General features: G+C 35.6%; 1 protein-coding gene and 1 pseudogene across 1 annotated transcript; one reads left to right on the top strand and one right to left on the bottom strand.

Annotated features, from left to right (window-relative positions):
- Window positions 1–28,751: 28,751 nt before the first annotated feature.
- Window positions 28,752–56,966, bottom strand: IMMP2L (inner mitochondrial membrane peptidase subunit 2). Its single transcript, XM_027838881.1, is given in 2 exon segments — window positions 28,752–28,838; window positions 56,832–56,966. Coding segments are annotated over 2 exon segments (222 nt in total).
- An 8,157-nt stretch (window positions 56,967–65,123) lies between these two features.
- LOC114025421 lies at window positions 65,124–65,450 on the top strand (annotated as a pseudogene).
- Window positions 65,451–72,089: the final 6,639 nt, after the last annotated feature.

The following is a 72,089-nucleotide window of genomic DNA, read 5'->3' as shown; positions in this document are numbered from 1 at the left end:
GCAGCTCAGCAGTTAATTTTTAAATTGTAAAATTTTATTCAGAACATAGACAATATTCACTTTATGTAAATTCGCATTAGGCAAATTCAACTCTACTTAAAGAATTCTGAAAGAAATCTGCAATCCAAAAAAAAAAAAAAAAACCCTGTTAATTTCACTCTACAGTACTACGTTCTCTCTCAGTTCTTGTCCCACCCCCTCAGAAAAAAAAGAAAAAAAAACAAACAAAACCTAAAAAGAATCCCTCCATGTGAAAGCAGAAGTACAGAGGCACAGAGAGACCATTGCTACCGGGATCACGTGCCTGGGCCTCCCTCTGTGTGTCTGTCTTTTTTCTCTCTGTCCTCCGGCACCATGTGTCTATTCCACGCCCCTGTGTTGCCTGGTGCTTCTGTCTTTGTTGGTGGCTGGCCCGGCCCATACGTGATCCTCCTCCTGCTCTAGCTGCTCTGCCTCTGCCCTTCCTTGAACCGTGTTCTAACCCCCTCTCTCCACAAACGGGACCCTCTTCTGCCTCCCTCCCTTCATATTACTTAAAAGGTCTGTGGAAAGGGACACTGACCTAAAGTGAGAACTGTCTGTATTTTGTAATACTGTACATTCAAATATAATTCAAGAAGGGAATGGTTTGTTTACTCTTTCTGGTTTGTTTTGGAAATGAAAAAATAATTCAGCACATCTACTTCCTCACTTGGTCACTAGATACAAATGTAAGGGACAAGATATCATGCTCCCACAATTTAAGATAACCTTTGACATCTTACAACATCAGAAAAAAAGTTACATTGTTTTAACAAGCTTGCAAAACCTTGAAAGGGCAAGCCAATGAGAAGGGCCCTAATATTTGAATAGACCCCAAGGTTCTAGAGGGCAGAACCGGTTTTAACCGGGCCCTAAGTAGGACAAAGGGCATGGGCTTTTGGATGATGAGGGATGGGGGGGGGGCATGTCAAAGGGACATGGGATAGGTATAACCCAGATTGTAATCCGGAAAGGAACGGACCAATCTGGGCCTGGAAGGGAGGAGTTGCAGCATTCTAACATCATAAAACTTTTTCTCGCTTCTGTATTCGGTGCACTCTCTTCCGAGAGGTGTGCCTGATTCTCCCAAGAACCGTAAATAAATGATTCCACACTCACTCTGAGCTTAGTTTCGTTTTTAACCAGAAGGCTTGATTTCTCTAAGGTCTCGTTTCTAACACAAAGAGTATAGCAAATAGTTCTTTCATACCGTACAACTTAATAAATAACCATCGTTTCTTTCATTTTAGCAAGACATTTTTAAAAAAAGGTTTTCATGGAATATAATAATTTTGGAACTCCTTGAAGTTTAGTTATTGGGATTTTGCTAATCAAAAAATAGAAAAAGGAGCAGTGTGACCAAGTGAGGATGAGGTAAAAAGAAAAAAAGTGAAGTAAGTCAAATTTAAGTTTTAACAATAAAAATAACAAAGAACAAACAATAGATTTAATGCCAAGATCTTTTTTATACAGTAATTCCATGAAGACATTTAGGATTTTCAGAAGTGATTTCTTCACATTCTCCTAAGCCATAATTTTTTTTTTAAGCATGAAGGAGAAATTATATCATCTCTAGGAATGTGGAATCTACTAATGAACTTTAATCACCATTATGAAAGCTATCATTATTTTTCATAGAACACAAAAAATAATAGCAGTAATGAGCAAAAGGTCCTGGAAAGTAAAGATCTGACTTTCTCCAACTTTAACGATACTTTCTCAAAAAGGGCTTCACCCACTTCAGTCTCTGGATGCCATTCACCCAGAAAAAAATCATAAAACTCAAGACTTCCAAATAATGGAGTTGTAATTCTTAGTCCTTTCCATCTACAGTAGCAGGAGCCACTCAAGGCTCTGCCTGTACAAGACTGATTGTGGCACATATATAAAAAAAAAATCAAATCTCTGGCCGTCAGTTTGCCAGTCTGAAAATAATTTAATCCTGATTCAAAGTACTAAATTGAACTAACACACATGTATATGTAAAACTATGTGTATTCAAATTTCTGACCTTTAAGTACGGCCAGAAAAAAATTTAAATAACTTAACTGGATAAGCCTCAACGTTTTCCTGAGGTGTGTGCCACCTCGCTGCCCCTACACTGCTTACTGAGAGATTCATGTTAGCTTTTTGAAGTTTGGTCCCTTACCCCAAATAATGTCAAATGGTCACAACCATTAAGATAGTCTTCCATTTGAATTAATATCAAATTAAGATATCTTATGAAACCTAAACCTGTTCTTCATCATTTAAGACAAGAAAAAAATCCTTGAAATAGGCTTATCAGGTGGTATGTCAGTGCTGTCCAACTAAAATAAAAATGAGACCACTAAACCATACATAAGGAACCTGCACTAAAAATGTTGCTTTAAAAAACTACATATTATCTATGTTCTATTTTATTTTTTCTTTTGTTAAATATCTCCCAATTACATTTTAATCTGGGTTACACTAGGGAGTGTTGCCAGGTATTTGACAAATCTGGTATAAGTAATGATTTGCAAGGAAGGTTAAGATGGATCTTTATATATATATATATATATAAAATATATACACATATATGTGTGTGTATCTATATATGTATGTATATATAGATACACACATATATATAGTAATTCAACATAATCGTTTAGAATTTTTAGAAATTATATTAAATTCTCTGAATTGAAACATGGGTTCTACAATACAAATACTAAGCTATTTCTATATATTCTTCTAAGTCATAATTTAAACCATAACAGAAAGAAAAATACCTAGATACCTTAGTCTGAATTTACATAGTTACACAAGTATAATATAAGCCTAACTTATTCACAACCCAATGTTAAACAATAACCTTAATATGATGACTAAGTTTATTATTAGGTCACATTCACATGACATGGAAAAATCCATAAGCAAACTAACAATTATGAATATTAGATGTGGTATTACTGGAAATTTTTAACTATATATAAATTTCTCACTCAAGCCAAATTCAAAATGCCCTCCTAATTAGTACAAGTCACTGCTTTTCTATAAGAAAGCAATAATGAAGGTATAGCTAATGTAAACAGATGAAAAAAAAATACAAAACACCTTGGTTGATTCTTCAGGAGGATTTTTTCCCTCAATTAAAATTGACTTAACAGTTCTAATTTTTACATTCAGAATTGGAATGTCTTTTTAAGTTTTCTTTTTTTCTGTAAAAAAAAAAAAATGAAAAAACATAAAGAGCGCAAGATAAAAACAAACAGTAAGAAGTAATGTATATGAAATTGTGCATTTGTATTATATACATTCCCTCCACCATAAATTCACTTCCTCACCTCCCACCCCCCCACCACTACCACCCACCCACTCTCAACTCTAGCAGTGAATAGACACCTAGTGTCAAGTAGAGGAGACCTGGGTTCTAGTCCTTCCTCTGACACATACTAGGTATGTGACCCTGGGCACATCACTTACCTCTCACTAACCTAGGGAACTCTGTAAGACTGCGAGTTGCTGAGGAAATGCAGACCATTATTTGTAGAGGGAGTTTCCTCATCTAGGAGTTCCTGGAACCAATGAAATCAGAGGTTTAGTCCCCATTATTATTATTATCCCTATCCCTTTCCATATGTATTCATAAATACACACATATATTCATAGATACACAGATACATATACACACATATGTGTGTGAATGTACATGTGTGTGTTAACAGGGTTCAAGTATCTCTTCATGTCAAGTATACAGGACAATTATGGTGATTTGCCAACATTACCTCAAACAAAATTTCAAACAGAAGTAGGTAACATAAAAATATGAATAGTATAGAGTACACAAAATAACAACCGATGATGCTGCCATTCCCTATCTTTGCATATTTCTTCTTTCTTGTTTGTACTAACATCTACTTTATTTCTCTTCTCACTTATTTCCTTGTCCTCTATCCTGCTATGCTTCAGACCTATGCATGGCAGCCACCACAGCCCTATTTATAGAGCCATGGTAATGGCTCTCAGGGATTAAAAATAAAAACAAAAATAAACAAAAACAAAAACAAAAGCAAACCAGAAAAATCATCCTTTTATTCCTGACTAAATTCATGGAGGACCTCAAAAAAATCTCAGATTTGGTGACTTTGGGAAAATGGAATCAAACAGTATGTAGGAAACAAACAGTTAGTTAATCTCCAAAGATATCTTCAACTTTTAAAAATTTAAAGCAAAAAAGAAAATTACAAAAGCCCTCAGACAACCTGGCCTGATGGAGTCTGAATGAAAAGGAGATCTAAAGAGAGGAAAAGTAATCAGCATATGAATAGTAAATGGATTCCATGTCCGTATGTGCATATGTGTATGTATGTGACAAAATGAATACAGTATTCCTGTATATTTATGTTTTGTTTTATGCATGTGTATCTTTTTGCTAAGCCCAGTGGGGAATCTCTTTTTACCAAAGACAGTAATATATGCTACATATAAACAGTAATTTTTTAAATTATGTGCCCCAGCTTCATTTCTAATAATATATAATGTTTAGTTCTTAGGTGTGCCAGTCGGGCCGAGCACTCTCCTTCTAACAGGAGCAGGCTGCCAGGGTCATACTCACCAGTCCTCGGAGCCCACCCGGATAAACATAGAGACGAGCCGATCAGGAGGTGCAAGCACTCGAACTTTATTCAGAGGCCATCACAGCAAGGCCAAGCAGGAAAGCAAGAGCAGGAGCAAGAGAGCAAGCTCCGATCCCTACTGCCCCTTATATACCTTCCTAGCCCCTCCTCCTCAGCCCGCCTACTAGTGATTGATTGTAGGATCAGATACCGGAAGGAGGCGTCTGGGGTTAGTGCTGCACAAAGGGAGAGGATGTGACAAAGGAAGCTAGGCCCAGATACCAGAAGGAGAAGTCTGGGGTTAGCGCTGCACCTAGGGAGAGGACTAGACAAAGGAAGCTCGTTCTCTGCCGTCCCACTCCCACGTGGCACAGCCCCCTGCCTCAGGAGCACATGTTCCGGCTACTTCCCTGTATCCTGTTCCTACCCCAGTTCACCACAACTCCACATGGCACAGCCCCCTGCCTCGGGAGCGTGAGCTCTAGTTACTTCCCCGTATCCAGTTCCCATCCCAGTTCACCAGCTCCACATGGCACAGCCCCCTGCCTCGGGAGCGTAAGCTCCAGTTACTTCCTAATATCTTGTCCCTGCCCCATCTTGCCACAACCCCCACGTGGCACGTAGCCAACATCAGACAATCCCTCACATTTAGGTATGTAGCAAGGTATAAAAATAAGAAAGAGGGAGAGAGAGGAGGTAGATAGATAGATAGACAGATAGATATACTAAGCATTGTTAGGCACTTACTATGCACCAGCAACTGTTCAATTCACTATGGCTAGAAATACAAGAAAGCAAGACAGTAATGAGGGAAAACAACACATAAATAAGAGTTAGAAAGGGGGAGGAGGTTAACTCTGAAGTAGAGATGACCAGAACTGGCATGGAAACTTTGTCAAGATGAGGCAAGCCTCATCCATTAGAACTCAATATCCCAGGGGCAGAGTTCAAGTTTCTGAAACAAAAGGGATGAGGGTGATTATATTTTGTAATATATAAATTAAATTGTACCATGTTTACTTTGCCTTTCTGTGAATCTCACAAGGCTATGACTAATTTATGCACAATTCGTGTCATTACAAAGAATAAATTTCCAAAGTTAACTAGTATTTACATTGAAAACAACAAGCCAGTGAATGTTCTATTTACATAAAATGATAATGCAATCTGCCTAAAAAATACAGGGATTATGAGGCTAATTAACATTTTAAACCTCCTGGCTTGCTATCATTACCTTGCTTTCCATCTGAAAAGAGGCTATCAACAACAAAATAAGGCCAAGACTCTTTTACAATATGCAGAAATATTCCTGTTGACAATATATTCAGTGTTATTTATGGGCCATGGTATTCTTTCAAGCTTTTTTTTAATGTTTAAGCAAAATTCACTTTCTCAACATTTCTAATACTTCCTGAAGGGTTCCCAGAAGTAATATGCTATAATTAATATTTATATTTTTTTTTCATGGTCTCAATGATTATGCTGGCCTCAAGTCTCAATGACTTAGCTTGTCACTAAGCAAAGGGATATGAAGTAAACTACAGTAAGATTTTACTGGGTTGAGAAATATGTGGCATTAAAAAAAATTCCAACTTGACTTCTCAAACTTCTATTTTGGGAGAGGCCAGGAGATAGTAGAGAAATACTTTAAATAAAATTATTGATATCTTTTGTCTCTTCCTTCACATAAATTTCTTCCAGTATCTTTCCCTCCTCTTTCTCTCTGAAAACCATCCCATATAACAAAGAATATTTATAAAGAAAAGTAAAAAGAGAAAGAAGAGAAAATAATAATAAATCCGATCAATATATCAAAAAAGTGATGTATTGTTCCACATTCATGGACCTCCTACATCTAAAAAAATAATTTCCTAGAAAGAAAAAATCAATTCTCCTTTACTACCTGCCAAAGGAACTTCCTTTGGCATATCAAATCTAAGGGGATCTATTATTTCCCTATAAAAGACTTCTGGTCAGTTAAGAAGTTCATGCTTTATTGCCTAAGGAAGTCCACTGTCTGCTTTGAAACCAATTCTAAGTCTAATTGTAAATAAAGTTATATAAATCATTTGTAATCCAGTAGTGCCTAAATGTTATCCCATTGTCAAATATCATGCTCAAGAACTGAAATATGTATAGGGACAGGATTTCTGACAGAAGTAAATAAGAGCCTTAATTGCCTTCTTCTAGGAACTACAGCTGCTTTATAGGTAGAACAGGAGTAGTGGTATTGTGATTTGAGGGGCATAGGCTGCCCAACCTTACAAAAAACTTCAGCACCACTACTGAGGAACACAGGAATCCCAATGCAATTCAATAAGCATCCCTTAAACCCCTACTAGCGTCATTCTTTTGGGACTTAAAATCCTTTAGGCCTTAAAAAATGCAAATATCACAGGGAATACAAGGATCATCTGACAATTATCAAAAATCAAGATAAATTATGCGAGGACAGTAGAGGAAAGAAGGAGGTACCAAAGATAAACTTTACATACATCATGTGGGATGGGAAACATGTAAAAATGGCTAGAATACTATCAAAAGGTAGTTTCAAGGAAGTCAATGTTTACATCATGAAGAAGCAACAAAATCAATTTCAAGAATATGCCAATAGCTCTGAGGTCAACTTAACAGAATCCTAAGTAGCAAACAATTCCAAATATGCTAGGGAATGACTATCAAAGAAATGGCTGATAAACTTACTCAGAGGTGGCTTTTGAGAATTTTATAGCAAGAAAGAACCTTGGAGATCAGCAAGCAACTCTCCTCCCCTTATATTCCAGCTAAGGAAATTAAAGCCTAGGAAGGATTTTGTTAACAATTTTTCTGTGGCTAATTATCAGCAGTGCTAGGTCCCCTAATTCCCAGTCAAATGTTCTCTCAATTACACTATACTGCTTTTTGCAGCAAAATATGGATAACATACACTAAGATTAAATGAAAATAAAAAAGCAACATTCTTGAAATTTGAATACAGCATGCCAATTATAATGCAATTCTTATAATGAGTTTGCGTGATAGTCTATAAAAATCCTTGCTTTTAGCAGATTAGATGCATCCTCAAAATGCACGCACAAACATATATGACATCCTATGTTTGTTGGACTAGTACTGATTAAAGTACAGTATTTCAGTCCATGTTGTATGAGTATACATTATTCATTCTTACCTAAAGTCATTTAATTGTAATTTTATGAATAGTGATTATCCTAACTCATATTACTATTAATAAAGACATATATAATTCATTATGGACAAAAAGACTTGAAACTGTTCAAAGAACTTACTTTTCAATTAATATTACCATCAAACAAGAAAAGATAGTCATTTATTAAGGCACTATAATGTTGATTGGTGTAATTTATAGTATTCTCTGAAATGGTAAAATAAAATGAAAATTATAAATATTGTATGTAATGACATGATATGTTTTATTCTAGCAAGATGTGCTAACTTTGTACAATATGACCTTCACAGAATATTCAACCATTGTGCTATGTCACTTCAGGATAGCTGATGATTTTGCAACCTAATTAAAACATTTTGCACATTTTCTTCAATATTCTAAGCTGTTTGACAAATTTTTATATCAACTACGCCTTCCACAGCACACATTGAAAATAGTAAAGATATTTCCTTTAAAAAGCTATTTCTCTTTTGGGGCTTTAACAATAAAATAAACTATTATTTGAAAATTTATATGGTAATTAATTTTGTAAGGCATTTAAATGAGCTGTTAATCACTGCTAACCAGTGAAAATGGTTAAGTTGTTGCCTTTGTAGCGATGTGCTTTTGCAAAAATATAGTGTTGATGAAAATTAATAAAGATTATTTGATTGCATGTCATGTTTATTTATGTTTTCTATTATCATCCTTCATATTTAGAGTTAACAATAACTAATGGTGACAGCTGTCACAGTATGAGTGGGGGAATTCATTGTTGTTACTACACAATGTCCACCTGGTAGATATGGAAATGATGGTTTGATTTTTGACTGCAACATGAGTTTCTAGTGCCTATTACTGCTTGTATTTCAGACCCATATAATTAAAACCTGTGCTCCACAAAGCTACCCAAATTATACCTTGACTACCATGTAACAGGCTTGATCTGTTTGCTCTTATTCTTTCCTATTTGCTAATCAGTGCATTCTTAAAATATTTCGTCTGTGCTCTTGCCCTTCCTTCTTAATGTTATTCTACTTCTGTTCACCACAGAGCTACTGTAATATATACAGTCTTCACAAACATACAACCAAGAATTGAACTACAAAAAGCCTTATTTCCTCAATTCTAGCAAATTACTCCTAGATCTTAAATTCCTAAAAAGGATGATCTAGATTGAATTTACTGTCATATGCCCCAGAATCTAGTACAGTACATTTCTAAGTACTTCTTCATCACAGTCCTTCTATGTCTTAGAAACTGTCCATGACTTGGTGGTCAAAAAATTTAATCCTTTCATAGACAACCAAGAGATTGATGAGGAATTTAGCTGGTACTTAGATAAAAGACATACAAAGTTAGAATGACTTTTAAAAAACCAGGTTTCCCTTCATGCCACAATAAAGAACTAAGCTATCATGAACATCATTTCCTTAGTGCTTACAGACTAATCATAAAATTTTTAAAGAGCAAGGCCTCGATTGAATTTATGATTGTATGTACTAATAGTACTTCCTCTAGCACATATAAGTACAAACATATAATGTGTAATCAAAGGAGAATTCCAGCCAAGGGCCTGACAAACTTAGTAAAAGCCCTAATGCTTAATATGTATTTGCTGAATTGAAATACAGTTCGATCTTAAATATATCTGACTGGCAAAGAAGTAGCTCACAGGTCTGTGCATACCAAATTGTCACAAAGATAGAGGTTTAACATGATCATCCTTTCACAGACCTTCATTTTGGTGTGTGGTTTGTAATTACATTGGCGCCACATGGTTTTTTAATGTACCAATTCAAATAAACCAAATTCTCTCCCTCCAAATTCACCAAAGATCTCCGTATTGCTAAATCCCATGGCCTTTTCTTAGTCTCAAGACTTATTGATTTATCCAGAATATCTGACATTGGTAACCACCCTTCCTTCTGGATGAGAGACAGCAAGTGTCAGGGTATGGAGCACTAAGAAGGCCTAGATTCAAGGCCCAGCTCTGATATACTGGTTGTATGACCCTGGACTTTCACCTCTCAGTGCTATAGCAAATTCTCTAAGACTAAACAGCAGAGAAGGTCAAGGCCAAGCCTTGACAGTTCTGCCTCAAAAATACTTCTGATAGCCCACTCTCTCCAGTCACAAAAGGCTCTCATTACTGTTATACTGCACTACTGCAATAGGTTTCTAATTGGTCTCCCTGAATCCAGAGTTTCCCCTCTATAATCCAGCTTTCATACAGCTGCCAAGTTGATGTTTCTAAAGTACATTACTGCGGCCTCAGACCAAACACTTGACGCTACTAGCTGTGTGACCCTGGGCAAGTCACAACCCCAATTGCCTAAAAAAATAAAATAAATAAAAAAAAGTAATCTAAAGTACATTACTGGCTATATCACTACACTGTTCAAGGTGCAACTGTAGGTCTCTATTACTACCAGAACAAAAAACAAAGATTTTTTGTTTGGGATATAAACACTTTAAAATCTGGTTTTAGCTTATGTTTCTTTGATTTTTTTGCGCAGGTACAGGATAACATTAGAGAAAACACAAAGAACTCCCACGCACTCATAAACAGATACATAAACACATAAGGTATACAGATAACCCATCAACTTTCTACAAAAAGAAAATTAACTTGGGGTTGCTACTAAGGCAATCTTTTGATATTTCAGGACTAATAAGATTAGATACCCCCTGAAATATGTGTGTGTTGTGTGTGTGTGTGTGTGTGTGTGTGTGTGTGTGTGTGTGTGTGAGAAAGAGAGAGAGAGCGAGAAAGAGAGAGAGAAGGCAGCACAGTCAATCAGTGAATAGAGTATCAGGCTTGGAAGACTCATCTCATCTACCCTCAGACACTTACTAGCTATGTGACACTGGGCAGGTCACTTAATGTGCATGCCTGTATGCCTCGGTTCCTCATCTGTAAAATGAGTTGGAGAAGGAAATGGCAAACCACTCCAGTATCTTTGCCAAGAAAACCTCAAATGGGGCGTCCTAAAGAATTGGACACTATTGGAACAATTGAACAATAACTTTTCAACTGCTTCTAATAATTAATGAATTGTTGTTGTTGAGTCATGTCCAACTCCTCATGGTCCAATAGACCATACTGTCCATGGGGTTTTCTTGGCAAGGACACCGGAATAGTTTACCATTTCCTTTGCCAGTGGATTAAGGTAAATAGAAGTTAAATGATTTGTCCATGATCACACAGCTAGTAAGTGTCTAAGGCCAAATTTAAACTCAGATCTTCCTGATTCTAGGTCCAATACTCTATCCATTGAGCCATCTAGCTAGCCAATTAACAAATAAAAAATGTTGAAATATATTCACATATTTATTTCACTTGGTAAAATAAAATCAAAACTACTTACAATAATATCATTTACAAAATAAAGGCTACTATTATTATGGATATTATTCTTGATAGATTAAATAGACCTCAAGATAGGCTTCTCTCTCAATGCAGCATCCTGGCAATTAGGTTAGACTAATTTAGTATTTATACCACCTTTGAATTCAGAACCATCTGGGAATTTAATTACTTGACATCTGTTCCCTCTACTAGATCATTAATGAAGAGGTTATGTAAAATTAGACCTTCCATTGATTACTGGAAAACCTCCCAAATATGTCCCACAACCCAGAGAAAAAGGTTTCTTTAGAAGACTGGCCAATCATCACCTTCACTGACCATTAGAGAAATCTATTGTAAAAGACCTTTGCATAGTTATCAGAATATTATTTTTTACCTACTGATGGTTTTGATGTCATCCTCTAATGCCTCACGATAGCACTGAGTTATCAAAGGTCAAGTCAGCAAAACACAACTCCAACAAGTTCTTCTAAGTGGAAAAGGCCTGAGTATGGCACCAACAATACGTATAACCATATTCTAAGGAGCACCCAGCTCAGCTATGTTAAGAGACACTAATCACCAGGGAAACAATATGGCATGAAGATTATCTGCTAAGACATAGAAAGCTGATATCAATTGATGTAGAGATTGATTGCCCAAAACAATGAAAACATAGATCCTTGAAGTACTCAAGTTCTAATGGTTTTTAAAATCACTATATTGAAATTCAATCATAAAATTAACATTTTCCTGTGTTGCATATTCTTGCTCGTGTTCCAATTAACCCCCTTTTTCTTGATGTGTATCTCTCTCAAGCAAGATATTTCAATACTTTAGAGCTCCTATTTAGGGATTTGAGTAATTATTTTAAAAATCATATTTGTCTTACCATAAGTTTATTCTGTTGAAACATGCCAGTGATACAAAGTCTTTTCTTCTAGATATTTCATCATAATTTGAGTAAGCTTACAAGAACAATTTTACTCAGGATAAAAAGCAGCCCTTGATGATTACTGACAGCATGTTTCCCCTTTCCAAATGGAAGAGCATACATGAGTTTTCAAAGATAATTGCAAAATGTTGAGTTAAGTTCATTAGCTAACATTCCCCTAAGGTCCCAAGGCAGTTTTCTTATTTACTTTTAAGCTAACAGCATGTTAGTCTAATTATCTATATTGGTTTGCTTTCTCTTCTCTAAGTCTGATTCAGCCAAGAACTTCACTCATTCAAGAATCATTCATTTCATTCTTATCCTCATTTGACAATGAATCTTTTTCTATTCACTGATTTTCTCCTCAAGTTCTTAAAATTCTTTTCCCTTGAATTTGACTCCATTCTGTGAATATAAGAATATATATTCTTACCTGATCTGAATTCAATTAACACATTAGCACTGTTACCAAAACTCTCATATTATTTCTTTGTGTTCTTATTTCTCTTTAAATTTCCAGCAGTAGAATATTGAATTTTTAATAATGTAAAATGTATCAATGTTCCATATTTGACACTAAAGACAAACTTACTTAAAACAAATTTATCTATTTTATTTTAATGAAGCTTTGTGTTCTTATATCAAGTTCATTTCCAAATAGCTTCCTCCCTCTCCCCACCCACCATAATCCTTACTCTGAAACAGACACTGAACAAGGGGAAAAAAGCAGCCCAACAAAATCAACAAAATCATTGTGTATTTGGAACTTCTTGTGGCATGTTTAGGTTGCTGGTTTAAGCCTAATTTTTAGCAAGGTGCTTTCTAGTTTTCCAAGTACCTCTTGTGGAACAGGGAGTTCTTCCCCAAATAATTTATATTCTAAGAATTACCAAACATTGACTTCAAGTATTTCTATGATTCTTGCTTATCTAGGTCATTCCACTGATCTATTTTTCTATTTTTTAGCAAATGCCAAGTAATTTTGGTGATTACTGCTTTATAGTATGATTTGAAGTATGGGAGTGCTATTTATCCCTTAATTCCTATTTCCTTCCACAATTTTCTGATGAAAATATAAACTCTAGACCTTATGTTCCTTCAAATAAATTCCATTCTTTTGTTCAGTTCTAAAAAGTATCCCAAAGCAGTTTGTTTGATAGAGTACCAAATATTTAAAATTAGGTAGTATTATTTTTATTATATTTATTTCATTATCATAACATGGCCCAACCATTAGTTATAAATATCCTTCCAATTATTTAGGCAATTCTTTAATCCTGTATAGAATATTTTGTCAATATGTTTATGTTTTGAGTGTGTCTTGGTAGAATAATTCTCAGATACTTTATATGTTTTGTAATTGTTTTTAATGGAGTTTCTCTATTATTTCCTCCTGGTTTCAGTGACAGCTATATAGGCATGCTAATGACTTTTGTAGACTCTCAGACTGTTTTATTTTTGAATCCTACTGCTTTACTTTAGCCATTAATAATTTAAATTTGTTTCTCTGCTGATTCTTTGGGATCTTCTATTATAAGTAAACAATTGTGTCATCTGTAAATAGGGATAATTTTGTCTCTTTTTTTGCTAATGTTTATGTCTTTAATGTCTTTTTTCCTATCGCTGCTATTGGAAGGATTTCAAAAACTATGTCAAATAACCATGACAGAAGGCATGCTTGCTTTCCTTCATATTTATTGGGAAAGCTTCTAGTTTCTACCCATTATAAAAATATTAGGTTTTGGTTTCAGTTTTATACTTTGCCTTATATGAAAAATAATACCTCCATGCCTGTGCTATTAAGGGTTTTTTAATTATAAATGAGTTTTCAATTTTGTTAAAGGTTATCTTATATCTATTGATATAATCATGTGGCTTGAAATGAGAAGTTTTTGGTGAAATTATATTATTTTCTTAATACTGGACCACCTTTGAATTCCCAGTATGAATGCAGTTTGGTCAAAGTTAATATTTATTCTATTTAATAAATATTCATGTTAATTTATTTATGTGTATACATGTGTTGTGTGTATGGATATATGTTATATACACATATATTGCATCTATTACATATAAACTTGCTTGCTACAGATATGGAGAGACAGACAGATAGACAATTTCATGGCTGCAGTCACCATCTGCAGTGATATTTGAGTCCAAGAATATAAAATCTGATACTGCTTCCATTTCTTCTCCTTCTATTAGCCAGGAAGTGATGGGACCAGTTGTCAAGATCTTGGGTTTTGTTTTGTTGTTGTTTTTGTTGTTGTTGTTAAGCTTCAAGACAGCTTTTACCTCTCCTCTTTCAACCTCATCAAGAGGCTTCTTAATTCTTCTTCCCTAACTGCCATCAGAGTGGTATCATCTACATATTTGAGATTATTGATATTTCTCCTAGCAACCTTAATTCCAGCTTTTGATTTATTCAGCCTGGCATTTCACATGATATACTCTGTATATATGTTAAATAAATATGGCAGCAATATATAGCCTTTGTCATACTCCTTTTCCAGCCTTAAACCAATCAGCTGTTTCATGTTCAATTCTAACTATTGCTTCTTGACCAAAATACAGGTTCCTCAGGAGAAAAGTAAGATGGTCTGGTATTCACATCTCTTTGAGGACTTGCCACATTTTGTTGTGATTCACACAGTCAAAGGTTTAGTAGAGTCAATGAAGTAGAAGTAGATGTTTTTCTGGAACTCCCTTGCTTTATCCAAAATCCAGCAAATACTGGCGATTTGGTCTCTAGTTTCTCTGCCTCTTCAAAAATCAGCCTGTTCTGGTAATTCTCAGTTCAAATATTGCTGAAGTCTAGCTTGCCAAATCTTAAGCATAACCTTCTTGGCATGTGAAATGAGTACAACTGTGTGGTAATTTGAATATTCTTTGGCATTGCCCTTCTTTAGGCCTGAGATGTAAATTGCTCTTTTCTAGTCCAGTGACCACTCTTGTATTTTCCAAATTTGCTGGCATATTGAGTGCATTACTTTAACAGCATCATATTTTTTTAGAATTTTAAATAGTTCAGCTGGAATTCCAATCACCTCCACTAGCCTTATTGTTAGTGATGCTTCCTAAGGTCCACTTGACTTAATTCTCCAGGCTACTCTAGATCAGTAGCCACACCTTTGTGGTTATCAGAGATGTTAAGGTCTTTCTTGGATAGGTCTTACGTATATTCTTGCTACCTCTTCTTACTCTTTCTACTTCTATTAAGTCCCTACCATTTTTGTCTTTTATCATGCCCATTTTGACATGAAACATCCCCTTGATGTCCCTAATTTTCTCTTGTCTTTCTCATTCTATTGTTTTCTTCTATTTCTTTGCATTGCTCATTTAAGCCATTCAAGATTACCCAAGACAGAAAGTTACAGTGGAAAGTTCTGACAAAAGGTGATCCACCAGTAAAGGAAAGGGAAAATACTCCACAATCTTTGACAAATTATCTTTGCCAGGAAAACCCCATGGACCCTCCTTTTTCAGATGAGAAAATTGATAAAAAGGAAATTAAGCCATGATCAAGGCCAGAGTGGCATACTGATGACTAGACCCTAGGTCTTCTGATTCCAAAGCCTGTGTTCTCTACTACTACATCATATTACATCCATTTTTTAACCATAGCAAAGTTCAAAAAATGTTTCATAAAAGATGAAAAAATTTCAATGAACAGTTATGATTTGTAATTAATATATAAATTAGTTATAGAGACTAATTTTCTAAGAGTACTTAAAAACAGTCCATTCTCAATCTCTTTAGATTGCTATTACAATTTAATAAATCAACAAACATTTTAAATACCTACTATTCAACAGAAATTGTTCTAGGTGCAGGGAATACAAAGACAAAAACAAAGCAACACCTACCTTCAAGGAGCTAACAATCCACCAAGAAGAAACAACACAATATAAAGTTGTTTCATAGGGAAGCATTCACAAATGAAGAACCAGGAAAGCCCTCTTAAAAGGGCCAACACTTGAGCTAAGCTTTGAAGGTAGCAAAGGGTTCCAAAAGGCAGATGTAAAAAAGGTGTTCTAAACATGAAATGTCATCTAAGACAAAGGACAAGTAGGACATTTTAGCTAGAATAGAGAGTAGCTAAGGGGGAACAACATACAATCAGGTTGGAGAAACAGACTAGAACCAGATCATAAAATCCTTTAAATGGCAAACAGAGAAGTTTGTATTTTTTTTCGTAGAGGTAATGGGTAGATACTGAAGTTTACTGAGCATGGGAATTACATGTTAAGAGCTATGTTTTAGAAATATCAGGATTTGGCAGGTTCATAAAAACAGACTAGAAAGAAATAAAGCTAGATGGGGGGATACTATGAGTAGGTTCATAGAGGAAATGGGGTTTGAACTAGGCGTATTGTATGAGTTGAGTGGAGGGGATAAATGAAGGAAATTTTGATGGGGAGCTAAATCAATAAGACCTAGAAACTGAGTGAATAGGAGTACGGGGATTCAGAGTAAACAAACACATTCCCCTAAAATACATCTGGGAAATTTCATATATTTATTTATTAAAGGAGAACATTTAATATCTTATGCAATCTATTATTTTTATTTATCTAACTAAAGGAAGATTTGAATTAAAATCTTGCCTCACATCCCTAGTAGCTAGGGGACCCTAGGCAAATCATTTAACCTAAGGTGTACCCAGTACACTGCCTAGCATATAATAGGTACTATATAAATGCCTATTCCATTCTTTTTTTGAGGCAGCTAGGTGGGTCACTGGATAGAGTGCTGAGCCTGGAGTCAGGAAGACCTGGATTCAAATCTGACTTCGGACATTTACTATCTATGTGACCCTGGACAAGTCACTTAACCTCTGTTTATCTTAATCCTCTGAAGAAGGAAATGGCAAAACACTCCAGTATCCTTGCCAAGAAAACTCCACAGACAGTGTTGGTATAATATGGTCCATAGGGTTACAAAGAGTCGGACATGACTGAACAACAACAAACAATAAACTAAACCTTATCTAAAGTTAGTTTTTAATTCACTAAACTTTATTTTAAAATAGAGATTTTGCAAAGGTTACCAGTAAATTTAATTTTTTCCCTTAAGCTAAAATCCATAACAAAACTTTTCAGCCTATATGTTGCCTAAAATAATAGCTAACCCTTACATAGTATTTTAAGCTTTATAATGTGATTTATATATTATTCTCTCATTTGATACTGCTGATGGAACAGTAGATAGAGCCCTGGGACTGGAATCAGGAAGACCCGAGTTCAAATCTAACCTTAGGCACTTACTAACTGTGTGACCCTGGACAAGTCACAACCTCTGTTTGCCTCAGTTTCTTCATCTGTAAAATAAGGATAATAATAGCAACTACCTTACATGGTTGGTATGAGGTTCAAATGAGATAATAATTGTAAAGTGTTCAACACAATACCTAGCACATGGTAAGCAATATATAAATGTTAGTTATTATTATTATTATTACTATTATTATAGTGCTACATCTCTATTTTATGGTTGAAAAAATTGAAGCTAAAAGAGGTTAAATGATATATCCAAGGTCACAAAGCTAGTAAGTATCTGAGGCAGGATTTAAACCCATCTTCCTGATTTCATGGCCAGTGCTCTATGTAGTATGGCATATGGATACTCTAAAGAGAATTTTTCCAAATATACTTTGCTCCCCTAGCCTTGGACTTTGACATGTGAGTTTAAAGACTGATGGCCAAAAGTGGGTCATTTTTAAATCTAAAATTTTCAACATTTTTTTTCCTTTCTTACCTGTACCAACCAGAGAACCAGGGCTATATCCTATAGGCTGAACAAAAGAAAAATGAAGTGGCTCAATGCCTGAAAGGGGAGAAAATGTCTACTGGATTTTTCCTTGGAACAGTCTACAGTCTACCAGACTCCCAAGAAAGGAGTAGGGTACCTTCTGGGGCAAAAAGAAGGTTGATAGCCCACCTGACCCAAAAAGGAAATGAGTTTTGCCAAGTATAAGCCCAGCTAGAGTAATTAATACAGCACTAGAGAGAGAACACAGAAGAGGCTTGTAGAAGGAGGCAGCCAAAGGACTAAAGGTGCCTCCTGTCTTTCTTTGCACCAGTTTTGTGGAAGCAGCAAAGGGGAAGTGAGTCAGAAGAAGGGGAAGGAAACGATAGTATCATGAAGACTGCAGCAAGATGATGTCCCCAGAGATTGAGAAAGCCATACTGCCCAAGCAGCTCCACCATAGGTGCTAGCACATTACAATGTGTCTAGTAAATTTTACACACCCTGAAAACATACCAAACCTGAGTGACTGGAAGAATGGTAGTATCCTTGACAAAAAGAAAGAATTTAGGAGGAGGGATAGGTTTAGGAGAAAAGAAAATAAGTTTGGTATAGAATGTATTGAGTCAATGGATTTCCAGGTAAAGACAGAGGGTAGGCAGTTGGAGATGGAGGACCAGAGCTCAGAAGAGGGATGAGAGCTGGATATGCAGATCTGGGAGTCATCTGCATATATATGAAAGCTGATGAGCTTGTCAAGAGTGAATAAACCCTGTCTTTATTTAACAAGTTATTAAATTAAATTAAATTAAATTTCATGAATGATTTGTGAGACCTCTCTTTATTGTCACATTTTGAGGGCATGAAGATAAACTTCAGCCTTGCTCTTGTCTGAAATATCACAATTTCCAAAGTACTCTGAACTAATAAGGCGTTGTTACTGTAGGAAAGCAGAAACATCTTTACTAACCACTTTGGATCTTTTCAAATGAAGTTTGTTGCATATAAACAAAGACCTAACAACTCATGGACCTAGTAAAAAATTTCTTTCATGTTTTATAAAAAAAATTTTAAGGAGTTAATTTCATAATGAAGGTCAGCAATGATTCTATACTGGTTTCCTTATTTGAAAAATGAAGGGAATGGATTAAATCAAGGAGTCTGTGTAGTAAGTTGGAGCGTTGAAATCCAGTCTATAGCTGCCTGGTCTTGTGCAGCCTGTGAGCTAAGAATGTTTTTTACATTTTTTAATACAATAAAGCTTTCAAAATGTAAAAACCTCAAGAGCCATAAAGAAACAGGCTGAGGGCTAGTTTGCTTGACTCCTAGTTTAAATGATCACTAAACTAGGATGGACAAGATATAGTTCTAAAACTTGAATAAGAAAGAGATTCATGCAATGGAGATGGGGAGTGGGAATATTTTGAAATTATATTTTCAACCAAAGGATGAAAAAAATAGAAGAGTTCCTTTGAGGTCACTGTGGCCCAGAAAGCAAAGTACTTATTTAACTTCTATGTCAGTACAACCTTAGTACAGTCACCTGCAACCTAGGAGACAGATGACTGTAAAGTGTATAGTGCCTTAGACACAAACAATAGTAGAATAAAAATAGGCAGAGCCAAGAAGGTCAAGAAAAGGTAATGTGAAAGTAGTTTATAACAAAATATTAAGGACTGGAAAAGGAGATTTTAAAAAAGAAACACAAACAACACATTTAATTTATACTGTTCTGTTTTTATTCTTTGGAGGCTAAAAATCTTTCTGCATGATTTAGGGTTCAAAACAACATATACCTCTCAAAATTTTGTGTAGAGCTTTCGATAAAACCACTAAGGGATGGTTCAGTTTTATTTCTCTGGTATGATATAATTTTATCAAGGTCACTACAGGTCTATCAATATAGCTCATTTGCATGACATTAACATTTCTATTTGAATCTTTAACTATTTCTTCTTGATTCTTTATGATTTTCTGTATTTGTCTATATTTAGAAGCAATATTCAGTGAACCTGCAGCAGGCTATATTCAGGAATTCTTTTCCTCTATATTTTACTTTTTAACTCTTTATCCACTATATAATACTTGTACAATAAGCTGTATTTTTGTAAATGTCATCATATGCATTTGTTTCAATTTAAAAAAATAACCCACATAGGATGAATACCTTTATGCAATTAAACTCAATTATACATAAACATTATCTGTATAAAAAAAACTTTACTTTTCTCCAATTTTTACTATATTTTCAAAGAGGCAAAAATATGATTTATAAATTTATGGAAGCAGAAATTTTGTATCTAATATGCAATCATAGCAAAGTCAAATCTCACTAACTCCCTATCTCTCACATCAGTACTTTTCTCTCCATTGCCACCACAACCCCCAGTCCAGGCCACGATCATCTCTCTCCTCAACTATTGCAGTACTTTCCTGATTGGTCTTCTCACCCCTCACCCCTCAACAAAAGCATTCTCCAGACCAACAGATAAAGATATAAAACATTTATTAAGAACTTATCACTTGATAGGAACCATGCTAAGTAAACACTTCGGATACAAACATAAGCAAGCAAGACAGTCTCTGCCCTCAAGAAACTTAAATTCTAATAGAGGGAAAAAACATTTAAGGGGCTTTGGAGATAGTGTAGCAGCTTAGTGCTCAGATAGTTGAGAAATGGCATGGAGTCCTCAGCAAAACAAGAGAAAACACTCACATTTCAGAGCTGTGGCCAAATCAGGAGTGGAAACTAAGAAAATGTGTGGGGAAATGAAGCTATAGCCACAGTGTGGGTGACATAGTGAGAAAATAGCCAAAAAGTGGTGTGGTAGCCTGCTTCCAAACAAGATAAAGTAAAAGTTCACCTCTCAGTACCTATGGGCAGAGTCCATGTTACAAAGTGGAGAGATGAGGATATTGGCCAAAGTGTAGAAAGTATGATGAAGAGATGGCCAAATCTCTTTGGCTGACAAATGGATATTCCTGAAGCATAGTTAAATCTAACCTTATCATTCCCCTGTTCAAGAAGTTTCAGTATCTTCGCCTTCTCAAGTTCCTTCCTTTCATTCAGTCTAAGAATTCTTCATCTTCTCTATTAAACTAGAACATAGACCAATGGAGATTGCTTCTAGTACAAAATACAAATTCCTATTTTATATTTAAAATTTGCTAAAAGAAAATCTTTGTTCAGGCCTTTGCCCTCAATAAGGAAGCAAACTCGGATAGAGAAAATTAAAGGAATTTATTGTGTACCTCAAGGCACCCAGGCACTGAGAGCACTGAACCAGGAATTCAAGCCATGAGCCAAGACAAATTTCACAATAAGACAACACAAACCTAACAGGCAGACGTTTCAAAAAGGGGATGAGCCATTGTGTGGAACTCCTTCCCCTTGCCACATCATCGGGAAGTGAGATCAGGGGTAAGGAAGATGAAAGGAAAGCCTATGTGGCTAGTGTTGACTAGCAGGTATTACAAATGACAAAGGGATGGAAGCAAAAGTACGTGTCTCAGACTGGCTGATGCCTCTCCCAACAGCATGTATCTGTAAGACGAGCAAGACAGAAAACAGGGGTCTCTAGGAGTGCATCAACATGTAGTTTAATAACTGGTTCTAGACTATCCGTGTTGATTAGCTATTAGTCTCCCTGGATCACATTACATTTCTGGGCCTTTGCTCAGTCCTGGCCTAGAAAGCTCCTTCTCTCACCACTGCCTTTAGCAATCTCTAATTCCCTTAAAGGCCTGCCCAAGTGCTACCTCCTGCGAGACAGCTATCCTTGTTTGCCTGAGTGATAGTGTTCTACCCTAAACCACTCAAATTACTTTCTACTAGTTTTGTGCAATCTTCTATTAACTTATCTGTGTAGATGCTATAGTGGAATATAAGCTCCATCAGGAAAGGAATTCCCTCATATTTTATATTTGCGTTCCTAGGGCACAGCTTGGTACATGGCATAGAGTAGGCATCCAATTAATGTTTGTCAAACTGAATAAAATCACACTTCAAATTTATAAGTCAAAATGTGTTAGGTACAAGTGTTTGTATGATAAAAAAAAGTTTTGTTAAGAAAGTAAATGTGACAGGATTTCAGGGGATAGGTTAAAACTTTTAAAAGATTTTTAAACTAGTAGCATATTAATTATTTGCATGCATAAATGGGTGCCATTATTCACAACAGAGTTATAGTTACTTATAAAATAAAAGTTGTAATAATATTGTACTTACGATTTTATTTATATTTGTGGGAACACTCAGATAAAGAAACTCTCCCAACCAATACAAATGAATACATTCTCTGAAACTTTTAGTCTTTGAGGGAGACATATATATTATGTATGTATGTATGTAAAGATTATAGTTTATATATATACATACATATACATTTTATATGTGTGTATCTATATGTATATCTTGCGCTCCCTAGTAGATTATACACTCCCTGAGAGCAGAGATTGTAGTTGATTTACTTTTATAGTTCTGTGAGTACTTGGCACAGTGTTTTTCACAAAGGAGGAACATTAAAAATATTTCTTTAATAGATTTTACTAAAATCAAAATATCTAATAAATACTAATACTAAATAAAAATAATAATATTAATATTAAAATAATAATACTAAATAAAATACTAATAGCTAACATTCATATAACACTTTAAAGTTTGCAAAACACTTTAAATATATCATTTCATTTGATCCTTGTAACAGCCGTATAAAATGCTATTATTATTCCCAATTTATAGATAAAGAAACAGAGGTTGAGAAAGATTAAGTGAACTTCTTAGCCTGTTTCCTCATGTCTCAAATCTTTTACTCTGCTATGTTGACAACTTCATCTTGAAGAAGGAGGTGCATAGCATAAGGGAAACAAATGGCTGTCAGAACTTTATGAGAAAGTTATCTTTCTCACACAAAAAAAAAATGATTTAGGTTAAGCTTGTCGAATTATCTTAGGGTCTCTGCTATAGACAAAGTGAGATATGTATTCCAAGGCTTTAAGAAGGCAGATTTCAAAAAGTTCAGATAAAAAATAAGCAGCACCACATGTCCAGTTACTGTCATGAAAAGCTAAACAAGGGGAATATGGAGTATCTCAGAAAGGTTATACCATACTTCATGGATGTTCGTAACCACTCATTAATATCTACTTCCCCTACGGGAATTACTGCAATAAAACACTTCTGGAGCTCTAGAAAAAAAGATAGTAAAGTTCAGTGACCAGTTCACAGAAGGTAGAAATTTAATAAACCAGTTGTCAAATTTATAACTGGGTTTACTTGGATATAGTTGAATCTGCAATCTCAAAGAGGGTTCTCCTTCCAAAGAAAGTTGGCAACTCATCCTTCCCTGCCCATACAATGAAACTCTTGTCCATGTACTCCAATAAATCACCACAAATGGTTCATCCAACATTCTAGGAGTTTTCTTCTAGAATTTTACATCATGTGCATATATATATATATGAAGCAAATATACTGTCCAAGTATCTCTTACTATTTTTTCCATTCATACATTTTTGCTGCTGATATCTTTATGCTGCTTCTCCTGAGCAATTCAGGAGAATTACAGTTGCAATTCAGAATATTACTATTGTAATATGTTGTTTACATCTTCTTCTCCACTGACCTTTGAATGACTCATAACTTCAATTCTTTAGTAACGATAGCATTCCATGACTTGTAGCTATATATCATCACTGGAAAAAGAGTAGCTTTAAAAATTTGGCTATTTGCTTCAAGGAGAAACTTGGAATCATTTAAAGAACTGTACAATTTCCCAAGTGCAATCCAGCCCTCTCTCTTCCTCCTATTTAATTCTGGACATAGATCACCATACATTTTCAGTGGCTTTTCTAGATATGGAGATATATGTATACATATCTATATATATAGATATGTGTATGTATATACACATACACATACACATACCTATACATACATACACATACACATACACACACACACATACATATATATCTACATATATAAAGAAAGCGCATGTACTGTCCATCAAGTATCTCTTACTGTTACCCATTGGTAACATGGGAATGGAATGCATTATATGAATCACATGTCCAAATGAGTATCATAGTCTCGACAATTCACTCTTGGTTTTTCCTCTATGGATAATTAATCCATTCTTCTGTGATTGACTGTGGACCTAATTCTGGAGGCTTTGCAATGTTTTAGGGCTTGATGCAACCGGTGCAATGTCAAAGGCAAAAGGGAGCACCCAGAGTTCCATCATCATCTTTAGGGAATCCTTCTTCCATTTGGACTCTGCACTAATCACCATCAATGATGCTGATAAACACTTGTGAGAAAGCATGTGTTTTCCTGTTTTATAATTCACTTAATAATCAGAGCTATCAAAGTTATCTCTATTATTGTATCTTTCAATGAATGCTGTATGATTTTGACTTACGCATGGAAAACACTGTGGGAGGCACTGTGGGGAACAGTTTGTTAATAAAAGTATCATTCTACCTTCTCTTGTCCATTATAATATGAATATCACTCATGATAATTTTAAAAATCATTATCACAAGTAGTACATTCATACTATCATTGTTTAGTGTTGTATACAAATCCACTAATTCAGGATTGTGCCAATTGTTTTCAGTCATTTTTCAGTCATGTCTGACTCTTTGTGACCTTATTTGGGGTTTTCTTGGCAAAGATAATGAAGTATTTGAGATTTCCTTCTCCAGTTAATTTTACACATGAAAAACTGAGGCAAACACAGGTAAGTGACTTGCACAGGGTCACACAGCTGGTAGGTGTCTGAGGCCAGACTTGAACTCATAAAGATAAGTCTTCTTGATTCCAAACCTCGTGCTCCATTCACTGCGCCATCTAGCTGTGCTACTGTAGGCAATCAATAACATTTACTATTTAATTACAAATTACACTTTGGCTGACTATTGATATCATTCCTGAGATACTTTAAGCAAAAGTACTATTTTCATGTTTTTATTAGTGGGGAAAAAAAGTTCAATATGTTTCTTGTAGGAGGTGACAAAGTATAAATGTTAATATTTCAGCTTCCAGAATAAACTGCCCATCATTATACTGGCCAAATGCTTGGTATTTTTATTCTAAGTTGCTGCCACAAAAACAGAGAAAAATCTAGTGAGAAACAGGCTGAAGAAGAGGAAGATCACACCAAGAGAGTTCCACCTCCCTTCTCTCTCAGAGGAGAAGAAACTACATATGAAGAGATTTTTCTGTCCCATACATTTTTACCTGGTATACACACACATGCACACACACACACACACACATACGCACACATACACACACATACACACACACACATACACACACCAAAAGTATGCTGTTTTGATAACCTCCATTGTATAAAATGGTATCAATATTATGTATTATTTTCAAAGGCTATATAATTTTTAATGTAAACACTCAAATCTCTGTTATATAATACTTTAATTTGAAAATGAATCTTTAGCTACTCATTTATACATTTGAGAAAACAGCAAGCTAAATTTATATGCATGTTTATCTCTTTAAGTTTCATAATCAAATCACATTTCTATAAGTCAATGTATATCTTAGCTATAAAATTCCTGATTTACTGAGAACCATTAGCCATACTAATATATGTAGTAAAAGAAATACACTCAGTTATTTCCCAATTCTTAATTCAAAGTACGTTACCAGTACAATCCAATTTCCACCTTTTCATCAAACTGAAAAGTTCATATCACTTGTATAAGCAGATAGGTATTTATTCTAAATAATATTTTTCCATATAACATTTTAAAGTCAAATGAGGTTCTGGTATCTTAAGTATACCATCATAGGAAAAAAACAATAAATAATTTCAATGCCAAGAAAACCCGAAATGGGGTCATGAAGAGTCAAATAAAAACTGAAACCACTGAACAACAACCCAAAATTCCAAGAGTTTAAAGATTTTTTCTTCCACTTTCAAAGAAAGAAAATAAACATTGTTTAATAACTATTTTTAAATTATGACTCTTAAGTGCCTTGTTAAGAAAATATTTTTTGGTAATCTATTTTATATTTAGTTCAGAATACTCATTAGGTAATGCAAACTCTATTGCTAAGTAGTATTTCAGATTACTCTCATCTTATTAACATCAAGCTTCATGTTTGAAAATGGTTAGTCACATAATTAAATATAACCTGTGAGAACAAAGAAATACTTCATACAAATATCCAATGCCCATATTGTGTCTAATATTAGTTTATGAGCATATATTAATATACCAATGTATTGTATATATCATTTTTGACACATAAGTACTTATTAGCACACTAATTAGGTATTATTAGGCAATAAAATACTCTATTGCTAAGTAGTATTTCAGATTATTACATTCCTCAGCGTCAAGCTTCATATTTGAAGATGGCCAGTCACATAATTAACTATAATCTGTGAGAACAAAGAAATATTTCGGGTAGATATCCATTGACCACATATGTGTTTGTCTAATATTATTCTATGTTCATATATATTAATATTAGCATGATGTCTTTGGGTTGTACTTTCCACTATCTCTCTCTTATACCCCCTCTCCTCCATGTACTCTGCAATCTAGTGACAATTGCCTCCTTGCTATTTCTCAAACAAGATACACCATCTCCTGACTCCAAGCATTTTCACTGGCTGTCACCCATACCTGGAATGACAGTGGAGGCTAGCTTTCACCTTTCTTTGTATCCTCAGAGCTTAGCATAGTGCCTGGCACGTAGCAGCTACTTAATAAAAGTTTATTGACTGATGAGAGACACAGAAAGCATAGATAAATTCTGAAAGTAGTCCACAATTTATATAGTAATATTTTGTTTCTACCATTTCCCTTACCACTATTGCTGACAAATAGCAAAATGACTAATTTTGATGTTCCTATTTTGATTTTGCCCTTGCAGACACTCTGATGACAAGGCTCTGATGACACAGTGATATAACGGCAAGCTGATGAAAAATGTAGATGAGAAGGCCTGGTTAGTGTTTTAAAGAGACATCATTTTTGAATAATCAAGAGCTCATTCTAATTCAACACCAAAAGAAGACTTTTCCACATACAGAAGTTTAAAATCAGCATTCCTGGAGACAGACATACAAAAGAACTACAAACAAAAAGTGAAAAAGTATATTAAAGAAATATGTTATTGCTTATACTATTCCAAGATAGAGATAAACTGCAATGATCCATAAGAGTTATGGAAGCTCCCAGATTAGGTTAGGTGAAGTTGGAGAAAACTTACTATTGTTCATTCATTTAAAAAAAAGTCTCTTAAGGAAATAAAAGTAAAGCTAAATACAACCTTGGTTCGATATTCTTTATTCATAAAATATATCATATAGGGATATATAGATTAATCAAATTTAAAAAGGAAGACTTTAGGAGTCATTAATTTTATCCATCCTAAAATTTATCTTTTCTTTATATTGATCTACAGAGTAAATATGTGTCAACTTCTATTTTTCCTCTAATATTAATTTATTTTAGATATCTCTTCTTGCTTGGTGTAGACAACATGTTGTTCAAGAAAAGAGAAGAGAACGAAATATTCCATGGTTGTATATGAGCATTGTATAACCTATTCCATCCCCAACCAAGTAGGCAGGTAACCTTGCCAAACAAAAGACAAAAGGACACTGAGCCCTGGACAGGGAAACTCAACATGTTGAGGACTTGTAAGGAGATTTATGACTGATGAAATAAAAATATCCTCTACAGATGGAGCTGGTATTAGGAAATAGTCCAACACATAAAGAACCACCCCTGGGTTTCTGCTACTCAAAATCCCAAACATTTTTTGATGTTACAATTAATAATCTACCAGTTCTAGTTAACATATTTTTAAATAAATATTAAAAGCACAACTTGTGAGGAAATGTGTTCTTGTAGAATTACGTCAGTGTGGGCAAGTAATTAACAGAAACCTATTGTACAAATAATTTATACATCATCACAAAACATTAAAATTTCTAGATCAAAAATCAGAAAGACAAACAGTTTTCTGGCTTGCACACATACACACAGGCAAATCTCACCATTTTTTGCCATTGCTACTATATAGAATGTTAATAACATTACTACATTTCCACCTCAGAAAAAAAAATGCTGGCCTAACAAGAAGGTATACTAAATCATATTCCCCCAAATCAAAAGAAATAAGGCAGGTATTATTATAATCCACCTACTGTGCAGTTTATTTTTGAAAAGAAAAACTTTGAACTTAAACTATCTAAGCATTTGCAATGATATTTGTTATATCACTGTGTCAGATATGTGTACTTTTTACATTAGAACTGGAATCCCTTTTTACATTAGAACTGGAATGAGATTCTTGTCCTCTACAAATCTCAAAGGTTTTCAACAGACAAACAGTGCCACCTTTTGGTTTCACACACATAGGCATTGCTATTTTTCTCCTATGATTCTAATTAACCCATGATTCAAACAAGTGAGTTAATGTATATATTGTGTCATAGAGTTCCGTGTTACATTTGTCTGGAAATATGATAAAAACTATGCATTTAATATGTGTGTATTATTATAAGCATGGATGAGAAAAAATCAAACATTATGAATCATAAGCTTGTCATCAATTGTATTAAGTATTATTCCCGTAAAATTTCTAATTATGTGAATTGCCACCATTTAATAATACATCTTTTAACTACAATAATGCATCTATTAACTGCAAAAATCTCAGTGTGTGAATTCTTCTTGATATGAAGGAAATAAATATTTCTTCCAGAAATTAAAGGTAAATAAAGTTGTTACTTTCTAAAAGCTAACTAAAAGATACATACCATATTTAAAGATGCATAATTTACTTTGTTGCTAATAACTGACTTTCATGAATGGTGGACTACACATGGAAATCAGAAAATATTATCTTTCATTATAGAATAACAGAAAATAGAAAAAATAAAAAAGTTTCACTCTTATTTACAACAATGACACAATATCATCACGGTGCACCCCATAATTCCTAACTTTCCAGTGGTTCAAGAGCACTATAATATTCAAAGAAGGCTGAAAAGGAACAACAATAGAGAGTTATTCAATAAGACCACATAGAGTCTGTAATCTTATCAATGTGAATATTCCCTCCATTGGCATAGGTGTATGTCCCTCATATTTTCAAGTCTCATAACTATAATGTTCCACTAGAGTGAACAAAAATAATTTTTTCAAGTATAGTCATTTTCAATGAATTACAGTTCTATAAAAACTCCAAATGAAAATGGAGTTTTCCAAAAGGCTAAATACTAATGGGAAGATAATGAGTCAAACAAATAAATAAATAAATAGAAGAACAGATTATGGATACAGAGTAGAATCAATGATGGGTAGATGGGTAGATAGATAGATAGATAGATAGATAGATAGATAGATAGATAGATAACTATATTTAGGATGACAGATTTAGAACTGGAAGGGATCTAATGTCATTTAGGTCAAAAGTTTCATTTTGCTGATGAGTTAACTAATGCCAAAAAAGTTAAGCTACCTGTCCAAGTCAATAAGTATTTGTCATGCTCTTGCAATGTGCTAGACACTGTGCTAAGGAATACCATTAATGCACTCAGGATACAAAGAAAAAGGAAAAAAAAAAAGACCTTGCCCTGAAGAAGCTTACCTTTTAATGGGGGAAGCAACATATATGAATTAGGTCTTGGAAAACAATGACAATAATAGCTAGTGTTTATACAGGACTTCAAGACTTACAAAGTACTTTACATAGGTTATTTTATCCTCAAAACAACCCTGGGAGGTAGGTACTATTGTTATCTCAATTTTATAGATGAGAAAACTGGGGCTGAAAGAAGTTAAGCGACAGGCCTAGGGTCACACTGTCAATGTCTGAAGTAGGGTTCAAACTCAGGCCTTTCTGACTCCAAATCCAACACCCTATGCACTGTGCTACTGAGCTGCCTCAGAACAAATGAAAGGTAACCTTCAAAAGGCTAGCACTAGAGGTACCATGAGAGTCCTCCTAAAGAAGATAGCATGAGATGAATTTCAAAGGGAACTAGAGAGGATAAGAATCAAGGGTTGGGATGAAGAATGTTTCAGGCACAGAAAATAGCCAGTGAAAAGCCAAGGATATAGGAGATAGATTGTATTGTAGAAGGACAAGTAAGACAGTGTGATTGGATCATAGAATTCATGAAGGGGAGCAAAATGCAAAAATACAAATGAGTCAGTCAATAAATATTAATTAGGCACCTACTATGTGCCAGGCACTTTATTAAGCACTATACAAAGCAAGGCAAAAGATAGTACCTGCTGTTAAGAAGCTCAGAGTCAAATGAAGGAGACAGGATAAATTGGAAATAATTAACAAAGGACAGGCATTAGCATTAAAGAAGATTAGAAAAGACTTCCCGTAGATAGTGGAAATTTGGCTAGGATTTGAAGAAAGCCAGAGACAGAGATGAGGAGGGAGAGAATTCTAACCATGGATAACAACAAATGAAAATGCCCAGATTTGGCAGGTGGAGTGTCTTCTGCAAGGAACCAAAGGGAAGCCACTGCCACTGGAACACAAAGTAAATGGCAGAGGTGGGGGTGGAAGGAATAAGAAAACTGGAAAGTTAGAAAGTTTAAAAGATTGGAGAGTTATAAAGTGTTTTAAGTACCAAAGAAAGGATTTTGTATTTGATCCTGGAAGTTATAAAGAAACTCTGGAGATTGCTGAGTGTTGAGGTGGAGGACAGGGTAACAAGGGCATACCTACACTTTAGGTAGATTACTTTGGTTAATGTGTGGAGAATAGACTGGAGGAGGAAGAGACGTAGCAGGGAGACCTACCTACAAGCTATTGCAATAGCCCAGACATGAGGCTATGAGGGCCTGGAGGATTGAGAGGATAGTGGTACTATCAACAGTAATAGGGAAGTGTATCCATCCACTGGGGAATGACTGAACAAGTTATGGTATATGAAAGTGAACAGATATTATTGGGCTGTAAGAAATGATGAAGTGGATGGTTTCAAAAAACCTGGGAAGACTTGTGTGAATGAATACAAAAGGAAGTGAGCACAACCACTAGTATAATTTTTCCAATACCAACAATATTGTAAAAACAAGTATCTTTGAAAAACTTTGGAACTCTGATCAACACTCTGATCTACCACAAATTCAAAGGACCCATGCTTGTTACATGCTATCCTCTTCAAGATGGAAAACTAAGGACTCAGAATGCAGATTAGAGCACATTTTCTTTTCTTTCTTTTTCTTCTTTATGGCCATTGCTTATCTAGAAATTTTTTTTTGCTTGAATATATATATATATATGAGTTTTGTTTTTTTCTGTCTTCTGAATGGGGAAGAAAGAGGGAAGAGAGAGCAAGACAATTCAGAACTGAAAATAAAATAAAATTCAATTTTAAGTATCAGTAATAGGGAAGTTGGGATAAAGAGAGTATTTTGGTGGAAAGATAATTAGTTCCTTTTTTGACATATTGAATTTAAGAAGTCTATGGAACATCTTGTTTGAGATTATGCACTTTCAGGGAAATCATTTTGGTGACTGGATAGAGGATGGATTGGATTGAGGAGAGACTTGAGGCAGGTAGACCCACCAGCAGGCTATTTTGATAGTCTAGGCATAAAGTGATGAGGGTTGGCAAAAGAGTGGTGACAATGTCAGAGGAGAGAAGAGGATATATATGAGAGATGCTGCAGAGGTGAGATTGACAGGCCTTGGCAACAGGTTAGATATGGGGGGGAGATAGTGAGGAGTCTAGAATGATACCTTGGTTGTAAGCCTGAGCGACTGAAAGGATAGTATAGCCCTCTACAGTAATAGGGAAGATAGGAGCTGGGGAAGGACTTAAGGGGGAAAGATAATAAATTCTGTTTGGGACATGTTTAGTTCAAGATGTCTACTAGACACCCAACTTGAAATGTTTGAAAGGCAGGTGGAGATATGAGCTTGGAGGTCTAGAGAGAGGTTGAAGCAAGGGAGGTAGACTTAAGAATCATTGGCACAGAAGTGATAATTACATCCATGGGAGCTAATGATATCATCAATGAAGTAGTATAGAAGTTGAAGAGAAGAGATCTTAGGGCCGAACCCTGAGGGACACCTATGGTAAGAGGGTTTGATGGATGAAGGTCCAGCAATGGAGACTGAGAAGGAGCAGTCAGATAGGTATGAGGAGAACCAGGAGACACCAGGAGTGGTATCCTGAAAACATAAAGAGAAGAGGGTATCATGGAGAAGAGAGACAAAAAGTTTCGAAAGCTGCAGAAAAGTCAAGGAGAATGAGGCTAAAGAAAAGACCATTGAACTGGTAACTAAGAAATCGTTGGTAACTTTCAAAAGAGGAGAAGTTGGAGTATAAGGGGTTGAGGAAAGAATAAGAAGAGATAAAGTAAAGGTACCTATTGTAGACAGCCTTTTTGAGTTTAGCTATAAAGGGTTGAAGAGATAAAAAATGATAGCAGAGAAGCAAGGATCAAGTGAGGGTTTGGGTTTTTATTTTTGGGATGGAGTTTTATGACCATGTTTATAGGAAATAGGGAATGAGCCAATAGACAAGGACAGGTTGAAAATTAGTAATAGAGTGAGGATGACAGAGGGGGGAATATGTTAGTGGAAATGGGATGGAATATAATTGCTTGAACAAGTAGAAGAGTTAGCATTGGAAAGGAATAAGGCCACTGGAGTTTCTTGATAGGAGGCCAAGCCTGAGGAAAGCCTTAAGAAAAGCACACTTTGGTTGCTCAGTGGAGGATGGATTGTATGGAGAGACTTGAGGCAGGCACCCCAAGCAGGCTATTGCAATAATCCAAGAGTGAGGTAATGAGGTTCTGCACCAAAGTGGGGCATTGTCAGAGAAGAGAAGGGACCAAATTCAAGAGATGTGGCAATAAGGAATAGTAATAGGGAAGTTAGGAAGAGGGAGGATTTAGGCAAAAAGATAAAGAGTTCAGTTTTAGACATGTTGATTTTAAAATGTCTACTGGACATCCAACTTGAGGTGAATGAAAGGCTGTTGGAGATATCATACTAGAGGTCAGTATAGAAGACAGAGCAAAGTTGATAAATCTGAGAATCGTCAACATAGAGGAGGTAATTAGCAGCATAGTGAATAGGAGGTAAACAGACAGATGGTAGGAGTTATCCAGGACTGAGGTATGCAAGGTATGGCATGTTTGCCAATGAAACAGGGAAAAGGATTCAAGAACAATGAAGAGCGTAGAATTGAATTTGTTCAACAAGAAGTCAAGATTGGGAAGCAGAGTCAGAATTCAGACCCAGAACCTTACACAAATCTGTCACTTTTTTACTATCCCACACTGATTGCATATTTATTACAAAAGAAATATTTCTCATCTTCTATTCTGCTATAATATGTTTGGTAAAGCAAACTATCCCAGTCTTTACCAAAACTCACTAAAGGCATGGGACAATATTATTCCACTAAAAGTAAAATAATCAATTTTTCCCTTGCCCTTCTGATATTCTTTTTCACAGAAGCAACAAGGGATCTACAATTTGGAGTTTATCCAATATGGGAAAATTTAGCCAGGGAGAAGTGATGAGAACCTTCAAAGAAAGTGACCATAATACCCGAGGAAAAGATCTGGATATAGACAGACATGGGTTCTCAACTTTAGGAAAGCAGATTTGAAAAATTTCCAATTATTGTATCCCAATACATGATTGGTAAGATCCTATAAGCAAAGAGTTTTAAAAAAAAGAAACTACCCTTCAAAAAGTTTGCAAAGTATTCACAAATAAAATTTTGGCAATACAATAATAAAGGAGAAAGGAGTTCTCATAATTTGACCACTTCCTAGCTACTCTTGATCTTTTCCCACCTGTTAAAAAAAAAGGAATGTGACCATGTGATCAGCAAGATGCCTTCTACCTCCAAAATTCCATAATTCTGTGAAAATCAGACGTACTTTTCTTTGTCCACTAGAATTAGCATAGCCATAAAAATAAGTGAGAAATGCTAGACTATTAATAATCACTCCAGGATTTTGCTTTTGAAATGGCTTCAGTAATTTCTTCTTAGCTTTACACTCATTAAAATATCACAGTGCATATTTGTTTTTGGTCAACATAGCTAATCTCAAAAGCACTAAAGGTTTTTTCTGTATAGGATTTGAAACTAAAAACTCCCTGCTCTTGAAGCTTAAGAACTGGAACCTAATATTCCATTATCCTGTTTAAAAAAAGGCTTAGAATATCAATTAATTTGACTTTATAGATTCTTTTACAGTTATAATTTTGGAGCAACTTAACACCATGGAGAAATAAGCTATCTTGCTCTCACCTTTTGTATTTCTTCATTTAATTTCAACACAGACTGCTATAAATTGACTTTTATTTATGTGGACAGTGTAATTTCTTAATTTAATTAGATGCACAATATAATTTTTCAAGCTATGTTGACATCATTGCATGAAATTGACTCTTATTTCTCACATGTTATCAGAGGACTATAAGATCTCAAATGCACTACAATATGGAATGACCTTGAGTACAGGACCAGCAACTGCCAGTATGTCTGTCTTCTAAAGATAAGTCATTCATTCCCAGTGTGCCTCAGTTTCTTCACGAGTAAAATGGGATAATAATAGCACCTACCTTGAAGGGTTGTTGTAAAGATCAAATGAGATAATCTTTGGAAGGTGTTTAGCATAGTGTCTAGGCAAATCAATTCAATAAAAAAATTTATTCAGTGCCTAATATGTATCAGGCACTGGGCTGAGAATGAGGAGAACAAATAAGAAAAAGAAAAGCAGCCTCTGCCCTCAAGGAGCTCACAATCTAAAGGGAAAAGACAAAAATGATACAAAATCAATTTAATCTTCTCTGTGATGCCCAGTGTTAATTTTTCCAAGTGTACATTCATCCCTGAAATTATAGTTGGGAAAATGGGAAGACCTTCTTGTCCAGTTTCAGGAGAGGGGAAAAAAGGGAGAAGCAAATAAAATTACATAAATGTAAAGGAAGGTAGTTCATTACTATGGACATTGGTCTACATAGAGAATTGTGTCTAAAATACTAGTCACTGTAGGAATTTGTTTCACTTGACAATATGTATGTGTGCTTATGTACATATTTTTTAAAAAGATTTTGTCTTTCTTTTTATTTTCATGAGGAAGGTATGTGTGGGGGGGATGGAGGAATAGTTATAGAGTAGCCCAAGAAATATAGAAAAATATTTTATTGAAGCATTTTTAGACACATGGAAGATGACAGAAAGAAGGCCATAAGGAAAAATAAACAAGTCATGTGTTAAATTTATTATGTACTTGAAAGGAAAGAGAGTCACATTTTCATGGACACTCTTACTTTCTGTTCTACTTTGTATACAAAATTCTTCATTTGTTTATTAAGTTGAGAATTTAAAAAATTATATTAAAAATAAACTGTTGTCTGGCCAGTTGCCAGAGGGATGGTCTTGAATTATTCCCTGAGAGGAAGGATCAAATTCATCATGAAGGTTCTTAAGGCTATTTCCCTTAGAATTTTATATGAATACTAACAGGTTCTTTAAGAGAAGGGGAGTCAGTTGCCAATACAAAATATCCAAATAAGGAGGGAAAAGCTTTAATTAATAATATTGCTAGGGACGAATAGATATTATATAATATATATCCTTGGACATTTATTTGTACTCAGATATATTATTATATGTTATATTATATTTCATGCATGCATATATTTTCTAGCAAGCAATATCAATTCCATTCCTTTCCCCAGAGGAAGGATGGCATTTTTAGTTACAAAACTTTAAACAGCAAATACATTATTCTCATACATTACCAAAGGTCATAGAAACTACAAAACATATACTATGAAATAAATCATGACAGTCATACTTTAATGGACCCTACAACATATGGTACAGTAGATAGAGTAATAGTTTTATAATCAGGAAGACCTGGGTTCAAATGGTACCTCTGACACATATTGGCTATATGACCCTGAGCAAGTCACTTAATTTCTCAATACCCCCAGAAAACTACCCAGGCTTATCAATATCAGAACAGTTACTTCTATGCCTTGGTAGAAGGCATTTTCTCACCTCTTAGGAGTTTCCTACCCTAATAAATACAAGGGTACAAACCAAAAACAATATATAAGTAATGAAGAATACTATAAATGTGATACTGACTTATTCAAAGTTTGGAACTATAATGAGTCATTCATTTTCCATCCTCCTAAGTCCTGATTTTACTATCCTATTTAAAAGAGGTTTATAAATCTATCTCTGCTCTTTATTAAAATATTATTTTAAAATTTTTATAATTCAGTTTCTCTCTAAGCTATCTTAAATCTAAAATAACAGAAACTAAAAAGAAAGACCAAAATATTTAGCTTTCCTGATCTGCTGTGATGACACTGAAATGTTTTTATCAAATACAAAATGTTTTTCTCACTAGTGAACCAGAGAACTAGATAGATAATTATAATACAAATCATCTATGTATAAATAATCCAATGTAAACAGTCAATAAATCATTAACTATTTTAGACATATAAAGTTCCTATTTATACCACAATAAGGTATCCATATGAACAATGTCTCTGCATGTAAAAGATCTACATATTAACAATCTTACATGTCTCCTCCACATGTAAAAGATCTGCGTATTAGCAGTCTTTAGTATCACTGAAAGATTCAACATTTTTGCCAACAAATTTTGCTTGTTTTTTGTTTTTTAAGCATTCTCTTATGCAGTTGAAAAGCTTTCTCCATTGCCTCTAAGAAACCATTTTCCCTCCAGGGTGGCTTCTTAAAGCAAGGAAATGTATTTGGAGTTGGGCTACATAGAAAGAGAAATTAGAACAATTCTATAAAGCTTCATTGAGGCTGATATAGCTGCCAGTAACTGGCTCAAATAAGAAAAACGCTCATAAGATGCCTATATTTAGCAACAGAATATGAAACTTCCAAGTTAGAAGGGCTAAAAGAACATCAAAAACAATCTTTTCAATTGTAATAATATTATAATTGGACTAGATAGCAGTATTTATTGAATATCTACTCAACATACAGTTTTAAGTGCTGTGGGGGACATGGCACCTACCCATAAAGAACTTAAAATCTACTAGTCTTTCCACTTCATCCTATCCTCCTGCCCCTGGCCATCTAGAACTCACCTGGGACAGCTGGGAGGCAGGAAGACCCACCTCCACAGGCAGGCAACCTGGAGCCCCAACTACTGGAGACCCAGAAAAGAAAGTTCTTGCCTCCAAAGTCCTTGGCACTTTCAAATGGTGTACATCAGAAACTGATGTGATTATGTCAGTGGAAATGACATTAACAAAGTAGCATTACCATCTGCTTTGCCACTGTAGTGTAAGGATTATGGGACTTTTCCCTCTGACTTCAGCTGAAGCCTCCTACATGTGTTGTCTCCCCGATTCAAGTTGGGAGCTCCTTGAAAGCTGAGAATGTTATACATTTCTATTTGTATTCTAAGTGCTTAGCACCATGCCTTTTCAGATTAAGCTCTTAATAAATGCTTTTTAATTAATTCATTTTTATGAAGCAAGCAAAAAGCAATACAAAATAGTGTACATTCATGTGCTAAATAGTTGCTATTAACTATAAATGCTACTAAAGGAGTTCAGAGAACAGTAAAAAACAGTATATTCTGGAGAAGTCAGGAAAATTTCATGGGGAAGGTAAAATCTGAACTGGGCCTTGAAGGATGAATCAAAATTGGGAAGAAAATTAATGATAAGCATGGCACATATGGGAATGATATGGAGACTGGCATACAGTTCATGATGGAAAGTAAGATAAAATAAAATGAGTAAGTAGAGTACAGTTAAATTATGAAGTCTTAAAAAAATAAAGGAGTTTCCAAAACATGATGAAAAATGTGGTCTTCGGTAAAATTTGTCTTATGTATAAGATAGATTTCAAAAGAAAACAATGGAATCAGGGAAACTAGCTAGAAAGATACTGCATTAATTCAGGCATGAGTTATGGGACACTGAACCAAGTTGATGATAGGAATAATGGGGATTAATCCAAGAGCTAATCCAAAATTAGATCAGAAATGTATAGAGCCTTCAAGGTTCTATGTCCAAAGGGAACTAGAATAAAAAAAAAATTACAGGTGACAGTTGCATCCAAATAAGATTAAATTCTACTTGGGAGAAAACAGAAGGCTGTTAACATCTCCTTTTAGAGACCAGAGTCTCAAATCAAAATAATGTGATCCAAGGAACATTTTGAGGTTTTCACTATGCTCTACTCCAGTTGTTTTAGAAAACCTGTAAAGGTAGTACTAGTTCAAAATGTTTTAATAGATTTTTTAAAACTTCTATTTCAGATTGCATTATCAATATGATTATAAAGTATTTGCTTTAAGCAATACACAGCAACCCAAAAACCTCACGAAAAGTAATTATCCACTATTATGCAAGTACCAGAACCTGCATTCCCAAGATAAGGAAACAAATATCTCACAACATAAGACATCATGAAATAAAATTAGGGAACTTAAATATTCTTACTCAGTATCTGGCCCTCAAGCCATTCCACTCTCTGGGTAGTAGTATCTAAGACAAACACATAGGTCTTTAGGGTCTGGCAGTAGAGATCACTGTTCTCTGCTCGCCTATGGCAAAGACTCAATCTGAACATACCCTTATCCACAAGAGTCAATAGGTTAACAATGATTCTGACATTTTGCATGAATAAGATTCACAAAAATGGCAATTATTCAAGAAGCAGTGGGAGAAAAATTATAATAATGCACTGTTGGTGAACCAATGCATTGGTCCAGGCATTACAGAAAACAATTTGGAATTAAATCCAAAAAGTCATCAAATTGTGTACTGTTAAATGAGGTGATACCCTCAGTAGTCATATAATCTATAAAAAGAAAGGATCCACGTTACACATATACTAATAGCTGCATTTTTTGTAGTAAAGAACTGGAAGCTAGAGGTGTCTATCAATTGGGGGATGGCTGAAAAAATTATGCTATCTGAATATATCATGCCATATGATATGATAAAAGAGATGGGTTCAAACATATGTGAGAATTGTATAAACTAATGGAGAATGAAATTAGCACATGTGATATGGTAATAGATTACTTACTTTTCCTCTTTTCAGAACTACCTGTGCATATTTGGACCACATCTATTAGCAAATAGTTGAATGTGTTCCCAATATATCTTGGACATAAAAACTTTACAAAAGAAATCTATTACAAAGACCCTCCCAACAGAAGTAACCATCTTCCTTCTAATTTTAACTGCATTGATTTTGTTTGGGCAAAAAATTATTTTATATAATCAAAATTATCCAATTTTTTCTCTTGTGACCCTCTCTATTCCTTGTCTTGTCAAGAATTCTTCCCTTATCCACCATTTCATCTCCTTATCTGCTCCTTTAATTGTTTTATGATGATACCTTTTATATCTAGGTCATTTATCCAGTTGGGATTTATTAGAGGACATGATGTGAGATGGTGGTCTAACCTAATTTCTTCTTAAATTCTTCTTAAAATGTTTTTTAGTATTCTTAATATTTCTTTTTCAAATAGTAAATTCTTACCCTAGTAATTAGTCTTTGGCTTTGTCAAACATTCTGCTACTATGTTGTTGTTGTTGTTGTTATTATTGTTGTTGTTGTTATTGTTTGTCCTTTGTTCTCGAAGAGGACCAATGACATCAGGAAGGTGATGTCTTGACTAGCAAGTGAATTGGATTTAAGCAAGGTAGGGCTGTGCAGTCACCATTCTCACTCTCTCCTCCAGAGTCATCTGGATCCAGTGACAAGATACATGTCAGGATGACTGGAGTTGACTTGCTTCTGGATTGTGTATACAAATACCAAATACCAAATAATTTTGATCATTGACTTGCTTTCCAGTTTGGTATTCACTATTCCTAGTCTGCTTTTCTTCCCATTTCTTTTCACCACATCTCAAAATTCTTGATTTTCATTCCTCTAGGTAAATTTTGTATTTTTTTCCTTAGCTTTATAAAGTAATCTTTTGGTAACTGGATTTTTATGACACTGAATAAGTTAACTAAATAATAATATTTTATTGTATTGATACAACTCAACAATGAGCAATTAAAATCTCTCTAATTATTTAGGTATATCTTTATTTCTATTAAGAAAATTTGTAGTTATAATTACATAATTCCCATACTTTGGTGGATGAACTCCCAAATATTTTATCCATTCTTTAGTCATTTTAAATGTAATTCCTCTTTGTATCACTTCTGTTGGATTTTGTTGGTAATGTATAGAAGGGCTAATGATTTATGTGGCTTTCTTTTATATCCCATTTCTTGCTTCAATTGTTAGTTATTTTAATTAATTTTAGCTGAATCTCTAGGGTTCCCTATGTAGACCATGCTAACATCTGTCCAAAGTGATCATTTTATTTCCTCTTTACCCACATTTATACCTCATTTTCCTTTGTCTTTAATTTCTGAATCTATACCAGATAAATCGTGGTCATGGGCTTTCTTACTTTACTCCTGATTTTGTTGGGAAGGATTTTAGATTTTTTTCCACCACAAATAATATTAGTCCTTGGGTTTAAGTAGATAGAATTTATTATACTAAGGAAAGAAATTTATTATACTAAGGAAAGAAAGCCTTTTTAAAAACAGAAATGGGTTTTTCTATACCTATTGATGTTATCGTGTGATTTTATTTTTGTCATTAACATGAGTTATTATATTTATAGTTTAATATTGAACCCAACCTTCTATTCCTCATGTAAATTCAATGTGGTCACTGCATAGATTCCTTTAATAGGTTACTGTAGCCTCTTTGCATTTAATATTATACTAAATATTTTTGCATTGTTATTCATTAGGGATGCTGGTCTATAGCTTTATTTCTCTGTTTCCTATCTCCCTGAATTTAGGTATTAAGAACTTAATTCATATAAGGAGTTCATAGAATCCCTTCTACTTCAATTTTTATAAGTAGTGTAAAAATTACTGAATCATTATTTAAATACTCAATAGAATTCAGTAAATAATAACAACATAATAATAAACTAGCTCTAGATACACTTTATATTCTGAAGCTAATAGTTTTCAGTACCCTATATTTGCTTCATAGAATTTCTAATATGTCCTACACTGATTACTTAAAATTCTTAGTGCTTTAGCTAAATTCTTAATAATTCACAAAATAATTCATAGTTTGTTCAAATTTTTTTTAAAAATACATCATGACCATTAATGTCTTGCAACAGCAACAATGTCTTGACCTTAACTGTAATAAATGTAAATTTTAAAATTCTTCCATCTAAAAAAGATGCAAATTGATAGTTGCCATCAAATTGTTTATATAAACAGAGGCCCCCAAAGAAATATTTTCTCAAGGCCCTATTTACCCTAGGGTGGCCTTGAATACATACAAAGTACATATCTCTGTCCTGGGCAGGTAAGACATGAGTGGTGAAGCTATCACTTCCTTCATTTAGAATACTGTGTCTGTTTTAAAGTAGTCTAAAATCATATAAATTTTTTTGGTTTCCATACAATACTATTGACCCTTAATAAGTCTAAAGTATATTAAACCTATAGATCTTCTTCAGATAAACTGCTTGTCTAACCATACTCCCTCCATCTTGTAGTTATGAAACTGAACTTTTGAACCCCAAGTGTAAGACTTTTGCTGTATTCCTTTTGAAATTTTGATTATCTTCAGCCCCATGTTTCAACTTGTCAGCATCTCTCAGAATCCTTACTCTGTCATCCAGTTTTGTGGCTGTCCTTTCCACTTTTATATCACTTGGAAATCTGATGAGCGTGCCATTGATAACTTTGTTTAAGTTACTGCTGAGAACATTCATTAAACAGCACAGGGCCAAACATGGCTCTATAAGGCACTCCACCAAAGAAGAAATCCCTTTTAAGTAAACACCAAACAATCATATATTTCACAAATAAATATATTTAAAAATTGAAGACAAAACAGACTAATGAAAAAAAATGAGATGAACAATGTAAATGACCTGGTACTCCAAAGTATTTTCAGTGTTCCCTCTTGTTAGTGGAAAAAAAGCATTAGTTTTAGAGTCAGAAGGTCTACATTCAAATCTCCAATAGGACTGTTACTACCTAAATGACCGTGGACAATTCATTTGACCTCTGGGCTTCAGTTTTTTCCCACTGTAACATGAAGAGTTAGATTAGATGATCTCTGAGGTTCCCTCCACATTTAAATCCTATGATCCTATTATTCTTAAACCAGGAAAATGAAACATAACAAAAACCACACTTCAGAAAACTTTTTAGAGGAATGGAAATAGTAAAAAGTAAGGGGGGAGAATGCTTTGAAATGTTTTAGATTTTCTATCAAATTTCACTTAAGGACAGTCTCTTAGTTTCTGGGCAGTACTGACATGCAATAAATATATGTGTGTGGGTGGGTGTGTGCCTTTAAAAAACTACATGTTGAAAGGCCTCTACAAATTCAATTCAATATAATAAGTGTTTGTTAAATACCTACTATTGTTCAAGAGACTGGAGATAAAAAAACAGAAATAAAAAAGATCCCCACCCTTAAGGAACTGGCATTCTATTTTAGATACAACATGTAAACAGATAACTAAATCATATAATTTGATGACAGAAAGAGAAATCAGGAAAGGCTCTACATTAGAGGATACCACAGTTGAAGGTCAGAAGAGGCAGTTCAAAACTAGAAGAGATCCCCAATGGAAAACTCTTAGGAATACTGTAACCAAATTCCAGAGTTTCCAGGTCAAGGAGAAAATATTGCAAGCAGCTAGAAAGAAACAATTCAAGTATTGTGGAAACACAATCAGGACAACACACAATTTAGCAGCTTCTATATTAAGAGACCAGAGGACTTGGAATATAATATTCCAGGGGTCAAAGAAGATAGGATTACAACCAGGAATCACCCAGCAAAACTGAGTATAGTACTTAAGGGGGAAAAATGGGCATTGAGTGAAATACAAGACTATCAAGGATTCTTGTGGAAAGAGCAGAGCTGAATAGAAAATATGACTTTCAAATACAAGACTCAAGAGAAACATGAAGAGGTAAACAGGAAAGAGAAATCATAAGGGACTTATTAAGGTTGCACTGTTTATATTCTGGCATGGAAAGATGACATTTGTAACAAATGAGATCTCTGTCAGTATTAGGGTAGTTAGAGGGAAAATATTATATGTATGTATATAGATAGATAAATAGATAGATACGTATATACATAGATAGACAAACAGAGGGCACAGGGTGAGTTGAAGATGACGGGGTGACATCTGGAGAATAAAATTAAGGGGTGAGGAGGGGCAGAGCCAAGATGGCAGAGTAAAAGCAGTGACTTGCTTGAGCGCTCCCCCAAACCCTTCCCAATACCTATAAAAAATGTCTCTAAACAAATTCTAAAGCAGCAGAACCCACAAAAAGAAAGAGTGAAAAAATTTCCTGCGAAAAACAGCCTGGATGGTTGATCAGAAAGGTATATCGCACTGGGTGGGGAGAGGACCACAGTTTGTTGTGGGTGCGCAGGCCACAGCAAACCTGGAAAAGTCCTCAGAGGACTGAATCACAGGCAGCTGTGGCAGTTTCCAGACTTCTCAACCCATGAGCACCAAAGACAACTTAGAAGGTCAGTGGGAAAAATCTGTTTCTACAGTGCTGAGAGAGAAGCACAGTGGGGTTCCAGCCCCAGGAGGTTGGCTGCCTCCTGAGCTTCTGGCCCACAGATTGAGGGGAAATTGAGTGGCTGATCAGAGAGGGATTGTAGGGATCTCTCTGCTGGTGCAGGATTCTCTTGCTTTGCCCATGCTTGGATCTGGGTCACAGTTCAGGGTGGTGGTCCTGGGGCAAGGAGGAGTGCTGGTGTGGTAGAGCTTGTAGTGGCTGTGGAGAGGAAACCCTCCTCACAGTTCCAAGACAGAAAAGAGTGCTCATAGACCAGAGCACAGGCCAGGAAAGGAGTAAATACCTTCCCCTTGATCATAGCACCCTGGAAAAACTGAAAATTTACAGGTCCCTAGAAGTACCTCTGAAAACAGCTACACAAAACCCCTGAAGCTTGGGACAGTACATTCTCCACACTGGAAATAGACTCCTACCTTAACAAAGAGTTTATAACTCAAGTAATTGACTGGGATCATGAGCAAGCAGCGCAAAAAGAGTCAGACTATATTATCTTACTTTGGTGACAAAGAAGATCAAAACATACAACCAGAAGAAGACAAAGAAGCCAAAGCTCCTACATTCAAAGCCTCCAAGAAAAATATGAATTGGTCCCAGGCCATGGAAGAGCTCAAAAAGGATTTTGAGAAGCAAGAAAGAGAAGGAGAGGAAAAACTGAGAGTGATACTAAAGGAGACCCAAAAAAATACTGAGCAAAATAACACCTTAAAAAATAGCCTCACCCAAATGGCAAAAGAGGTCCAAAAAGCCAATGAGGAGAAGAATGCCCTAAAAAGCAAAATTGACCAAATGGAAAAGGAAGTCCAAAAGCTTACTGAAGAAAATACTTCCTTAAAAATTAGAATGGAGCAATTGGAAGCTAGTAACAATTTGAGAAATCAAGGCACTGTAACAGTAATCCAAAGGAATGAAAAAAAAACAAACAGAAGAGAATGTGAAATATCTCCTTGGAAAAACAACTGACCTGGAAAATAGATCCAGGAGAGAGAACTTAAAAATTATTGAACTGTCTGAAAGCCATGATCAAAAAAAGAGCCTAGACATCATCTTTCAAGAAATTATCAAGGAAAACTGCCCTGATATTTTAGAACCAGAGGGCAAAATAGAAATTGAAAGAATCCACCAATCACCTCCTGAAAGAGATCCCCAAAGGAAAACTCCTAGGAATATTGTAGCCAAATTCCAGAATTCCCAGGTCAAGGAGAAGATATTGCAAGCAACCAGAAAGAAACAATTCAAGTATTGTGGAAACACAATCAGGATAACACAAGATGTAGCAGCTTCTACATTAAGGGACTGGAGGGCATGGAGTATGATATTCCAGAGGGCAAAGGAGTTAGGACTACAACCTAGAATCACCTACCCAGCAAAACTAAGTATAATCCTTCAGGGTAAAAAATGGTCATTCAATGAAATAGGGGACTTTTAAGCATTGATGTGAAAAAGACCAGAGCTGAATAGAAAATTTGATCTTCAAATATAAGACTCAAGTGAAACATGGAAGAGGTAAACAGGAAAGAGAAATCATAAGAGACTTATTAAGGTTGAACTGTTTGCATTCCTGCAGGGAAAGATGATATTTGTAACTTATGAGTCCTTTGTCAGTATTAGGGTAGTGGGAGGGAAAAAAATTACATGTATGTATAGATAGATAGATAGATAGAGGGCACAGGGTGAGTGGAAGATGAAGGGGTGATATCTGGAAAATAAAATTAAGGGGTGAGACAGGATTATACTGGGAGAAGGAGAAAGGGAGAAGTAGAATGAGGTAAAATATCTCACATGAAACAGACAAGAAAAGGCTTTTACAGTGGAGGGGAAATGGGGGAAGGTGAGGGGGAAATGGGGGAAGGTGAGGGGGAATGAGTGAATCTTATTCTCACAGGATCTGGCTTAAGGAGGGAATAACATACACGATGGGGTTTGGAAATCTATCTTACCCTACAGGAAAATAAGGGGGGAAGGGGACAAGAGAGCAGGGGGTTGATAGAGGGGAGGGCAGATTGGGAAAGGGGACAATCAAAAGCAAACACTTCTGAGGAGGGACAGGGTCAAAAAAGAGAATAAAATAAATAGGGGGTAGGATAAGATGAAAGGAAATATACTTAGTTTTTCACAACAGGACTACTATGGAAGTGTTTTGCATGACTACACATCTATAGCCTGTATCGACAGAGGCCCCCGTATCGACATGCTTGCCTTTTCAATGAGGGTGGGTGGGGAGGGAGGAAGGGAGAAAAATTGTAACCCAAAGTTTTAAAAACACATGTTAAAAATAAAAAAAAATTAAAATAAAAAAACAGATGGAAAAGAAAAAAATAAAATTAAATTAAGGGTGAGAGAATTATACTGGGAGAAGAAGAAAGGGAGAGGGAGAATGGGGTAAATTATCTCACATAGACAAGAAAAGACTTTTACAGTGGAGGGGAAATGGGGGAAGGTCAGAGGGAATGAGTGAATCTTATTCTCATTGGATTTGGCTTAAAGAGGGAATACCATACACACTCAATTGGGTATGGAAATCTATCTTACCCGACAGGAAAATAGGGGGTAAGGGGACAAGAGAGTGGGGAGAAGATAGAGGAGAGAGCAGATTGGGGGAGTAGGTAATCAGAAGCAAACATTTCTAAGGAAGGACAAGGTCAAAAGAGATAATAGAATAAATGTGGGACCGGATAGGATTAAGGGAAATATAGTTAGTTTTTCACAACATGACTACTATGGAAGTATTTTGCATGACTACACATGTATAACCTGTATCAAGTTGCCTGCCTTCTCAATGAGGGTGGGTGGGGAGGGAGGAAGGGAGAAAATTTGGAACCCAAAGTTTTAAAAACAAATTTAAAAAAAATTGTTTTCACATGCAACTGAGAAATAAGATACATAGGAAATGGGGTATAGAAATTTATCCTCCCTTATAGGAAAATTGAATGGGAAGGGGATAAGAGAAGGGAGGGAGAGAGACAGAAGGGAGGGCAGATTAGGGGAAGGGGTATTCAGAATGCATGCCATCTTGGGGTGGGGGAGGGATGAGATAGGGAGAAAATTTGGAACTCAAAATCTTGTGGAAGTAAATGTTGAAAACTAAAATAAATAAATTAATAATAATAAAAAATAACAAAAAAAGAATTAAATCAAGGTCTTGGATACAAGAACAAAACATAAAAGAAGAAAAAAAAGAAAAAAACTGAAGAGGTGGAGTAGAGGAAAATATCCATTCTAAGCCTGAGGACTGCCTGTGCAAACATAGCAGGAGATGAAATTGTGAGTTCGGATTCAGAGCACAGCAAAGAGGCCAGTTCAGCTGGAATATGGAATGCATTAATTCAGTATATTGTCAAAAGTGAATTAATAATTTCAAAAAGTTATGTGCAACTCATAGCTCAAACTACTAATTTTGATAATATAGCTTTTCATTTTATTATCGCACATGAAGCTTTTCAAGTATGAAGTTATAACTGCTTAGATAGGAATGGCATTGCTAAGAAAAGAATGTAAGCAAAGCTACAATGTCCTATAAATTTAAAAATGGCATTTTTGAAACCTAATTGCAAAGTAACTATTTATGTGTCATTAGTATATTGCTAATGATAGTACTGTACCCTATTTGAAGAGTAACAATAGACAAAAATGGGATATCATTTTAAATAAATACACAAATATAATTTAAAGAACTTAATTCTTGGAACAGATCTATTCACTTAGCTCAGTACCAGAAGGCCGATGAGAAAACGGAAGCCACAAATAATCCCCTCTTTCTCATTATCAAATAATAACATATTAACTATAATTCAAATCTAAAACTGGATCACAGGAAATGAACTCTTTTGGATGAAAGCAAAGCAAAGTTTTCTTCAGTAACAATTGAAAGGATTTTCTATTTCTGTTGATGTTACCACTATTCAACTAATCTTCCAACCTTAAACCTCAGATTTCCTTTCCCTTCCTAACAATCCTTTCCAAGACCTATCAATTTTCACCTCCACACAGACTGCTACCCTCCTTATTCTGGCCTTCAACACCTATTGCCTAAATTCACAGTGCAAACAGGCAATGAAGCATATAGAATATTGGACATATAATAGTCAGAAGACTTGGGTTCAAACTGTTCCTCATAAGTTAATTTGTGATGTAATCCTAGATAATTCACTTAAACTTTCAGAGACTCAGTTTCTTCATATCTAAAATGAAGATGAGAATATTTGTACTACTTAACTAACAATTGTGAAGAAAGTACACTGGAAATCTTAATCATTCTCTCTGCTTACAGTACAATCATGTTCAAGTTCTCTTTCACAAAACTGCCAAAATAATTCATGTCACTTCCTTGTCACTTCAAAAAACCTTCAGTGGTTCCTTATTTCCTATAGAATATCCTTAATCTAGCATGTAAAGCCTCCACAATCAACTTGCAACCTGACTTTCCAGAATTATTTCACATTACTCTCTTTCATGTACTCTACATTCCAGCCAAACTGTACATCTAGCTGTTCCCATGTCCTGTCTTGCTTCCATGAATTTGCCCAGTTTATATCCTCATTGCCTGGTATGTACTCCCTCGTCATTTTGTTGTTGACCTTTCTTTTTCTTTAAGGACAAGCTTTATATTATATTGACTGGTATACATGTCACATCACCCAATAGACTGTAAGCTTCTTGAGGATTTAGAATGTTGTTTGCTTTTTCCAATCTTTATATATTCAGCAACTGTCATGGTACCTAAATCTTAATAAAAAATGCACTGAATTTAAAAAATATATATTTATTTATTTTCCTGTGGTGGATGGTGTGTTTGCTTGTTAAGGAGAAATATCAAAATAAATTTTGCAAATTCACATAAAATAAATTGCTACCAAGTTCCATTCCTCTGGACTTCTCCATCATGCCCCAAAACCTCTTGATCCTAGAAGATCATTTCATCCCCAAAACTCATAACTTGGAAGACTTCTCTGTGCCTGGAGTCTCTCTCTCTGATTGGATGGTGAAGGGTTCATCCCAGAACCTCAATTTACAAGGAGGACACCCTGGCCAGCCATGTCTTCATTTCTTACCAGGCTATATTCCTCTGTAATTTTCCATCAAGCCCAAGCCAAGTACATTCTTTCCTTACCCGTTTTCAGCTTCCTTTCATGTGCTGTGTTTCTTATTAGAATGTAAGCTTCTTGAGGCTTAGAATTGTCTTTCTTCTTATTTGTACAATCAGTTCTGCTATAAAACTTGTTTTTAAAATGCAAATTTGTTCCAGTGTGATTGATCTATTAGGGGACAACGTGAGAATAACAAGAATTTTGTGCTTGCTTAATCAGCATTTCATGGGTGAGAAACAGAGAACACAGAAAACTGGACTACTTCACAATAACTCACAAGTTGCAATCCTTCTGACACCCACTTCCTACAAGTAAATTTAAGGGTTTTTTTTCCCAAAATAAAGTGCCATATTTAATGTTTATCTTCTGGTACAGGAGGAGCTGTGGGCTAAAAAAAGGGATTGGGACCATCCCAACCTCTTCCCCACTTTCCACCATGACTTACCTAGGGTTGTGATCCATTGAGGCCCCTCTCCTACCCACAGTGACTCACCTTTGCAAACCTGACTCCTGTGAGAACCACCACATGGGCCAAGCAACAGCCTAAGGCTGCAGACATGACCCCTATTTATTGTACTATTCATATATTTCTTAACCACTTAACATGTATAAAACTGATATCATTTTTATTAGATTCCTATCTTTTTTAAGTGTTAATGATGAAGGTTTTGATTGTTGTGTTAGTGTTAATAAATATTTATTGACTAATTCTAATAATACTTTAAAAGAAAAGTGGACTAAGATTGCCTGTATATGATTGTAATCTTCCATCACATTGTTGAGTAGATTAAAATGATCAAGAATAAGTATTAATGTTTACGGTATGATTTTATTTTCACAACTCAATTCCATTTTCAGCAAGTACTTCAGTGATGTAACTGCCAACAAGAGAAGGAAACACTTGTCAAAGCTTACTGAAATATTAGAAATGCCTGCTTTGTCTAGTTTAAAATAAAGCTGAAAGTCTATTTTGTACGAGTTTAAGCTAAAAATTCACTTATCCTTTCATTTTTTTCAAAAGACAGATTCAGATGCCATCATCTCAGAATTAATCAACAATTTGGATTCTTTTTTTTTTCTAAATATTCAGGCTTCATCACATAACATAGCTTCTCTCATATAGACAATTACATTCATTTTTAAATCCCTTCATCTCAATCTTTTATTCTTTCTTTTATTATTTATTTTTAACATTCTTTTCTTTTTAAATTTTGAGTTCCAGATTCCCTCCCTCCTCACCCACTGAGAAGGCAAACAATATGATATCAATTATACATGTGAAATCATGCAAAACATTTCCATATTGCCATATTGCAAAAAAAAAGCAAAAAAATTATACTTCAACTTGCACTGGGAGTTCATTAGTTCTCTCTCTGGATAGCATCTTTTTTGTCATAAGTCCTTTGGAATTGTCTTAGATCACTGTATTGATTAGAGTATCCAAGTCTTTCACAATTTATTATCATTAGAACATTGCTATTACTGTGTAAACTGAGTTTCCAGTTCTCGCTTTACTTTGCATCAGTTCATATAGCTCTAGCTTTCATTCTTTCAAAAAGTAAAAAATACCCTTGCCAAAGCAGTCTTCTTTGCTTACAATAAAGAAAGAGCCACAAACTACTATCTAGTAAGTAGAATACACATTTTAGAGGCCACCAGGAAATTTCAAAGGCTTTCTCAGATCATGGTTTCAGAACTTGGATGTGCTTAAGAAACTTACAACCAATCCAAGTTTTACTCATCAAATCAAATCAGTTTCTAATTTAGGATATGAAACCTCCATTTCCCTTCAACTGTATAAAGTATAATGGAAAGATCATAATATTTGCAGGTAAATATTATATTCAGTTCCTATCTAACCATTCACACTCCCCCTATTTTAACTGCAAAGCTAATCAAAATTTCTTCACAATTCCTTCTCCTTCAGTCCAAGTCCTACTTATATGTGGAAAACAGTATTTTGCTGTGATTAGATGAAGAACTATTCAGGCATTTTCAGATCAATGTGAATCAACTTGAACCTCAACCAGATCTAATCTCCTTAGAAAATCTGGGGGGGAGCCTTTAGAGGCCCTGGATTTAGGATTCAGGCTTAATTTATCCCTGCTTAGGAATAATTGACCTCCCTACTTTAATTACTATTCAAAGTTTGCCTATTCTAGAAGCCCTCCCAGATTGACCCACTCAATTACTTCTTGTTGACCGATGAAAAGTTATCTGACTTTCAGTTAAGTGCAATGTAACAGTTAGACAACAACAAGTATTGGATAACTAATGTGTGCAGATCATTTAATGGGCGCTCTAGGACTTAACAGTACAGAACCCATACCCATCAAGAGTACAAATCTCATTCCTTCTGAAGTCTTTTCATTGAACGATTATCAAAGTTGAATTTTGCAAAAAGGACATAGGGATTCTCCAACAACTTTTAAAATATTACCAAATTTCTTTTAAACTTATTTCATAAGAGCTGAATTCCCATCATTGCTAATATGCTTAAAACTCTACCTTAAATCCCATGTGCTCCACAAAATCTTCCTTCAGTGAAGCAACAAGTTAAGTTTAGCTCCTAGAAGAAGGGAACCCATCATATTTATACTTTAAATTTTCTCAGCATCTAGTAAAGTATAGTTTACCTAGCATGTGCTTAATAAACATGTATTAAATTAATAAATCCACAATTTACCATAATATGCCACAAATCAATCACAAGAAAAATAAATGTTCTCCAAGGACATGAATAATTCGTCCATAATTTTAAAACATGCTAAGAAAAATCATATTCAAATACTGCTGATGTAAAAGAAAAACCTTAATATACCAACAAGTATGGTGAATCAAATGGGAGAGCAAATGAAAGGTGTTTGAAGATATAATAGACTACATAAAACATGCTCGTATCTGTGGTATCATAGGAATTAAAGGAAAATCCATAAAGGCGCATTACAAAGTTATCACACACCAGCTGTTTCAATTTCACATACTTTGAGTGCAATAAATATGAACTAATCTACTTGAATTCTCTATTAATAACAAGTTAGAGAACTACATAAAAACTGTAACTTCCTAAGGGGCAAAAAGCTCAGATGAGGATTTGAGGAAAAGGTAATTTGAGAAGAAAATACACACAAGCCAATAAAGTATGCTAAAATTAAATCCTAGCTTCCTTTAACACTGATCCCTGCAGAATCATGGAAAACTAGAATTTAGAAGAGTCAGCATAGGATAAGAGTTTGCACCAGGTGGTCCCCAGCCCTAGGAAAATGCAAAATCAGCTATAACAGTGAAATTCTCCAACTCTGTTTTAAGTGACTGTGCATAAATCACAATATAGTTCTTGATGGTCTTCTAGTAACCAGCTTGCCAGAAAGTCAAAACAGTAGCAACCTACAATGATTACTGAATAATATTAAACTCTCTCTGAGTTTAAAAATGAAAACACAGATTTAAAAAGAAAGCAGGCCTATTGCTTACTCTTTTTTTGGACAGAATTTTTAATTTCAAACTCAGCAGGAAAGAAGATAATCAGTGCAAAAAGCCAGCTAGGAGCCTAAGAAGGTTATTACAAATCTAGTTCTTAGGGACTCATTCACAGATAGCTTAAAGTCAAGACAATCACAAAGCCAATGGATGTGTGCTATTACTGGATAAAAGGTTACATGCTGGTTGAACTTCACTTTTCCTCATATGCTATAGTTTTGTAATGTATTCCACATAAATCACCTCTGAAGTCTACCAGAGAGCACTGTATTGTAATATTTTGAAGTGTTATCTTCTTCTAGTTAAACAGAGAAAGAGAAAATGAGTTGAATTTTGTATAATTATAATTTAAAACTTTAACAAATGGTATACTTATCATCTGATCCACAAGATAGTGAATCTGTATTTCTTCAATTTGTATTAAGACATCCTTTCATTTACCTGTTTAACTCTTAGATTCTAGTTTTGAATTTACAAATTTTAGATATTTTTACATTCTCAGCTAGTGGCCCTTGCCCAGGCATCTTAATTCAAAGGAAATCCAAAATTTAACTTGTAAGGTTATTAAAGGTCTCAGGTTACTTTTTACCAGTATAGTCCCATGTCCAATCAAATGGTCAGAAGAAGAGAGATATAAGGATACTCTCAAGGTCTCTCTGATGAACTTTGAGAGACATGGGAGACATTGGCACAGGATCATCTGACATGGTGTTCCCATATTAAAGAAGGCACTGTGCTCTGTAAGCAAAGTAAAATTGTGGTAGCTCCAAAGAAATGTGAAATGTACAAATTTAGAGACATCTCCCTCCCAAATGGTCATATGGACTCTTTGTGCCTGACTTGGTGTAGAGCCTTCCAAGCTCATATTGGTATGATCAGCCACAGCCCAACACACTGTACATTGACCCTGACATTGTGATGTTATTTTGGTCCTCTTCAACCATGAAAGACAAACAGCAACAAATCCCACATCCAGTCAAAACTCTAATTTGGGTCATTAAGCTGTATCCAACCAAAGCACCTCTGAAGTTTCAAAAGTACACCATAACATTCTTTATATCCAATGTTAAACTGCTATTCAATACTTTTTCTTTTAAAAAGAAAAAAAAAACTACAATTTTCAAAGGTAATGACTTTCAATGTAAAATGATTCAGACGATATGCCATACTCAATCTTAGGTAAAAAAAGAAAATGTAAATAATAATCAACATTTTATGAGATGTTGTGAAAATAGAAGGAAGAAGATTTGGCAATGGATTGGATATGTAAGATGAACAAAAGTTAGAATTCAAGAACAACACTGAAGTTAAGTACTTAGGTGAGTAGTAGGATTATGGTGCCCTCAAGAGAAATAGGAAAATTTGAAAGAGAGAAAGTTTGGAGGTAGAATCAAAATTTTAGAGTGGTAGGAAGCAGAACAGTAAACTCCCCTCCACAAAACTTCTCTAGTCATCTAGAGGATGTATCAAATGTTTCAATCAGACTGAATCCTGATGGGGATATACAGAAGAAGTTACGGTGAGCCATTTGTCTAGTCCAGGTTAGCATAAGGAGACTGACAAGGAAGCTGGCAGTTGCTCGGGATGGGGTTAGGCCAGGAGACAGTCACACATGAGTGCTCAAGGAGAGGCTGTTAATCAGGGCAAGAAAAGTTACTAGATCCATACCATGTCACCCCTAGATAGGGAGAGGTATAAAGTGGCAGCTTGTCTCTCCCTACCCAGTTTTAGGTCACAGATCCAGAGAGGACTGAGCAGCGTGGCACTCAGGTCAGTTACCTATGTAGAGATGTCTTAAACATTTTATCTAGAAAGGAGGAAATTCAGAAGCTACCAGGAGCAGTGGTGTAGTTCAGTCTCCAGGCTCAGAGCAGGATCTCATTAGTACTGTCTAGCCTAGCCTGCAGAGGAATGAGGACAGGAATCCCAAAGAGAAGCCTGTAATTCTGCCATGGTGAGCTTTTCAGTTGACTCACAGGGACTGAAACCAGCAGCCCTGCTCAGAATCAAACTCAGCATCAGGGACTTGCAAAGCTCAGACCAGAGACATGAGGAAAGGAGCAACAGTAAGACTTTGCCCTGGATCACACCACTCGAGAATCACTGAAATTTTATAGGTCCTCAGCCTGTCCTCTAAAATCCTGGAATGACAGAACATTCGGTTTCCCAATAAAGCAGCAACAGTACCAGCCCGGACACTTTCTCCCGAAATGCTGCAGAGCCCATCCCTAATATCAGGTTTGAAGTCAGGAAGTAGTTGAAGGAATCAACAAAGAAAAAAAAATAATCCCACCATAATGAAGTATTACAGTGGCAGGGAAGCTGAAGGCATAAATTCAGAAGAAGAGAATGACTTCAAAACATCTATAAGCAAGGCTCAGAGAAAAAAGATAGTTTGGTCACACACTTAACTAGAATGCCTGGAAGAAACTAAGCCATAGCTTTTAAAAGAGTTTTTAAAATGTTTTTATAAGTGGAATGTAATTGCTAGAGAAAAATAATGAGAGCTACAGAGGAAAAAATCAGAAAGGGAATTAATAGCTTGGCACATGAGGTACAAAACCCTACCCAAGCAACAAACTTCCTGAAAATTAGAATGAACCAAATAGGAGCAAATAACTATATAAGGCGACAAGAAATATTAAAGCAACGTCAAAATACTGACAAATAAAAGCAATATATAGTATTTCACAGCAGAAGCAACTGACCTGAAAAACAGACTGAAGAGAAAAAAAATTTTAGGAATCATAGGACTACTTGAATGCCGTGATAAAAAAAAAACCTCAAATATACTATTTCAAGAAATCTTTAAACTGCCCAGATCTCTTAGAATCAGAGGGCAAAGCAGAAGTTGGACTAACCCTCCAGTAATCTTTGGAAGGAAACTCAAAAATGGTAAGTCCCAGGAATACTTAGCCAAAATCTAAAGTTTTCAAGTAAAAAACAAAAAAATATTGCAAGCAAACAGAAAAATTTCAGGTAGTGAGGAGCCACAGATAGGATTGCACATGATTTAGAAGCTGACACTCTAAAGGAATGGAGAACTCAAAATACAATATTCTACAAGGTAAAGAACATTATCTTGAAGCCAAGAATGACTTACCTATCAAAACTGAGTATAATGTCACAAGGTAGGGAAAGAACTTTTAATGAAATAGGACTGCCAAGCATTACTGATGAAAAGACCAGAGCTGTGTAGAAATTTTGAAGTTCAAATACAAGAGTGAAGAGAATCATAAAAAGATAAACATGAATGAGCAAAGGTAAAGGACTAAACAAGGATAAATTACTAACATTCAAATCTGAGGATATGACACATTTTTCTTCAGAACCCTAACATCATTAGGGGTCACAGAGGGAGTATAACTAGACAAGGCCTGAAATCTGGAAAGACAGAAAAAGACTAGGTTATGAAGAGCTTTGAATACCAGAGAATTTTGTATTTGATCCTAGAGGTGATATGGAGTCATTAGAGTTTATTGAGTAGGGAAGTGACATGGACAGACCCAAGCTTTAGGAAAGTCACTTTGGTGGCTGAATGGAGGACAGATTAGAGTGGGGAGAGATTTGAGGAAGACATACTCACCATCAGGCTATTGCAATAGTCTAGGCATGAGGTCGTGAGGGCCTGCCCTAGAGTAGTAGCAGTATCAGAGAAGAAAGAGAGACATATATGAGAGATGTTACAGAAATGAAACTGACAGGCAGCTTGGATATGGTGGAGTGAGAGACATTAAGGAGTTGAGATAACCACTAGGTTGTAAGCCTGAGAGACTGGGAGGATGGTGTTGCCCTCTAAAGGAATAGGAAAGGCACAAGTGGGGAAGGCCTTAGGCAGAAAAATAATGAGTTCTGTTTTGGATATCTTTAAAGAAGAAAATGTCTGACCATTCAAAAAGACCATTTCCTAAATTTTGGATATACAATCCATAAATGGGTATACAATCCAGAGGATTTTCAGTGTGACTGAACACAATCTTTCTGGTCTTCAACATGCTGATATCAACATCTGAAATATCTAAAATTATTGCACCAGTACTTTTCTACCTGGTTCACAAATATATTAATAATAAAATAACTAAACATCTCTAATATCTAGTCCTCCATAACATCCCCCACCAAAAATGTAGAAATACAGCTAAGCAAAATAGTAATAATCGTAGATATGAGATATTATTTTCTAAGTAATAGACATTTGATTCAAATATCTCAAAGTAGTAAGTTATTCTTAATAAATGTTTCCTAGAATCTCTAATTATTTCTCTAAGGAAAATCAACACAAAAAGTCATCTAACAAATTTTCTCATTCAATTTTAATCCTACTCTGGTTATTACATAATTAAGTAGGGATAAGAACTAGGCCTATGATTTTGTTAGTATAGATAACTGGCTGGTAAGGAAACTCCTCTTATTAACACAGGTTTGCGCCTTCTCTGAACTGAAACTTAGAGAGTTGTTGCCTAGAGTTCTGAGTGGTTCAATGGCTTAGCCAGGGTCATATAGCCTGTATCTTCCTGGCTGCAAAGGTGAATCTATATCCTCCACACAACAATGTCTCTCTACTTTACATAATATGTAGTATTCCAGAAAATACCAACAATTTAGTCAAGTAAAACTTCATCAAAATTTGTCTTTTTCTTCTTGCATATGACTTTCAGTCTAAAGACTGGCTTCATCATGAAAACATTCAACTTGGTTCTCGTTTCTAGTACTTTGTAAATGAAAAGCACAGGTCTTGTTGAATATATTAAAAATACTTATCAGAAATAAAGCTTTTATGAATTATACCTGCATTGAAGCACCGTCTACTCTTGCAACACAGGCCACTCAATCCAGAAAAGTTACTGTTGTAAGCATAGCAACAAAGAAACCTCTCACAAAGGTCTTCAAATATCATCTCCCAAAGCCTTTTATCAATCCCATCCCTAAAAAGATGAAGGGAAAAAAGGTAAAAATCACTCATAAGAAAAGCAGGAATTTTTCAAAAGAGGTCTTTTGTTATTTGATAAGTGAATTAAACAGGAAGGAAAAATATGAGACATTTAAAACAATTAAGTATAAGATAAATACATACATATATATATGATATAGCAAAACAATGACTTCTTCTCCTAACACATTTTCATACTGAACCCTTTTTTACTAATAGAAAACCTTTGATTTAAAGCCCTAATGACAAACTCATTAACTCTGCTACGCTGTTTACACCAATGCATTAAGATGAAGGCCACCTAGGTAACCTCAGCGAAAAGCTTCCCTCTACAAGGCAGAAATAATTAGAGAATGATAAATTAACATAACATAAGCATTCTAAAATTAAATTCTTCCATATTCCAGATTGGTGAGGAATCTATGATGGTTAAGAAAAATCCCATTACACATAAGTGAAATGTAGACGTGAGATTATTCATTTCCATTTAGCATTACCAGTAAAGAATTCTTATCACTGCTCTTGCTTTATCAAAATTTTAGAGTTGTTTGGGGATCAACAGCCTCCTCAAATATTCCCCATCCAGGGATGAGGGAAACAGGTAAGGTTACATTTTAGATTTACTAATCTTAGACCAAAAATACCTATAAAAAAGGCAGCAGAAGACATCTTTCTTAATTGGGGAAAGAAATTACTAAAATTTCCTCCACAGATTTTTATTATATCTTTAGTATTATCATGTAAATATTATATCTTAATTAATATATCTTAATTATGCAAGCTCCATGGGTTGATGAATATTGAAAAAAATTCACTTAGTACAATATAAAGATGTACCTCATTTTAACTCACTCTCTCTCTCTGTCTCTCTGTCTCTCTGTCTCTCTCTCTCTTTCTTTCTCTTCCCCCAACCTCATGACAGTACAGAACCAAATTAATCCTTAGCTATTGCCAAAGTCAAAATGGTTCTAATTTGACCTGTGATTTCCTCAGGTGCTTTTCAAAACAGGCCCAGGTGCAATAGAATATTCTTTGGGCTTTTGGAAAGAATCAAATGGTTACCCTACCAGTAAGGCTATATAACTATTAGCACTTCAGAATAGAATTGAACAATACAGAGAATAAACCATGAGAAAAATATTGGAGAAATTAGGAAATATAGGAATGATTGCAATAAATGAAGAAAATAATTGCATAGGAAATGTCATAAGGTGGTGGTCATGTTGTCTCTTGACTATGAATGTTGGATCCTTTCCAATGAGGTGTCAAACTTACATTTGATGTGGAAAAATAGGAACCATGTTTGATAAATAAATCAGTCACGTTAATTAAATGACTCCATATTTCACTTTATAAGTTGTCAACAAGCATTTGTTCATGTGTCCTCATTTTACAGGAGGGGAAAACAAGGTCCCAATGAGTGTAGTACAATGGAAAGATTACTGTTTCTGGAGTCAAGACATGTTTATTTATTAATCATGTCTCTGTCACTTAAAACTGTGTGATCATGGGCAGATCTCTTAACTGTTCTGGATCTCAGGTGTTTAATGAGGGAAAATACAAGAACTGAACTAGATAGCCACTAAGATGTCTTCCAGCTCTGAATTGACAGTGTTTCCTGATCTATCTATAGCATAGCATTTGATCTTGGTGACTACTCTAATATATTCTTTGTTGTGTATTTTTATGACAGTATTCTCTCAGTTCTCCTCTTGACCTCTCAAACTCAACATGCACAAAACAGAATTCAACTTTTTCCACAAACCCACCTATATTCCAAACTCCCAATTTATATTGAGGGTACCATCCTCTTCCTAGACTCCCAAGTTAACAAAACCTCAGGATCATATTCAACTTCTTATTCTCATTCACCCGATATATCCAATCAAATGCCAAATCTTACAGTTTCTACCTTTTCAAAAGAAAACCCATATCTATCATCTGTTCTCCACACATGGAACTGCCAGTCTACATTCAGGCCCTTACCACTTTTCACTTTTTGTAATATCCTTTTAATTGGTCTGCCTGCCTCCTATTTCTCCCCTTTTAATTTATTTTCCACATAGCTTACAAAGTGACATATCTTAAGTACATGTTTACTCATATCATTTCCCTGCTCAAAAAACTACAGTGATTCTCTATAGGATTGACTACAAACTTCTCTATTTGGCTTTGGAAGCCCTTCACAACCTGGTTCCAGCCTACTTTCTACTTACTATGTATTATTTACTTCCCTTCATGCACTCTAATTCCAGCCAAAATGCCCTACTTATCTTTCCTCCCACATAACATCCCATCTCCTGTGTCTGTGCCTTTACATACAGAGGCTGACCCCAATGCCTCAGACACACTCCTTCCTCATCTCTACTGCTCAGAATTGCCCTTCAGAGCTCACTTCATGTCATGTTCTACATAAAACTTTTCCTTAACCTCACAACCACCACTGATTCCTTCCCTACTCTTAGAAATTTCTATGGATTAATCTTGTATATATTTTGTACTTAATGTATATTTTTACATATTGTTTCTCCTATAAGTTCCTGGAGAACAGAGACTGGGTTTGTTTGTTTTGTTTTTGTCCTTGTTTCCCCAGCATCAGTGTCCAGCACATGATAGGTAGTTAATATCATACTGATTTTCACTTTCTAAACATTTTGAATTAAAGAGATAAGGAAAAAATGACTCAGCTCCTTCTCCCTTGTGCACACATATGTAATTCAAGTTGACATAAATGGTAGTGATGTGTATATAGACCTCTAAATTGCCAGTAATCTAATCTGTCTACCTGGAATGAGGATAACTTCAGAATAGTTTTAGATTGCATTGCTTTTAAAGTAAGCAATTTCACTCAAGCTTTATAAGCAATAGTAATTTTTAAAATTAGACTGTTTATTGGTTGACACATACAACATTAATAAAATGTGAATGTTTTTCCAAAGATTCTAAATGCTTTTAATAAAACAATATTGTGAGCAGCCTCAGCCATTTGAATTCAGAAAACAGTAAACTTGCATGACAAGCTCCAATACTATATTACCTATAAACCATTTTAACATGAATTCCTTAAAGAAGCTAATTTACTTTCAATGACATCTTTCAGCCAGAGATCTAAAACACCTTCACTAATTATTTTTACATCACCTACACATGAGATTTAACATTCCATTTCAATGGATTATGTCATAAGGATCTCATTTATCATTTTCTACATGCCTTGGTAATAGAAGAACAATTTTAGCATACTTATTAAATCTGTACTGCTCAGACTCAAAAGATGTATTTTCCCTAGTCTTAGATTTCATTAGCTCAGTCTCTATGAAAACAGTTCCAATTTACATCAACCATTTTCACAAGGCAAAAATGGCCTGAATCCAAAAGTTCAATGACCTTCACATATAAAGAACATTGTCCTTCTGTTGCTTTTAAAGATGTTTTCAAAAAATAAACAACTGAAACAGATGTACTCAATCTAGTAATATGCAGAGAACAAAATTCCCTAAACTTTGGAATAGAGATATAAATTAATTGATATATGTGCTCCTGAAAAGCAACTTGAAAATCATATTTCTGGAAATCAAATTTTATTTCAAATACAGTTTTGGAAAAGGCAGTGGCTTCAGAATTCGAGGACCTTGACTCAAATCTTTCTCTAGTATTTACTGCCTAAATGTCCTTAGTTAAGTCATTTGACCTCTGTGATCCTCAATTTCCTCATATCAAATGAGGGCGTTGAACTAGATAACCTTTCAGGTTATCTTCCAACTCTGAAATTCTGCAATTTTGTGAAACTGTCTTGTAACCTGCTAGGGTACTATGCCATCTGTTCTTTATGCTGTTTTCTATAACACTGAAGACAAACTCAGAAAATATTTCAGATTTAAAAATAATTTATAGTAGCAAAATGCATGACAGAAGCATGCTTGCCAGCCCTTTTTAATTCTGCTCCCTCATGGGTAGAGAGGGAAAAGATTGAGTGGGAATCTTCTTAATTTAAGTCATGGTCAACAACCTTGAGTACTTCATGAAGGCAGTCTATAAAATCTATAGAACAGTGCTGTCATATGTTCCATAAACTTTTAAGGTAGCCCCAATTACATTAGCTCTAGAAATACCTATCTGTCCATTCACCAAAGGCAAGTAAATTCTGAATAGGGAAAAAAAAGTTGATTTTTCACTTTACCCCAGGGCTAGTCATGGGCAAAGTCTGTGATGACAGGACTGGCAAGGGCATGGGAGATGGGAAGGTGGGGCAGCAAGCCCCTAGATTTTTTTCCCTTTTCTACCCTACAGTTGACTCCTCCAGAACAAGGAGCGATCTTACTAGTCTTGACCTTGTGCAAAGTCAGCCACTTACGCAGAATCAGTCTGAGAGACTTCATGTGTAAGCTTTACTTAGACTTTGGGTATATGTGCAGCCAACCTGCAAGGCATGGTGGTCCAGAAAAACCCTACATATGAGTACTTAGACATGGGGAGGAGCTGAGGCAGCATATAACCAATCTCCTCATGATACATGTACAAATAAACATACTTTTGCCCTTACATGGAAGTCATTTACTCCTGTCTGTAAAGGCAGAAAGCAGTTTGAAATCCACACCTGCTTCAACCAACTGCTTACTGCCATTGTGTGCTAATAAAATACTTTCACCTTTCTTTTCCTGAGTTCGCCTTACTGACCAAGTCAAGACTCAAAGCAAGATTTCTTTTAACCACCCATCCTCTCTACCTCATCTCTTTATATTTCATCTAAAAGCACTCTTCTTTCTACCTTGGTACCCTAGCTCTGGCAATGAAATTCTCAGGATAGCCTTAGCTTGGTTTTCCTCTGAAATGTAAATGGATTTTATTTTACTTGCTCAGTATAGAAAGGATCACCATTGATAACTACATGTGACTTTGCCTTTCCCTGCTTATGTGTAAAGTTATGGGGGATGTAGAAGAGAAACTTTTGACTCTATTTCTCCCTCTCCCCTTTATTCACAAACATCCAAAGCATATGAATCTTTTAAAAAAGAAGACTATATTCTTTTTCATAGTAAACTTGGGCAAGAGAGAACCTGTGATTGGAAGCAAACAATCCTACCAGTTGAATGGAAGGAAGACAGACCAATCTCCAGGCCTCATGAAGAAAAAGAAAATGGTGACCAAGGAGCTGAGCTGGCAGGACTAAAAAAAAAAAGTGTGAAGATTTCCACTAGGAGACTTCTGACCAACTGTGTTTCCCACCACCATCACCAGAGGTCCTTCCCCCATCCCACTTTGGTGCCTTTAGTCCCCATTCTGCAGTCAGCTGGAGCTGCCCTAAATTCCGACAGCCTACCCACTTAAGGTGTGTAGGTAGGTGAATCCACCTTCAACTTGTAGAGTACTGGGAGATGTGTTCTTGACATCTCTGAAGAGGGTTCTCAATATATAACAGCATTTCCCATGAAGAAGTATCATTGCATGACCAAGGAGGTTAAGTGCTACAGTACCAAAAGCATATTGCAGGAAGTTAGGCAGCACAAGGGATACAGTGCTAAGACCTGAGTTCAAATCCTGCCTCAGATACTAGCTGTGTGACCATGGATAAGTCATTTAATCTAGCTATTCCATAGAATTGTTTTGAGGCTTTGTAAACCTTAAGGCATTGCATAAATGCAGGCTATTATTAGTGGGCATCAAATAGTTTTTTATAGACTGGTCTGAGAACCCAAACACCATTCACATTTTTCCTAAGGAATTTGGTATATATTTTCCCCTCACAGATTTAAAAATCATCTTCATGGACACAATCCACTTAAAGTTTGTGTGTGTTGGTGCACTGCATATGTGTGTGTGGTGTGTCTGTCCGTCTGTCTGTATGTACCTTATCTCCCTTACTAAACTGGATTCCTTGAGGTAAGGCAATATGTTTTATTTCTCTTTTTAAAGCATAATACATTGCACTTAGTAGGTATTAATAAATGTTGAGTGGATGAATATGCATAAAAAATAGCAAACATTCAGAAATTTTCTGTTGCTTGAGCTCTTAAAAGTTTTAAACTACCAAACTATTGCTGTTATTGTTTGTCATTTGTTTTCAAAGAGGACCAATGTCATCATGGGATAATGTCAACTCATGTTTGAATTGGATTTAAGTGAGGCAGAGCTGCACAAAGTCATCAGCCTCACTCTCTCGTCCAGAGACACAGAGGTCCAATGGCAAGACAAAAGTCAAGACAACTGGCAATAACACCAGCTGCAGTGGATGACCCTGGCATCATCAATGTCTGACCAAGCTTGAAGCACTCCACAGTGTCTACTTCAGCCACTTTCATGGCCATTGGAACATACTGTTGTCATTCACCCCTTCTACTGGGGGAAGTTTTCACATGCTTGGAGTAGATACTCCCATAGCTCACAGACAGGTTTGATGCCCATGAGTTACCTTCAGTCTGGTTTAGCCAATCTACCAAGACAGTTTGCTAGGGTGTGGCAGCTGCACATGCTATAGTTTTTTGGAACCAGAGTAGAGAGCTGAGTGCCAGATAGACCCCAAAGATAGATGAAAAGCCCTGAAAAGGGCTCAGCACCAAGAGGTGCTAATCCTTCTTGAACATCGCATAGATCCCAAACTAACAGGCCACTAGAGACACACCTCGTTTAAGAAACATCTTCCAAACAGCAACAAGCCAATGCTATAAAAAAAGTCCTCAAGGGGAAAAAAAAGATCAGTGTTTATCAGTAACCTGATTCCTCTAGTGACCATGAAAATTATATGCATTTAAAATGTGAGCCCTCAAGGCGGAGCCAAGATGGCAGAGTAAAAGCAGTGACTTGCTTGACCTTTCCCCCAAACCCCTCCAAATACCTGTAAAAAATTACTCTAAACAAATTCTAGAGGAGCAGAACCCACAAAAAGAAAGAGTGAAACAAATTTTCAGCCCAACACAACCTGGATGGTTGATAGGAAAAGTCTGTTGTACCTGGCTGGGAGAGGAGCACAGTTAGCGTGGGCTGCAGAGGCAAAGATGGGGCCAAAGGAAAACCATAACAGACCTCAGAGACTAAAACATGGGAAACTGTGGTGGTTTTGAGACTTCTCAACCCACAAATGCCAAAGACAACTTAGAAGGTCAGTGGGAAAGATCTATTGGACCTGAGTGAGAGAGGAGCATAGTCCAGCCGTGGCCCTAGTGCAGCCCTGGGGCACAGGAAGCAGTTGCTTCCTGACCTTTCAGCGTATGGGGGGATCAAGTGGCAGATCAGAAAGGGATTGCAGGGATCTATTTGCTGGTGTAGAGGCAGGATTCTCTTGCTTTGCCCACATTCAGATCTGGATCGCAGTCTGGTGGCGGCCCTAGGGTGAGAAGGAGCACTGGTGTGGTGGAGCTTATGGTAATGGAAAGGGAATCCTCCTCACAGTTCCAAGGCAGAAAAGAGCGCTTATGGTCACTCATAAACCAGAGCACAGGCCAGGAAAGGAGTAAACACCTCTCCTTTGATCATGGCACCTTGGAAGAACTGAAAACTTACAGGTACCTAGAAGTATCTCTGAAAACAGCTGCACAAAAAGCCTGAATCTTGAGACAATACACCCTCCACACTGGAAGCAGAGCACTACCTTAACAAAGAGTTAAAAAGTTAAGTAATTGACTGGGAACATGAGCAAACAGAGGCAAAAAACTCAGACTATAGAATATTACTTTGGTGACAAAGAAGATCAAAACATACAACCAGAAGACAACAAACCCAAAGCTCCTACATCCAAAGCCTCCAAGAAAAATATGAACCAGGCCATAGAAGAGTTCAAAAGGGATTTTGAAAATCAAGTAAGAGAAGTAGAGGAAAAATTGGGAACAGAAATGAGAGTGAATGAAGAAAATCATGAAAAATGAGTCAACAACTTGGTAAAGGAGACTCAAAAGAGTATTTAAGAAAATAACAGCTTAAAAAATAGGCTAACCCAAATGGGAAAAGAGGTCCAAAAAGCCAAGGAGGAGAAGAATGCCTTAAAAAGGAGAATTGGCCAAATGGAAAAGGAGGTCCAAAAGCTCACTGAAGAAAATAATTCCTTAAAAATTAGAATGGAGCAGTCTGTCCATCTGCCCACTGGGAGCAATGCATGAGGCCAGTTCTGCCTGTGCCCTGAGGAGCAGCGACCCCTGACCCACTCAAGGACGGCTGGGATGGGAGTGCACATGGAGACCATCTCCCCTGGAGACAGGAGCACCTTCCCCAAGCATGGCCAGACCTACGTGGTGCACTATACAGGGATGCTTGAAGATGGGAAAACGTTTGACTCCTCTTGTGACAGAAATAAGCACTTCAAGTTTGTGATGGGCAAGCAAGAGGTGATTCGAGGCTGGGAAGAAGGAGTTGCCCAGATGAATGTGGACCAAAGAGCAAAAATGACCATCTCTCCAGACTATGCTTATGGTTCCACTGGTCACCCAGGCATCATTCCATCAAATGCTACTGTCATCTTTGATATGGAACTTATAAAAATGGAATGACAGGAATGGTTTCTTCCCCTAGCTCCCTGTTTCTTGAATTGGATACATGGAGGAGTCCAGAGTCTCACCTTCAAGAAGAAGAATGCACATGAATTTGTATGGAGCTCCCTGATATTCCACTATTCATTGTATAGACATATACCCCAATTGAATGTGTTATCACTTGGCTTTCCTTCCAACTCTTCCTCTTGGTACATGTGTTGTCTCTGAACTATATACCGTAAAACTCAACTTGTCAAGTCATTCATCTTTTTTGTTTTTGTTTTTGGGTTTAGATTTAAATTGAAATCTTTTGGGTATAGATTTAAGATTAAGTATATGATCAAGTATTAACATCACACAGATGGGTTAACCTTAGAATAGGAATTATTTGGACAGAGAAAATCTTTGTCCCTTTTATTTTTTTGGATGAAATTTATCTGTTATGTACTAAAAAAAAATTTTTTTGCTGCTGCTGCTGTAAAGCCATAGCAGATCGAGGAGCTACTGAGGGCTGACATATTCTCCATGCTGAATGATTTCCTTGGAGCATATCAGCCACCCTGTTCAAAATGAAGATGGTGAAGGAGAAGCTGCTTCAACCACTCAACCCTCCTTCCTCTCCCCCCTCCTAACCTCTGCCTTTTGAAAGCAGATATTTTTGATACAGTGTTAGACATGCCACTTGGTGTCTTATCTATAGGACAACTCAGGTCAATATAAACCTACTTTATTGATGGCTGAATTTTTTTCCATCTTGTGGTTTTCTAATGAATTTGGAGGACTTTTTCAATCTCTAGTAGCCATCAAAGCTCCACAACTACCTAAATTCCAAGAACCTGAATTGATTGTTAAATTGAAGAAATTTGTAGAAATTTGTTTGTAGAAATTTTCAACACAATGAAAGACCAGTCATTGTCACAGGAAATCGTTGCGTGTTCTCTACCAAAAAAAAAAGAAAAAAGAAAAAAGAAAAAAAAACCTGATGCTGGTCATCACAGCTTCAAGATCTCCTCTCTTTGATGCTCAGCTCCCCTACTGCTGATACCCCGCCCTCCGATCCATCTTCCTTCTCTCCCACTCCCACCCCCCTTTTGCTGTCCTGTATAGTGATTTGGTAAGAGAAACTGCCACCACCCACTCTCCCTCCACCACATATGAGTTTCAAGTTTTATTATTGCAATAAAATGTTTTATGCTGGTTTTTCTAAAAATATATATATATAAAAAATTAGAATGGAGCAAATGGAAGCTAATGACTCTATGAGAAATCAAGAAATTATAATACAAAACCAAAAGAATGGAAAATTAGAAGACAATTTGAAATATCTCATTGGAAAAACAACTGACCTGGAAAATAGATCCAGGAGAGATAATTTAAAAATTATTGGACAGCCTGAAAGTCATGATCAAAAAAAGAGTCTAGACATCATCTTTCAAGAAATTGTCAAGGAAAATTGCCCTGATGTTCTTGAAGCAGAGGGTAAAATAGAAATTGAAAGAATCTACCAATCACCTCCTCCCAAAAGGAAAACTCCTAGGAATATTATAGTCAAATTTCAGATTTCTCAGGTCAAGGAAAAAATATAGCAAGCAGCTAGAAACAATCCAAGTACTGTGGAAACACAATCAGGATAACACAGGATTTAGTGGCTTCTACATTAAGGGACCAGAGGGCTTGGAATATGATATTCTGGAGGTCAAAGGAGCTAGGATTAAAACCAAGAATCATCTACATAGCAAAACTGAGTATAATCCTCCAGGGGGAAAAATGAAAATTCAATGAAATAGAGGACTTCCTGATGAAAAGACCAAAGCTGAGTAGAAAATCTGACTTTCAAATACAAGATTGGAGAGAAGCATAAAAAGGTAAATAGGAAATAGAAATCATAAGGGACTTATTAAAGTTGAACTATTTACATTCCTACATGAAAAGATGATATTTGTAACTCTTGAGACCTTTCTCAGTACTAGGATAGTTGGAGGGAATATATATATAGACAGAGGGCACAGGGTGAGTTGAATATGAAGGGATGATATCTAAAAAATACAATTAATGGGTGAGAGAGGATTGTACTGGGAGAAGAAGAAAGGGGGAGGTAGAATGTGGTAAATTATATCACATAAAAGAGGTAAGAAAAAGCTTTTACAGTAGAGGGGAAGAAGGGGGAGGGGATAGGAAATGTGAACCTTACTCTCATCGGATTTGTCTTAAGGAGGGAATAACATACACACTCAATTGGGTATGGAAATCTATCTTACCCTACAGGAAAATAGGAGGTAAGGGGATAAGAGAGGGAAGGGATGATAGAACGGAGGGCAGATTGAGGTAATAAGAAGCAAACACTTTTGAGGAGGGACCGGGTCAAAGGAGAGAATAGAATAAACATGGGGCAGGATAGCATGGAGGGAAATATAGTTAGTCTTTCACAACAAGACTATTATGGAAGTGTTTTGCAATGACTACACATGTATAACCTGTTTTGAATTGCTTGCTTTCTCAATGAAGGTGGGTGGAGAGGGAGGAAGGGAGAAATTTGGAACTCAAAGTTTTAAAAAAGATTGTTAAAAATTGTTTTTACATGAAACTGGGAAATAAGATATACAGGCAAAGGGGTATAGAAATCTATCCTGCCTTACAGGAAAATAGAAGGGTTAAGGGGAAGGGGATGAGAGGGGGGGTGGTGATAGAAGGGAGGGCAGAATAGGGGAAGGGTTATTCAGAATGCATGCTGTCTTGGGGGGGAGGGGAAAGATGGGGAGAAAATTTGGAACTCAAATTCTTGTGGAATTATGTAAATGCTGAACACTAAAAATAAATTAACTCATTAAAAAAAGAAAAAAGAAAAAAAAGAAAATTATGTGAAGAACACTATGCAAAATGGTAAAAGAAATAGGAAGGCATAGTCCCTCCATAATCTATCCAGCCCTACAGGAAAATAGAAGGGGAAGAAGAGAAGCAAAGGGGGAGGGAGGTGATAGAAGGGAGGGCAGATTGGGGAAAGGGGTATTTAGAATGCAAGCCATCTTGGGGTTAGGAGAGAGGAGAGATGGGGAGAAGATTTGGAACTCAAAATCTTGCGGAAATGAATGTTGAAAACTAAAAATAAATTAATTAATCAAAAAGAAAAAAAAGAAAAAAATTTGAGCCCTGAGAAAATTTTTTCTTGATTAATAAGCAAACATAGTTCATTGCTGCAGTACATAACTGTGAATAAAAGTGTCCAGATTCATATGAATCCTTAATATTTGCCATATGCTTTACAATACTTACAGGTGAAAGTCCTGAGAAAGAAGGCAAAGTTCAAACACAGAATTGCAATCTTAAAAACAGCGGAAGAAAATTTTCACAAATGGAGGAGAACAGGAAAGGGTATCACACAGGAATCTGAAATATTTCACACTAAGCTTGAAGTGCTTTTCATTTGAGAATAAGAACTTTTACATTTTCCAAATGATTTATGTTGTCTTTCTGAGCTTTCCCTCCCTCAAATTTTTACTAGTGGATGTATCTTTCCAAATAACACAGTAACAGTGAACAGGTCTTATAACATAATGCAATCAAGTATGCTGTTCTCACTACACATCTGACTGTTCCAATGGCATGACTCAGTGTTTTTATAAAGAAACTATGTGAAATCCAAATCTTTGATCATATTCATCACTAAAAATAAGGTGTTTTTTTTTAATTTAGCTATCAGTTCTAATGAAATATGCTTGATGTTAAGTTTTAAATTCAGAAACATGCTCATCAAAACTATGTTTATTACATTTAGGGGGGAGGAAGAGATTTAAGGAAGAATAACAAAGAGAGTATGCTTTAAATATATATGTATGTCTATAGGTATGTATGTGTGTGTTATGAAAGCTGTCTTTGCATAGTTCAAATGCTTTCATATGGAAGAGAGACTTGTTCTGTTTGACATAACCAAGAACAATAGTTAAAAACTGCAATGGGACAGATTTCGATGATGTCAGGAAAAGCTGTATAATAATTAGAGTGGTTCAGTGATGAAGCACATTATCCACTTCCTGATAGAAAGGTGATGGTCTCAAAATCTAGAAAGAGACATACTTTTTGGACATGATCACTGAATATATTCATTTTGGTTGACTATGCTATTTGTTACAAGATTTTTTGTTTTTTGTTTTTCTGGGAGAGAGAGAAAGAGAAAGAGAGAAACTTTTTTTTATAATGCACAAGAATAGGGGGAAGCACAGAGAAGCAGGACAATTTTGAAAGTAATATGTGGAATTTGTTATATCTTTTTTTTTTTTTAGAAAATGGAAATAGTTCCATATGCAATCCTCTTTTTATGTCTTATTTTATGTTTGGAAATTCTCTGCTGTGTGTGTTTGTGCCTGCATATGTGTATTTCAGTTCAAATAGAATGGTCCAAAAATGGAGTATGCTGGCTCTAGAAGTAGTAGGTTCTATTTCTTCACTCAAGGTCTTCAAACAAAATATACTTGACTACTTGTCAATTATTTTTTAGTGTGTATTCCTTTTAGGCATAGATTGTTGGACTAGAAGGCCATGGAGCTTCCTTCCTACTCTGAAATTCTGTGATTAAACTATGGTTTATCCAGCATGGTTTACCTCGATCAAATCAGCCTAACTCTCATATAAATTACATGACAGTGCAGGAGAGAATATGGAAGTGAATTGCTGGTAAGGTTCCAAGAAATGACTCAGCTAAGGTTTTCTTCTCTGAACTCCTTAACATGTGTTGCCCTAGTTATTGTACCTCCAAGGAGGGTAGTCTGTCAGAATTTCATGTGATGTGGCGGTTTCAATCAGAACCTGTACTGAATGGAAGCTGGACATAGAACACAAACAGGAAAGAATCTCAGTCGAGATGATAGGGCTGAAAGACTTCTTTTTTTGCCAGGAGCATAAAAAAGTGAACAAGTTCAATAACGTGGGGAATATTGCCCAGCGGTCAGTACTTCTGTGACCTAGTGGGGTTAACCTTATAAATAAGTATTAAGTGACCTCAGCAATGGAGGTTAGAAGGTTATAGGGGCAGGAAGCCAAGCAGATGATTAGATCTGCTACTGATATTAGCACAAGCACTAAGTAGCTGATGGCAAATAAGTAAGATGGCATTCACTATAAATGAAGGTCTGTAAATATAGTCTTAATTAAACACATGGGAACAGGTAGGCACTTGGAAGGAATCTAAAAGGTCACAAGACAGCAAACCACAATAATGTTGGCTACGGTGAGTCAGCATCATCTAGGGAAAAGAACACTGGACTTGGCATCAAAAGACCTAGGTTTTAATCCCCACTCTTCCATTTATTAGCTGTCTGACTTCTCTGGGTCTCAGTTTTCTGCTCCCTGAATTAGGGATAAAAATACCTGTACCATCTTTTGCAGTGTTTTTTTAAGGATAAAATAAGATGGAAATAAAGTACTTTGAAATTATGAAGTGCTTATATAGAAGTGACCTCTTTTTTTCAGGCCTACTAAAAACAGAATTTGGACAGGGTAATCCTCCATCACCAAATAAAATGTCAAAATTACAAGATTTTGCCCTGATTCTTTTATATTACAAATAATCACTCAGGTACTTGGACTTATGCAAATGTGTGAAAAGTAACTCCAGGTTCTAAACATGTCACCTTTTTAAAACTTGCTTGACTTACCAGTTCTTGTTGAGAAAATCATTTGAGGAGCAAGAAGGCAAGAGAAAATATGTGAAGAATGCAAGTGGACCAAACATAATTGGCCCACAATTGTTGCAAAAGAAAATGCAACAGCCATAGAACTCTAAAGCAAAAGTCAATCACTATAAAAAGTCAATGCTAGCAATGGCTGACCAAGACAAGGGCTCTCTATCTTGATTTTTTTTGTTTTTTTTGTTTTTTTGTTTTTGGCTAGGCAATGGGGTTAAGTGACTTGCCCAGGGTCACACAGCTCGTAAGTGTTATGTGTCTGAGGCCGGATTTGAACTCAGGTCCTCCTGAATCCAGGGACGGTGCTCTATCCACTGCGCCACCTACCTGCCCCCGGCTGTCTATCTTGAACCAAAAATGTTTCTGTTAGAGGGAATTCTAAGCCTGTATCAAAAAGCTGAGGAGCTACAATTGATTACTAGGACAGATGCTAAAAAAAATTATCTGTTAGATAGAAGAATAAGAACATATGAAGAACAAGTCAACTCGGAGGGTGGGCTTTTTTTGCCTTTTTTTGTATACCAGCACTTAGCATAAGAGGTGGCACATAATAAATGATTAAGGAAGGCATGTCCACTTGGTTCAAATCTAGAACAAAATATATAGCAATCAGACGAAAGAAAACAAAGAGATAGTAAATGGGTTCTGGTTATTCTCATGAAAAGAAAAATGATCATTATAGTAAATCCTGGAAAAAGCATCAGAGGGATTCTACTGCTATTTTTAATTGTTTATTTCATTTCTTTGTTTTTTGAAACTTTTACTGATGTCTTTTGTTTTCATGCTAGTCTTTTCATAATATGCCTCCTTAACATTGAACCCTTTTTAAAGCAAAGAAAAATAATTAAAAGTGACCAACAAAGCACTTGTACAGGAGAACATGTATAATATTCTTCACCTAGAGTCCCCTACCTCAATAATAAGATGAAAGAACAGTGTTTTATCATTTATTCTTCAGGAATAAGGTTAGTAACCTTAG

The sequence above is a fragment of the Vombatus ursinus genome, unplaced genomic scaffold (assembly GCF_900497805.2).
Source record: "Vombatus ursinus unplaced genomic scaffold, bare-nosed wombat genome assembly UNPS02014830.1, whole genome shotgun sequence".
Classification (NCBI taxonomy): domain Eukaryota; kingdom Metazoa; phylum Chordata; class Mammalia; order Diprotodontia; family Vombatidae; genus Vombatus; species Vombatus ursinus.
The sequence above is the reverse complement of the archived record's forward strand: the minus strand, read 5'-3'. Positions and strand labels throughout refer to the sequence as shown.